This window comes from Pagrus major, chromosome 1 (assembly GCF_040436345.1).
Source record: "Pagrus major chromosome 1, Pma_NU_1.0".
In the NCBI taxonomy this organism is placed as follows: domain Eukaryota; kingdom Metazoa; phylum Chordata; class Actinopteri; order Spariformes; family Sparidae; genus Pagrus; species Pagrus major.
The window spans coordinates 24,238,284-24,299,231 of NC_133215.1; the positions used below are offsets into that span (position 1 = coordinate 24,238,284).

The 60,948-nt window shown below is 40.8% G+C and overlaps 3 protein-coding genes and 1 non-coding gene across 5 annotated transcripts; 3 read left to right on the top strand and 1 right to left on the bottom strand.

The window, feature by feature from the left end:
* Positions 1-9,844: 9,844 nt before the first annotated feature.
* On the bottom strand, positions 9,845-9,917 carry trnar-ccg (transfer RNA arginine (anticodon CCG)). The gene has a single exon. It is a non-coding gene; the product is annotated as a tRNA-Arg (tRNA).
* A 13,114-nt stretch (positions 9,918-23,031) lies between these two features.
* On the top strand, positions 23,032-38,423 carry gne (glucosamine (UDP-N-acetyl)-2-epimerase/N-acetylmannosamine kinase). 2 transcript variants are annotated; one of them, XM_073470766.1, is made up of 14 exons: positions 23,032-23,202; positions 31,405-31,476; positions 31,712-31,860; positions 32,064-32,310; positions 32,579-32,786; positions 32,886-33,038; positions 33,194-33,406; positions 33,835-33,922; positions 34,677-34,887; positions 35,282-35,411; positions 35,490-35,711; positions 36,519-36,701; positions 36,949-37,065; positions 37,163-38,423. In XM_073470766.1, exons 2-14 carry the CDS (start codon positions 31,417-31,419, stop codon positions 37,396-37,398), a joined length of 2,217 nt encoding a protein of 738 aa, XP_073326867.1. In that variant the 5' UTR covers positions 23,032-23,202; positions 31,405-31,416; the 3' UTR covers positions 37,399-38,423. The 2 variants fall into 2 exon arrangements, with proteins under 2 accessions (XP_073326867.1, XP_073326861.1); XM_073470760.1 differs by lacking the exon at positions 23,032-23,202 and adding an exon at positions 27,554-27,754.
* Positions 38,424-40,325: 1,902 nt separating this feature from the next.
* clta (clathrin, light chain A) lies at positions 40,326-50,236 on the top strand. Its single transcript, XM_073470777.1, has 5 exons — positions 40,326-40,634; positions 41,401-41,429; positions 42,764-42,881; positions 43,099-43,210; positions 49,049-50,236. Exons 1-5 carry the CDS (start codon positions 40,457-40,459, stop codon positions 49,218-49,220), a joined length of 609 nt encoding a protein of 202 aa, XP_073326878.1. The 5' UTR covers positions 40,326-40,456; the 3' UTR covers positions 49,221-50,236.
* Positions 50,237-56,224: 5,988 nt separating this feature from the next.
* On the top strand, positions 56,225-60,662 carry nansa (N-acetylneuraminic acid synthase a). The gene is made up of 6 exons (XM_073487770.1): positions 56,225-56,484; positions 57,400-57,615; positions 57,695-57,794; positions 58,216-58,370; positions 59,358-59,624; positions 59,786-60,662. The coding sequence occupies exons 1-6, from the start codon at positions 56,353-56,355 to the stop codon at positions 59,993-59,995; spliced, it is 1,080 nt and encodes a 359-aa protein (XP_073343871.1). The 5' UTR covers positions 56,225-56,352; the 3' UTR covers positions 59,996-60,662.
* Positions 60,663-60,948: the final 286 nt, after the last annotated feature.

Here is a 60,948-nt window from a genome sequence, read left to right on the forward strand (position 1 = left end):
TTACCTGGCTAATTGTTTTCTTTCATTATCTGATTTTTTTCTTTCCCCCTCGGGGAGCTTTAAAGATCCGGTGCGCTGTCAGCATTTTTACAGACACTTCTGTGGAAAGAGGTCACTGTGTCCCAATCAGTCAGCATGGACCGGAACCAAAGACGGCTCAGGCTCCTGCAACGACGTCTGAAATGCACTGACAGCAGAATAATCACCCTGATAGGCATACATATTGATTATCAGACACATATCAGCACTTTTTCTTTCTTGCATCCTCTCTCCCTTTCTTGTCTTTCTCTCATACACAAAAATCTATACCCTGAAGTCGGCCTGTGCAGCGTCCATAATTCATCTCGCCTGGAGATGCAGTACACACACACTCTGTCCTATACAATATCTATAAAACATCTCTCCAGCACAGGCAGAGTACACACACACACAAGGCAAACACCCACACTGCCAAATCTATTCCCAAAGTCCGCAGGCGGAGCGCAGCCCGACTTCTGCGGAGTAAAACCAGCATCCAATGCAGTGCAGTTGATTTAAGAATTCATAGCGCAGACTCGAGGTACAGCAGCTATGCAGAGCGAGGCAGCGCCGGCATCCCCTGCATCCCAATGAGGAGGCTCAGCTTCAACTCCACATCCCACAACTGGAACTGCCTAACAGCTCTGTAATGTGGACAACAACATCTCAGCATCATGCATGGCTGACCGGTGTGTGTGTGACTGCTGCATTATAACTACCGGTACCACTTTCCTACAGTTCCTCTTGAAGCTATAGCTGACAAGGAGGATGGATTACAGGGTTATAAGGAGGACTAATTAGGGGGCAAATAATAGCTAAGATAATATTCTAAAGGATAATACCTGGAGGCTTTAAAGGACAAAAAGTCTTGCATAGTTCTTGGCAAAATAGCCCCTCTCTATTTCTCTTGCCTGAAAAGACACCAACAGCTTGCTTAGACTGCCTGGTGACAACTCGCTTTTTTTCCCTCATTATGAGGATTAGGAGAAAATTAAGCATCTCTTGTGCTTATACACACCTCTTCAGATTCCTCCGAGTGAGCTCAAAAATGTGTGAAAGATCAAGCTAAAAATAAGGGAAGGTGTCATTTTGGATACGCAAGGTTTCCCACTTGACAGGTCTGTTATTAGAACGTGAGAAGACGTACTACTGCTGCTGCTGCCTCTGTCGTATTTCATCTGCAGCAGTCGTTACCTCTCTGGCAGAGATTTGATACACTTTTAGGGAATCATCAGTCGCTTTTCTAGAAAAGCAGAAATGTAGAAAGCATGAACAGGTTTCCATAATCCTGGTCGTGTCGGGTTGTGACATTCAAGGACTTGACCCACAGGACATTATTTTTTAAAGAAGTCATGCCCTGCCCTGAGAGGTTTTTAAAAGATGGATGTAGAGAGAAAAAAGGAGAGAGAGAGGGAGGGAGAGGGGGAGAGGGGGACTGCGCAGCTGATGCTTGAAGTCAGGAGTTTGGTGCAGGATGGATTATCCCATCCCACCATCCCCATCACTACCGGCCCAGTACTAGTACAGTACTTCTGCCGCTGAACAGCCCTTTAAATCCTTTACACTGCAGTGCTGTTAAATCAACCTCCAGCCCGGCACACTACTCACCTCCCAGCGCAGCTTTCATTACAAAATTCATGATGAAGCAGTTCTGTGTTCTCCTCCTTCAGTGGTCACGTTATCAGGGACAGACCTGCAGCCGGGGGGACAGAATACACAAGCTATGACTGCATGAATACCACTGTTAGGACATGCAGTTTCACTCCAGCGGTTTTCATATACAAGAGTTTGATGGGATGGGGGGAGGACGGTGATGATGATGAGGAGCGATGCGGACAAGAAACGACCTCCAGACAAAGGACCTGCAAAACCAGCCCACCAAACAAACAACTTCTACTTTTTAGAATAATCACAATATCGTCACAGATGTGCGATCCCTTTAACTCTACTTCCTGAGCCCCAGAATGTGATCACCTCTGCTCTTGAGAACAAAACAGGGTGATTAAACTGGGTTAAGGTGGCTTTACCCTCAAGTACACGGTGTCCTGAGTTTCGTGGAGGCACCTGCATCCTCAATTTACAACCAACACTCCATCTTGTGTGGATTTATGCTGACGCTGCCTGGCTTGGCTGTCATGTGTCCTTGTGGAAATAAAAGAAAAAGGGGCGAACAAAGACGGGGTCAAGGAAGAGCAAGCGGAGGCATGATTTCGTGTCAGGAGACGGGCCTCAGAGGGCATCGCTTGACACAGTCTGAGAGAACAGGACTTTTAAAATATGCTTTCCAGCCTTACTCTACGTATATCTGTAGTTCTGATTTGTGACTTTATAATGAGCATTATGACATTTTCTCCCCTAGTATGATCTTGTAGCATTTGTCATGGGATTTAAATAACTCAGGGATTCAATTTATGATGAAATCTTGCATTTTTTCCTATAATATGACTTCTGGGACTCTGAGTTTGCAGACTTTAGGGTGCTTTTTGATGATTTAAAAAAAAATATCTCCTGTTATTATAATATCCCAATGATATTTCTATGACAGTTGCAGAGCTGAAGAATGACTTTATATCGACCATTTCTGCTGCTGCCATTGCAGTAAATGAAAGCAGGGGAGGGAAGAAAAAAAAAATCCTCCTCAAAACTTGCCGCACTCATTATTATGTCGCTGTTTCGTCCCCGACTCGTTTTCATTCGCCCAAAGTGGAATCTGCAGCATGCAGCTGAGCGTCTTTAAATCATTTCCTGGTTCTCTTCTTCATCATCATCATCATCATCATCATCTGCAGCAGCAGCAGCATCTTCTCCTCGCATGAACCCTTTACAGTATTAACACACCGACGCTGGTGCGGTGCAGCGTTTCTGTACAGTATGTGCTCTCTGTCAAATTACTGCAGATATTCAGAAGCCAGTTTGCTCCGGAGGCTGCGTGAGGAAGCATCAGCATCTTTTAACCCCAGTGCACCAACCTCTCACCATCCGGTCCCGTCGCTACCCACAGTAAAGCCTCTCACAAACACCCCTGTCTTCGCCTGATCGGACATACCTTGTTTTGATCCTCCTCCAAGTCTTTATATCCCTCCAAGAAAGAAAAAAAAGCTCCCGTCGCAGTCCACTCTCCTTCTCCTTCTCCTTCTTCTTCTTCTTCTTCTTCTTCTTCTCCTTCAGCGGGGTGAAAGAAATCACAAGTTGTGCGTCTCACGGGCGGGTTTGTGCCTCTGTGCGTGTGTATGTGTGTGTGTGTGTGTCTCAGTTTGCAGACATGCCGGTTGTGTCAGAGTCGGGCTGCAGCGGCGGAGGAAGAGAGTGTATTCCTGCAGGACGAGATGAGAGCATGCAGAGGGAGAGAGGGGGGGAGGGAGGGGGAGGGAGGGAGAGAGGGAGCCCACCAATGTGATATCACTCCAGTCGAGCTCCTGGTTCATTTTTCACTGTTTCAACAAGGGATAAACACTCAAAAGTGCTTTTAAATGTTCCAAGTGGATCCAAATAAACTCGTGCAACTGCAGGGAATCATAACAGAGGACAACATGTAAAACAGCCAATCAGCACCTTCCTCTCAGCTCTTAATGTATTAGCTCTTTTCTCATTAAGCCATGCCTTTAAGGCTCAAGGTTGCTTTAATTGTCTTCTGAAAGATGTGGGGGGGGGGTTTTCTTAGAAGAAAAAAAATGTTTGCAATGAAAAACACACAGTTTTTATAAATGCAGTTGAAATGGCATGATGTTTAAAGGGGCTCCGTGGAGCATCTGTGCTGTGCTTGAAGCCGGTCGTTTGTTTACCTTCGCAGACTCCATTTCTAAGCTAACGTTAGTGACTGTTGTGGAGCAGCGAGCCAATAAAAAAGGTGATTAATACGTGAAAATCTGCGACAATTTTTGACATGAAACCCCTTTCATTAAAAAAAAAACTACTGACAAAAATATTCGCACACATGGCGTTTAAAGCAGCGATATTTGATTGTTTTGGCCACATGTTCAGCAGAAGTTGTTAACTCACAACCCAGTAGGTCGTGGCAGTTTGACGTGGCAGAATGGCAAAATTTAAGGTGTTGGATTTGTGTACGTACATGGGCACAAAATTGTTTTATGTATACAAATCCTGAAGATAACATTTTTTTCAGTACTTCCAGAACAGACTTTTATGAACCAAAATCCAGATCTCTCCCTAACCTTAACAAAGTGAATCCTATAGATCAAATGTCACGGCTGTTTCACAAACTGAAAATGTTCCTTAACTTAAAGCTGCTATAAGCATTATTTTATTAAAAGACGATTAAATAGCTCTATATTGCAACAGTAATCACTGTTATAGAGTGTTTGGTAAGTAAGCCATGACTCTCCTCCACCCACTCATGCAGTAAAAGAGGAAGGAGAAAAGACATTTTCTGCTATCGCTGCCCACTTTATCCAATCAGGACAGAGAACTCCGTAAAGAGGCGGTCCTGTCTCCTCGGGGAACACACAGAGAGCAGGATCTTCCTGTTCTGGTACCTCCAGAGGCATTGGACCAGTGTATGCTACCAATTCCAGCGTTCCCTGTGACGGCTGAGACTACCAAGAGATGAAAAACACTGGAAGAGAAGAAGGAGGCCTGAGATAGAGTCCCAAAGTCTGTGCAAAGACAGCTGTGTTGAAAGTCACAAAAACAACTTGTTCATGTTCATGTACACGAACCCTGTAGATCTTCTGTAATCCTGAGGAGTCAGGCAGGTGACTAGGAGGTTATTCACAGTAGGATCTTATATCTGAACATGGTGTCTTTATTTTATTTATCGATATTGGTTTGGTATTGATGTAGCCTGTTCATTTTAATAATTATGTACAGACCCAGACTTTTACATAAAATCCTGAAGGGGGTCATGAAGTTTTTTCTTATATTTTAATGTATTTTTCTGATGTACAGAATTGAATTAGTTTAATTAAATTAGTGCCAAGTATTGCCAAATGAAGCACTGAGGTAGAGGCTGACTTTGTTAATACAATTAATCGCTTGCTGAGTGGCAGTCTAGGCAGCGGTAATGATTGTATTGCTTTTGTGTCATTCGTGCCTCGTCACATCTGCCATCTTGACCCCTCGTCTGCAAACCCCGAGCCCCGAAGGGAACATAATGGAAATAACCCCTCTGGCTTTATTCGTTATCCTGACTTTTCCTTTAATGTAAGCAATTCCTGCCCTGGCAGAGCTGCTGTTTTTCAAATAAAATCAATCAATCAATAGAGTAGTCGTCTCTATCCTAAAGTCCTCTTTCTAAAATCACGAGTCACAATGACAAGGCTTGGAAATAGTTTTAATAATATGGCTGGGGGGACAGGTTTATGGAAGGTTAAAAATATTACAGTAAGATATTTGACACCTTTATATTTCATTTTCCACTGGCAGACCAAAGATACTGTGGTGTAATGTCAGCTGTTTCAACAGTCCCTTGAAGATATTTTCTTGGCAGGCTGGGGAAGACTGCAGCATATAATGTGATGCTGCAGCTACCCACAGAAGGCAGCATTAGATTTTCCCCAAAATGGATGCGTCACCTGTTGTCAGTGTTTTTAAAGGATTACTGCCTTTCTTAGGGTTATATTTTTTGGATCCACTCGATTTCTCACATTTATTTGACAGAGAAAACCAAACAAACAAACAAACAGAAGTTTTGGCCTAAACTATCTATGTAATGTTGGCTCCATGTAGCTTTTGTCTGCTAATGGACCATTAAAACACACAATTTTGGTGAACTTCCTTTAGTTTTACATGGAAATAAGTGGTTTACAGTTTTAGAGTTGTCTCTTTTATACTGACGGAGAATGGTTTTTGGGCTGCAGGGGGAATTTTTAGCTGCAATACCGTGGCCCCTGGACAAAATTGGAGGCAAGGCTGAGCGGTGCAGTGCTGTGTGGGTTCTATTCAAATCTATGAGTGCTGCTCCTCGGCAGGCTTCCAGAAGTTGGCCAATCAGAAGAAAGCAGGCTTTTAGGGATGGAGGCTAAATCACCTTGTGTCAGACAGAGGAACAACTGAGGGGCTGCACGAAGGGCCAATTAAATAAATATTTTTGAACAGTGAATCATGCAAAGCTAAGCCAGCGAATTCCCAGAATAAAAACATAGCGCTGGAAATGAGAATAATAGGTCCCTTTTAATACTTAAAGCTTGACGAACTGGTTATTGGCCTCCAGGGGGCAGAAATATTCCAAAACAACCTCACACCAAGAAAATCCAGATATGCTATGGTAGGTGTAACAGCTAACGACGGTACCATTCAATTACCTCGTTCAGAAACAGAGCAACACCAGCAGATAGAGGACACATTTGAGGGACAAAGAACACTAATCACTTAACCTAACCTTGTTTCTGAGGCTCGACTGAAAGCCAGACTCTAAAATAAGCCCTCCCTGCCCCTGCAAGTGCTTACAATGCCCTTGCTTTTTACCTCATACTGTAGTGACGTTGTCACACTTCACACACATGGTGAGGCAGACACGCAGAGAGCACGGAGAGGACCAAGGGGAGCTTAAATTGCTGCATCTCCCATCAATTAATCAAGACGCTGGAGCCCGTGTCCAGTCAACACACTCTGGCACAACCATCCATCACCTTGTTTATGGCCTAGAAAGGCTTGGAAACAACAACAGCACGAGAATGCTCACACACACATACACACACACTGTCGCTGTTGTCCTCCAACTGTCCACCATCACTACAGTATAATTTTGTTTATTTTTTTGTGTGCGTTTGATTTATACTCTCTTGGTTTTTAGGACAGTAGTTGGCCATTTTTGCTCTTGACCCAAATGTACTGTACGATTGTTTCGAGGTTGAGTATGAGCAAAAATATTCCCCTCTCCCGGTGTAGCTTCACATCTCTCTTTCTTTATAAATCCCTGACCACCCCATGAGGCAATGAGAAAGTTGAGTTTTCCAAATCTGCATTAAACTATTATGATTTTAACAACATTTCGTTCTGCGCCTCTGTGGACACTTTGCACTTTTAATAGCACAGTATTCAAACAGCCAGGTGGTAATCTGGCACCACGTACTGTTCCGTCCCTTTGTGCAATGTGATCTGATCTTATTGTTGTTTGTTCAGTCTTTGTTAGTCTCACAACAGGAGCTCAAAGTGTTGTTTTTTTCTTTAATTGTCCACATGTCAGCATGTGGCCTCATTCCAAGTAATGAGTTACCACGAGTGTGTGCCAAAAGAGAAAAAGTTACTAGTTTATGCCTCGTGCCACTGCAGTGAACACACTGTGAATACACTGTGAATACACTGATGGTGTGGCAACCTATGAAACACACAAACAATTACAATGAAGGCCATTCGAAAACCGCATTAGCATTTTATACCAAAATATGTATGGCAGAGCTCCACAGGGACTGCATGCCATTCAAAAAGGGCAAATTAACATAGCACTGCTGTCACATGAAAACACAGCTGTGGTTCTGTTTTTCTTGCTCTCTTCATAAATTCAGGCATCTATTTTAGAATATTTTGACGTAAATACAATTGTAACATATATGAAATTGATAATTTACAGAAAGGATAAAGATTTTGGAGCTAAAAACCTTTTGTAGTACCAGTACGGTGGGCAGCAGTCCACCCTTACACACCAAAACACTGTACCAGTGAAGTGCATGAGCCTAAAGAAATCACTCCTTACTCTGGTCTAAAGTTAGGGCGACGCAACTCGTGACATTTTCTCAGCCCAGACGGGAGGTGGAGGGGATGGTGTGTCACAATGAAGCAGAGAAGGTGCACCAAATACCGGACACGGCAGGCAGGAAGTGCAATTCATGAAGCTGATTCTCAAACACAGCAGACGAGGAACAGGCATACATGAAGAAACATCACGAAAACACAACAGATGACTCGACAAAGATCAAACTAAAGACTGGAAATGTATACAATCTAAATTAACGAGGGGGGTGAGGTGCAGGTGGAGAGAGGTGAAGAAAACAGGTGAGGGTAATAAGTGGAAAAACACTAAAAACAGGGGGGAAGGAGCTGATGGGGGGGGACACTGGGAACAAGGCTGGGCTAATGATGGAGATGCAAAGGGGGTGTGGAGGGAGAGTAGACGGGAGGAACACAGGGAACAGGTTGGGCAAATAGACAGGTACAAGACAGGTGTGGAGGGAAAATCCGGTTAATGAGGAGCACAAGAAAACAGGAGGGAAAACAGAACACTGGAAACAGGACGAAAGACACCACAAAAACCTAGAAAACACATATACAATGAAATTAAAATGACAGGACCATGAAATCGTAGTGGAGTTGCAAGCAAGGGAGCACAGCATTTCAACTTTTGTAAGCCGACACCAGTGGCTATTTTTAGGGAGCCCTTGAGACAATTTCCAGCTGTGTTTGTGACGACCACAAAACATGTATTTTAAGCCCAGACCGGATCTTTTCCCAACTGGGTTAGTATTTCTAGTTCACCTCCCTCTATTTGTGCAAATGGCCATTGTGGAAATACTTACCTGCATCAGATCTGCTGAATCTGTTGCCCCGGGACAAAGAGGAGCTGATATTGAAATACAGCACACTATTGGATGCTGAACTTCTGCCTGACGGCGCTGCTGCAGTCAAATGAAAGGTGGATTATGTCACAGGACAGCATCTTAGTACTGCTGTGCCATTTCTGGAGGCAGGCTGTAGCAAAAAGGCAGCGATTTAGGTGTCTGCATCAGTAGATCCTCGGTGAATGGGTTTTTGAAATCCTTTTGAAATCCTTTTGAATGCTGCATTCTAAGTTACCTGCCATTAGTGGCATAGCATTAGACCTATTTTCTGGATTGGAACCTGAGTGCTTGAATTGTCTGTGATATTTCTGCTAATACTAGTCTCTTTAATCTTATTTTTCCATAAACAAAGGGTAAAAAGTGTACAGTCTCTCATTTAGCAGTCACCTCTGTACATAAAGGACAGTTGTGCTGACAAAGCCAGCTGTCTCACCACATGGCCCCTATACCACCTCTGATTCATGAAGTATCAGCTGCCGAGGATATATAAGGGACATGTATCAAATCCCGTTCATTGTGATGTAATATGCAAGCCAGCAAAATGTCAGCTGAAAGCCACGGGGACACGGGCACTTTGAAGCTTTGAATTGTCTGAAGTACACGGAGAAAGATTATTCAGAGGATGAACCACGTGTGCAGCGGCAGCCAAAAACATCCTTTGAGGTCTGATGCGTGGAAAAACCGTTAATCACACAATCATACATTAACACACAGCTGACTATCACAACCGTAGGACCAGCGAGGGACCAAAAATGTTGAAAATTATTTCTGTGCACATTTACACAGAAATGCCTCAATTAGAATGAACTACTTTATGTAATTTCAAAGGTGGAATATTGTCCCTAAATGCTCCATCGTATTATTTTACATACATTCTTTGTACGCATGCTCACTCAGTAGTGTCTGTAAACTTCATCTGTGTACATGTTGTCTAATAACTGCAGGAGAAAGAAGAAATGTTCTTCAATAGAAAGCAAAGCAGGCCGGACATGCAAAGCGAAATGCAAAAACGTTTGGTCACGCCTGCTTTAGTCACCACAAACATGGATGGAGACGTCCTAACTTCTGTCAAAGTTTCACCAGTTTTTAGTCACAACAAACAAATCTTAATTGTCTCAAGGGCTCCTGAAAAGTATCCAGTGGTGACACACTTACAGATGTTGAAGCACTGTGGTCACTTGTCAAATAAAAGCCTTTAGTTTCACACGTAGATACAGCCAGAGGACTGGCAGCCTGCTCAAATTCTGCTTTTGATCTATGTTGTTGCATTTGTTCACATCATCAGTGGATTACTTTAATATATGAACATCATATAACCCAGGTGGGACTCGAACCCACAATCCCCAGCTCCGGAGGCTGATGCCTTATCCATTAGGCCACTGGGTCTATTTTCCCCTTCATTGTCTGTCAATTCATCCGTACCATTGTCCACTGCAATTAATTAACGTTCTGCTGCCTGATCTGTCTTTCACATAACACATTTTAGGCAACGACTATTTGCTTTCTGAGACACTGTTTTAACAGTAGATAATTTACAAGTTCTGTTCTTCAAATGAACCCTCCCCATGGCTGACTAGGGGAACACACTGCATTGATCTTTGCTCCTCTGCTCGTGAAGATAATTTCACAAATGTCCTTGAAGCCGAGCTGAGAGGGTTAAACTCAACATCCTTGCTTAACCGTATGTACGTCCCTGCTCTCATCCTGTTCCCTTGCAGACAAAGGATTCATACATCACCCCTTGGTGCTTGTGTGATCCACTTTACTTTTTTAGAAAAATCAGAAGCAACTTTTGTGGTTCTTGATCTGAAAATGTGACTCAACACTATGCAATTTTAAAAATATGTGGTGTGATGTGATGTTATAGTAGTGAAAACGATTTAACGTGAGCATTTCAACCTCTCTGTGATGGTGACGTGATGTCCTGTTGATGACTATAAAATTTCAAATGTCTTTGTCTCTAACGCAGAGGCAGAGTATTAATATTTTAAATTACAGATTACAATATTAATGATTTCACAGCAGCTGCTTTAAAGCTGTATTGTCAACAACGTTTCCTCTTCACTGTGGGTCATATTCCTCCATGTGAAGGGCACACTGGCCTCTGTCAGGCCATTCTGTGAAGTCAGAGGGGAGGAGTCGTTAGCTTTGGATATTAGTCGGCTGTCCATCATCCCTGCTGCACTCTGAGGTCCCCAGAGACACTGAAAGAGGGAAAAGCAGGAGGCAAAGGGAGGAAAAGAAGGAGGGAGGGGAGGCGAAGGGATTGCATGTAATTGTGTGTTTGTGTGTGTGTGTGTGTGCGAGTGTGTGTGTGTCCATCAACCCGTAGAGGACCTCTGAAGTCCCAGACAGAGGGAGGTGTGTACTGCTGCAATGCGTAAAGGCATCACAGCTTCACGGCTTCATGCAGGGAGCAGACTGACTGACTGAAAGGCTGAATAAGTGACTGACCGACTGACTTGCTGGCTGGCTGACTGACTGACTGACTGACTCAAGGATTTACAGTGCGCTATATAAATGCCATACGACTGAATAGCTCGCAGAATAATTGAATACCGAGCTGACTTTATGGGCTTTTCAGGTAAGTCCCACATCTTCCAACCACCACAGGTGATGCCATCGTGCATGTCGACATGAGAATTAACTGTGCACGGATAAAACTAGAATAACACAGTGACCTGGTGTGTATTTAATATTAAACCATTAAATTGAGCCATCTGATGAGAAAGAATGATTATTGCCACATTTATGTTAGTTCATCCTTAACTTTACAGTACATTTATTGCTCCTCAAAGCAATCCAAGGCCCAATGCCATTTCCAGTATTTACCCCTACCCTTCATTTTCGAGTGCCCCCTTGCCCCTCAGAACAGAGTTACAGGAGGAAGTGATTGCAATCTCCCCCTATGAAGTAGGACAACCCTACAAGATCCTCATATATCATCAGTTGACATCGATGACTTTTACGTAAACAGGCACGACCGGACATTTCGTCTTCAGCTGTAGCGATTTCTCTTGTGTTACTTAATTCATTCACAACTTCACGCTTTAATCAAGCCATCAAATAAAACAAAACATTGCCTTGCCACTATAGTGATTTTTAACACTGTGCTCCTACTTTCCTAATTTCGCTGGACTATAGCTAAATTTCAAACATCTTGTGCCATCGAAGGGGGGATTGCAATATTGAAATCTGTAAAAATGTTGAACTGTCATGCTCAAACAATGTAACGTTAGCTAGCTAGCTAGTTAGCTACCAAGATATCAGAAAACTAGTAGTGGTTGCTTTATGCTCGTCATTAAGAAAAGGACAATAATACATTGAAACATAGCCTTAACACTTAGCCCTAATACCCCTCTATCCCAACAACCCCAGGTAGAAAAGCACAAAACAGAGGGGTAGGGCTAAGAAGAAGGAGCAAGGGGTGTAATTGATGTTTGAGAATTGTGATTCCAGTCATTCCTCTTCTCTTACTCTCATACCTGCAAATTTACTTGGAACATCGTGGTGTCCCAACGCAAAACTGCACTCAGTGAAGCGTTGTGTCCTTTTCTACACTGTCAGTCAAAGCTGCTGAAGGGAATGACAGACAACATCTCCTGTGTAGTCATTTATTCTCATTTAGATGCATTAAGCTGATAACATTTTGAAATAATGGAAGATATTTTTCACATCTGAGACAGCTGTATTCCATCACCACCAAGTTTTGCTACATAAGATTTAGCTTTTTGTCATCATAAAGCGTGAAAGGTTTTTGTGTGTGGACATTTTTGCAAAGGATTCTTTCATTTAAATGGGTTTTGTTCGTGTGTATTCATCATGTTCATTGTGACGTCACCAACACTTGCACACTCCAGACAGTTTGGAGTAAATGTCCAAACTAATTTCAAGGAAAAGTCCAGTCTTAGTTGTACAGAAGTCCATTTCAGCCAGTTAAAGAAAAAGAAAATCACAGAAACTTAGCCTTGATGAAAGAAAAAAATATTACCACAGTAAATTATCATTTCAAGGTCCAAATAAAAATTATAAGACTGAATTTTCATATCATAATTTTAACTTTTTATTTCATAATAATGACTTTCTAATCTCGTAATTTCAACTTTTTCATCTCAAAATGTATTACTTTTTATCTCTTAATTTCTGCTTTTTATTTCTTAGCTTAGTTTTCCTCATATTTTTTAATTTTGTTAACTGCTTTGGCCTCCGTGTACCTGTCACAGAGACTGTTTCTCTAAATTCTTAACTGGGGAATGAGTCAGACATTATTGTCTTTGGAAAGATTTTATCCATCCCAGGTCTACAGATACTGTCATAACCTTACACAGCGGCATACAGACTTTTCGCTCAATTCAATATTAGAATCACAGGTTTTCGCTTAAGTGTGATATCAGAGGTTGCCATATTGCGGTGTCAAAAGATCACTCGCTCCCTGAGGTCCAACAGCAGGCCGAAGAGGTGGTGAAGGAAGCATCTCAGTGTGAAGACTGGAAACACTCCAGAGTGAAGAGACGATGCTTGCTTGTGTTTTTAAAACACATACAAGTGAGATGTTACTGTATATGCTTAGCTAGATTTCCTTACTTTGCCTTAATAAGTGGGACAGGAAGGAAAGGAAGGGCACAGCTTAAGGAGCTTGAGTCATAGCACGGTTACAGTGCAGCAGGTATGTCTGTGCCGTCTGTCGATGGAAAAACACAACCAGGGCTGGACCTCTCTCTAAATGCAGGTGCTCCAGACTCAAAGCAAGTTTGTGTCCTCACTGTAACCCCAGTGGTCCAGTCACTGGATTGTACTGTCCACACATTTTGACTGCAGGGTATGAGCAGTACTAATTCTCTCCCTGCCTTCACTCTCCCCTGTATCTTCCCCCTGTACCTGTCTGAAATAGGAATAAAATACTGCAGGAGGCTGGGCCCCCCACTCTCCTCTACAAAAACACTTGGAAAGCATCCAGAGCGGAGCGCATCGTGCCCTAGAAAGCTTGTGCAGTAGAACTGTCACGGAGCAATGCAGGGAAGAGAGGAACGTGACAGGACGGTGGGAGCTGGATTCACGCCCACCACACAAGCAAATATGAGCATGAAGGTAGTGCAGTGGACGGCAGCAGCAGTGATTTTGATTTCTCTGACTTGATTTAAGATACAGTTTTTGTATAAAACCTGCAGCCTTGAAACAGATGGGACTGCTCTGCTCTAGTAACCCAAAGTAGCTGACAAAAAAAGCTACTGTGACTGATAAACAGATTAAACTCACTCCTCTATACCCATCTGAAGGAAGACTAAAGACACACATTTTAAGAACTCATGTAATCTGTCCCTAGATGCACTTATTTCCCTGAATATAGCTCTAATAATTCTTTCACAGAGACATGATGGCAGTTTTATTGGACACAATAAAATGCAGAGGCAGACTGAACAATCAACTGGCTCTCTTCAATCTTCACACAAATAGACTGTACATGTTCCAATTCTTCCCATTAACCTCTGTGTAGAGCAGATCCATTGTCAGGCGACCTTTGTTGTCATAGTAGCAAAAACAAACACGCTTTTAATGTTGCGCTGTAAAGAATTTCACCTTTTTTTTACAGTGTATCTACTGTAATTTATTTTTTATTGCATATTACTGTATACTGGATTACACTATACTGCATTAACTGTTGTTTTACCTGCAAAGGATGAATATTAAACAGTATTTTATAATTATTAGGAGATACTGTAGATAGTGTTGTAAAGCCACAGTAAATTTACAGCAATTCATTACAGTGTGGAGGTGGTCACAGAGGGACAGCTCCCAACTCCAGCACTCTCTGTGACGACTCAATTGATGAAAAAATGCGAGAAATGAGAAAAGAAAAGAGAAAAGAAAGAGGAAAAGAGCGCTTACACTTTAAGTGTTAAGTCGTGTTATTTGTACTTGGCTGGAACAATAATTCACATGATCAGTGGTTTTGACACACAGCTTTAACTAGCTCAAATGACAAAATTGTGTCACAAATTTAAAATTACGTTTTGTCAAATTGCAAGCTATCTAAGCTCGCTCAGCTGTGAATGCTTACTTTAGCTTATCGTCATAGGGTGATACACTCCTGTCACACACCCCCCATTGAGTAACAAAGGAAGCATGGAGAGTTGGACCTGGCCCAAAGAGTCGTGTTCGCCTGCAGAGACAAACTGCACTGGAGGCAGTTTCCTGCAGAGCACCTCTGACAGGTCGGCCCTGTCCAAACAGATGCTCCTTTGAGGTAAACGAGCAGAGGTGATTGTCGTTTGCACACAAGGTGCTGAACAGATCAAGGTTGTCTGCGCTTTTATTCCACAAGAGGAAAAACAATTTTGTACAATCAGTGATAAAAGCGAAAAGCGTGAAAATAAGACACATCTTGTGATATTGTTGCGAGGTTTGTTGACATTAAATCTGTCCTATTAGAGGGAAGGTTTGGTGTTCTGTTAATTCTGCAGAGCAACTGGAAGCTTGGCAGCAAAAAGGAAAGATGACTTTTAGCTTTTGAGCCCAAATCTTATCTTTCATGGCTATTGGATGGAGACAAATGAGACAGGACTTTTTTTTTCACCTAAAATAAAAGCACACTTAAAGTGTCCAACCTGGTTTTGTCTGAACTGATGGTGGAGTAGACAAGCTGGACAGACTGCAGAGCTGAACAGACTTCTGATTTAGGTGAGAAAAGAAAACGTAGAAGAGCCAGCCTGGAGAGTGATGCATGAGATATGAGACCCACCACCGCCAGCTTTTAGAGTGCTTCTCCGTGTTTGTGTATGTGTTTGTGTCTGTGTGTGTATGTGTATGTGTGTGTGCATCTAAGCGTATATGAATATGAGTGTGTGTGTGTGTGTGCCCTGACCAAGGGAGCATCAAAGAAAGAGCCAACAAGTTTAGAAAGAGCACAGAAAAGAGACACAGGAAAGTGTGTGTGTGTGTTTGTGTGTCTGTGTGTGTGTGTGTGTGTGTTTGTGTGCGCGCGTACGTTTGTTGGCTGTTCTGTGAAGTCATCCTAATTAATAGCCGAGAGTGTTTGGCTGAAAGCGGTGTTCCTTAAATTAGAAAACCCTCTGTTGTCCAACTTGGCGGGATAAACTAGTCACATTAGCACCCATATTCCTGAGACTCATTATAATGAGATGTTAAATATCTTTGCAGAGTGCTTTCATAAACAAAATGATACAAATTACTATTCATGAAAAGAATACGCAACAATGAAAATGTTATTTTATAAGGTTATTATTTACAACAAACTGGATCTATCTATCTATCTATCTATCTATCTATCTATCTATCTATCTATCTATCTATCTATCTATCTATCCATCTATCCATCTATCTATCTATCTATACCTGAAGGCTCTTATATATCAGTGAAAAGGAGGCTCTGGATCAGCAATACACATAATGGGCACAGGTAACTGTGTCTGTGTGTGTGTGTGTGTGTGTGTGTGTGTGTGTGTGTGCTGCTGATTAACGTAGACCTCGGTGCAGTGATCAATATTCAGCGGGTCACAGTTAGTGGCTTCATGAGGCGCAACCATCCCAGGGCCTTTTCATCCCTTGGTGATAAAGATTGCGCTGACAGAGCAGTCTTGCAGTAACCACCAATGGCTCGTGTCCAATGAGAAAGGGTGTGTCAATGTGTGCCCATGTGTGTGTGATGTGTGTGTGTGTGTGTGTGTCCCATATGTCCATTGCCATAGGATGAAAGAGAGGGAGTGAGCGAGCAAGGAAAAGCATTTGATTTCTTGCCGTATTGAGCGCTGAAGCTATGACTATGACTATTCTCTCATCTTTTAGTTTACAGTTATGTCGGCTGGCAAACATACGATGGTGAAGATTTAGTGAGGTGTGGTTGGATGGAGGCACCATTTTGATGTAATAAACAGTGATGCAATCGGGAACTTAAGGGAGGATTCCTGTATGTTCAAAGCCCTTTTTGAGCCCTATATTTACATGTTTTGTTGTGAAAATGAATCATACTTACCAAAAGGTTTGGAGGCGTCCGGTAGATTGCCTCAGCAGGCAGCAATGACACGGCTGCAATGTAAACCTCTGGGGCAACTACTGCGTTGTCTATTCTTCTTCTATACTATACCAAGGCAGACTTTTTGATTTTCCCTCCTTCTGGTGTTTCCCTGTGGTGTTACCGTTGGCACTGCTGCTGCAAAGACAGTGTTAGCAATATGGCTACTGCTAACTGCCTGTCTACCGTCCAAAGAAAAGAACAACGGTAAAAATCACAATTTAAACTACAAACCCTTATCTCAGTGCTATGGAAATGTAAGTAATACATCCAGTTGTATTAAGTGAGATTTTAATTTATTATTTTTACTTGAAATTTAGTATTTTTGTCTTGCGTTCTTACTACTTTTACTAAAATGATCTTTATATTTCCTCCACTGCTGGGGCTGGCAGATGGTCAAACATGGTGATTGAATAGACGGATGGAAAAATCACTTCTGTGCTTCTTCGCTCTGGATGTATGTTGGACCCTGGGGAAACAAGAAATGGCAGGTTTTATGGGGAGAGAAACACTCACTACCAAAAATACCAACAATGATTGGGACTATAATAGCTTTGAGGTAGCAATCTGAAAATAACCTTTTGTGTTGGTGCCGCTATCGCAAAGGCAGCTGCATTTTCCTCGGAGTAGCAACTACCACCAACACAGGACAAAACATGAGTTTATTCATTCATTTAGTTGTAAAGGAGACCTGAAGGCAGATAGAAATGGTACCAGTCAGCCTTCATTTTTTTCCCATGAGATTTCTTGCCCGGTGCAGACAGCATAGTGAAAGCAAGGTTTATAGGGAACCAATCTAAACGCTGCTGGTGTCATGACTCTAAAGCCTTTTATTCCTTCATAATGATACATCAAAACAAAAAACGTGTCTATTGCCGGCTTAAATGTGTTAAAAACACAATATTGTGGACAGATGAGAACATGCCGAGGAGACTCCCTCCGTCTCTCCTTAGTAACTCCCTTCTTCCAGAAGACAATGATTCAGTGTTTATTGATTATGTTTTGTGTCTCATCCTGTAGACGCACCCACACACAGAAACACACACTCACACGCAAACACACACAAACTGCTGATAGCACGCTTTCCAGTGCAGCGGAGATCTGCGAATACATTACATGTACTCTCGGAGGGGTCCATGCATATTTGATGACTATAAAAAGGTAAGGCTGGGGGAGAGTTATGATGGCCCTCTTGCTCGTTCTCAGTACAGTACACTCTCTACCTGAGAAAACTGTGCATCATTATTTCTAACAGCCCACAAATTTTAATTACAAACAGCACAGTGAGAATTTTCCCGTTTCCCTGGCCGAAAAACACATTTACGACAAAACAAGCAGCAGCCATTACGTTCCTTGGTCATCCAGCAAAGATGGTTAAACAAGTCATTCATGTCAGCAGTTTTGCTTAACACCCTTTGGCTATACTTGTCTGTTCTTATAATTTCTTCCTGCTCTTATTTAAAGTTTCAACCTCAAACAACTACAGGTGAACTACTGTGTCAGTGTTTCATCTATTTAACGAATCTGTCCAGACTGAAAGCTTTTTCTCCTGCTCTGTATTACTCTGTCTGCTCCGGCTGAAAACGCCCATACAGCCTCTCCCTGCTTTACATGTGACTTTGCAGATATGATGTGTGCCCTTGAAAGAGACCTTGGCTTGCATTGCAGTCATGGCAATGAGAGCAGCACTCTGGTCACACTGCTGCCCCCCTGTGGACAACATGTAGGAGTACATCGAGTTCTTTGCATGGTATGATGGTAATACAGTTTGTTCATATGGGTGGAGGGAATTCCCTGAGAGATGATGTTGTAAATTATAAATCATCAGTTATTGGCTCGAGGTATGCTGGTATACAAGCTGTTTAAACTGTCCACTCTGCAATGAAAAACTGTCTCTGAATGAGGAATTGATGTACAAAATACTATTAATGGTAATACAGATGGCATCCTTCAATAAAGAAGTGAAACACACACTGGGTTGGTTTTTAAACAGCCAGTTTCATATCTTCATAACTGTCCTGGTCTGATACTAGAACTAGAAAACACTATGTAAGCCTAAAAAAATAAGATGGAGTCAGACATGTACATGGGAAGTGGGGGTGCTGAGGGGGCTGCAGCACTCCCCAAAAACTCAGCTCAACAACTCACAAAGTTGAGAGATTTTATAAGGGTGTCTGGGGAATTTTCTGTCTTTTATATTGGTATTTTTAAACGTTTACTAACTTGTGGTACAAAATATTTTGTGCTGTACATCCTTTATGCATGTGGCCAATTACATACTAAACATTCAGCCACAAAATGAACAGTATTGTGATTTTTTCATAGCATTGATTCTTGGAGAATGGCAGCATCTGAAGTCTCTCTACAGCAAAACTCCCCACTGAAAAACAGCTTACTAAAAATGTCATTGTGTAACATACTTTACTCATAGCAGCAAAACACCCAAATGCCAAACTGCTCCAAAGGGACAAAAACGTTGCTATCTGCGGTCTGTCTTACTTTGCTTTGTATTGTGAAACTTGATCAGTTTTCCCCTGAGGGATCATTAAAGTTTCTTTTCTCTTCTAAATTTAATTAATCTAATACTGAAAGCAGTCGCCGCCCATTCTATGCCAGGGTCGCAGAGTTGCTGTTCACGTCTAAAAATGTCTGATAGTAATTCTGAGTTAGCAGTTTTTATACTTGACCCATCTGATAATCAAATGTGATAATGAACATGTGTGCATCTCCTGATGAGAAGAAGATTCTGAGGAAGGAACAAAATCACCATTTCTCCTTTAGAAAAAAGAATGTTTGAATGTCAGTGTTTCCTTTTATTGCCAATTGCTTTCAGTTTCCCTCCTCATTATCCCTTCATCAATAATGCAGCAGGAACAGTGTTAAAGAAAGTGGAGACCAAAGAAAAAAGAGAGGACAGTACATTAAAAGGAAGGCAGATAAAGCTGTTGCTGAGCAGTTAACAATTGATAATCTGTGTGTCTGGATGGGATTTTGTTTATCTGCTGTGCTTGTTTGCTGTTGTCGTTGTGCTCTTGTTCAGGCAGGGAAATTCTGCGCTCCTGGTTCTTATCTCACACAGCTGCTGTGATAAGGTGCTCTCTGCACCCAAACCTGCTGGTTAAAAAAAACCTACAACCGGGGGATTCTTTATCCTGCTGCAATGTTCAGGTGTGTGTCTGCATGTGAGAACGAGGAAGAAAGAGAAATGCCTTGTGGGTATTCTGCATCACATGAGCTTGTGTGTACAGCAGGGAGGGATGCCGGGTGCTGTTGCAGTATGTTTTACTTTGCATCAGTTAAGCATGGCAGGATGAAGTATTTGATGTACTTTTTTCTATTCAGGGTTGAATTTGATGTTGAATTTTTATCTTTGTGATGCAGAGAAAGTCATTTTAGAGCCTTATCAGAAAATGGAAAAACAATACATGAGGACCAATATTCCTAATCTGATTATTTTGTATTTCTTTTTTTCTTCCTTTTTGTGTTCGTGAAGCAAGACATAACACGTGATGTTAACAAGTGGCAATATGTTTCCATTCAAATAGAAGTTAAAAGTGTTTTTACAGTGCTTAAGATCAGCTTGTCATGTAGATTTACTTAACTGTATATATCTACTTATTTATTTTTATTATGCATAACATGTGGTTATTGATAAGTAAGTAAATAAATAAAAAAATAAAAATGTTCATCTCATTAAATATTTTCATATTGAATCACATGACAGTTTTATGTCATAGATTCTTTAAGCATTCTATACATACGTATTTTTAGTAAAATTTCTCACAATAATCATGTGAGCTAGACATATTTTTTGCCATGTGTTCTTTGTAACTGCAAGTCAGACACTGGGACTGCAGTGGAGTGCAGCCTATTCAGTGCAGCCAAGCCCTCTGGATACGTTTTCTTTTTAAAGCATCAGAATGGCTCACTTCCTTCACTATCCCTCCACAGCCACTATGAAACTGATTCAACTGATGTAATATGAGGGAAAGGTAGGCCCGTGCTTCATTCATTTAATCCACTGCAGGATCATGTAGCATGTGGTAGGCATGAGCTGATAAAGGACAGCACAGCACAATGCTTTGAAGAACTATAGCTCGAGTTAACACAAAAGAACATGGGGAAAAACTTGATTATCTATTTGCAGAAATTAGTCTTGCTCTTCATGACAGAAGCAGTAAGAACACAAATCAGGAGAGGTCACCAGCAGCAAACTGCAGAACAAGACATACATCATATAGAGCACTTGCCAAGTGATCTGCCAGGACAGGGAAACTGGCCGTGCTTGTGAGGGTTATATCCGGTAATAATGCATTTGTAATGCCAGACTATTTGTTGGGAGTACATCTTTTAACAATCATTTTTTACAGTGAAATGTTACAAAATGTAATCCATCAACTGTATAGGGGAACCTGTGGTTAAAGTAAATGTACCCATATATACCCATGATGGAGGGACATGAAAAATATAATCTCATAAAAACATATTAGACACATCTTAATGAGGTTGAATAACTGTGTCACCAAATTAGTGAATTACATGAACAACATGTCATGCTCAAAAAAATAATGCAGAATTAAAAACCCCTCTGAGAATTAACAAGGACTGAAGTAAGATACTGTGGGTTTACAGGGTTCGTAGAGTTCCCTCCTGTCATAACTAGTCATATCTGTCAGTGTACTGCACAAGATAAAACCTGTTTTGGTTGAATAGTATCTGTCACGTTGACTGTAGGGATGTGCAGTTTCCAGGAAGTGAACATTTAAGCAGAGACAGCCCTACAGTGCAACGTCACTGTTAAAAGCTGTGGCACAGAAACTGCACTGACCAGGAAGAGAGTTTCCCTCCAGAGACACACACACACACACACACACACACACACATAAACACAAATACACAGTAATACATAGCAATGTTCTTGATATTTTGAGGTTACTTGGAAGGAAGAGGAGAGCAGACGGAGAGATAAAGTAAGTGCATTTCAGTCTCTGCACGTCCTACTGCGTCTCTTTCTCTCTCTCACACACAAACACACACACACACACACACACACACACACACACACACACACACACACACACACACCTTCACTGACTCATCCCTCAGGCTACCCCGCCAACCCCCTTACCCCATGTCTGCTAAACCTCCACGCACAGCCAACAATCAATCTGTCGGCGCTCTGCTATCTGCCCCTCCCGTTCTTTCTCTCTTTCTGCTTCACTCTCCACCTCAACAATAAGTCCTTCCACCAACTTTCCTCATTCTTTAATGACTTTTCTTCCTTTCTTCAGACAAATCCCACCCAAGCCTCCTCCAGTCATCTCCCTCTGAGGGCTCCTCAAAAACCCACCATGATGCTGTCAGTTCTTATGCAACCGCACCCATGGTTGTGGGGGAAATAGCCCTGCAATGCAGCACAGTTATAAAATCACAGCAGCCGCTATGGGGTCTGCAACTGAGACAAAATGCTGCCTCTTCCACCGCTGCTGTGTGGTTACTGCTCTGCACAGGTGCTGTTGAGGAACACTCCCCTGTAATTATAGTGTTTCTCTGTGGCAAGATGGGTTCATGACCAAAAAGGATTGATTTTCTTCAAGGTCAAATCAGTGCAACCTGGTGGCAGGACTGTTTGTTAGACTCACATGGTTCATGTGTTCTGACCATACCGAGTTATTTACTCACACAAGTTAGAAAACCTCTAAAATTGACAACAGCAGGTAATACAACATTTTAGACTCCACTTACAAAAAGTGTTCATTTACTCCCAGCTCACACAACACACACACACATATGTTTCCAGAAGTAGTAGGTGCTGGTCTGCAGCAGTAAAAAGCTTGCCAAAATTAAACCACTTCTGTCCATTATTCAAGAAAATAAATGTTTGACGAACCCAGACAGACTTTTGATGCATAATTATCACAAGAAGAAGGCGTAATATTTACTTTTACTGCTATTTAGACTGTTGCAACAAACTGATGAACTACTGAGAATTTCTATTTATTTGTATACACCTCGGTTAGCCTGTGTTATTCATATCATATACCTAGTGTAAGTAAAATACAATAAATAAAACAAATGCTACGGTGCAAGAAATGTCATATATTCAAACTGTTACTTAAGTAAAAGAACAGAAGTATGTATGAGCAATCTAAGTCAAAAAGTACTTGCTATGCATAATGTGTTGTATTATTACATACGGCATATTATATTTTTGGCTTATTAGTACTGACACATTTACTCAGCATGTTGGTGTTTATTTTGACTAGGGTGTTGGCTCGAATCAGCCCATCTCAAGAATGGATTTAGGGAATCTGATTGGCTATGTGCCAAGGTGTGTATGCCAAGTTCTGCTCTAAAATAATTCCCGGTAGAAGAGGACGAAGGCAAGAGAAATCATTTTAGGATCCCTTATTTTACTTTTTTTGTATTTTAAAAAGGGTTTTATTATGAAGATCCAAATCGCGCACATCCGGTCTTGTTCTCGCGGTCCGCCCAGGTTTGACTGTGAGCCCCCCTCGTGTGAGTGCCCCAGATGCCCGTAGGCTGGCAACCACTGGAAACCCAAAGCAGAAAAGAAATAAGTGACTGTAATCACCGACACTTTCAGCATGAGATGAAAACGGCGTCTCCGGATAACTAAAGGTAACTGTCATCACATGGAAATCCGCAACAATGTGATAAAATGGTGAGCACTGATAACTTCAGCTAACTGTGAGGTTGAGTTCACCAGCTAGCGTTAGCTAACTTTAGGTGCTACGCCACTGCGAAACGTTAATGCCATAATTTGGGCAAAGTTTCCCAAACACTAGCAATATAACACTGCATCGATGTTGATATGGCGGTGTTAGCGAAGGTATATTACTCCTTACCAGACTTGTCAGCGGGCTAGCTCTTCCTAGGATAACTTTGTAGCTACAGCCAGACCGCAGTAACGGTAAATACCAACCGCGGGCGGCAGGACGCGAAGCGAAGTTCGCCCCCATTTATTTTATATGGGACCAGAGTGAACAGCTTCGCAAGGCATTGTGGGATTCCAGGCGACGCGGAACTGACCAGCGAGAAGAAAAAAGTCATTTTGCATGAAGTTGAGTTTTAAACGTGATGCACATAAATTCGCCTGCAGTCTTTGTGGGGATTTTCCGGATAATCGATAATGAAAATTGACGGAGCGGGGGGACAGAAAGTTGTAAGTGTTTACCGTTACCTGTGGTGGATGAATGTCTCCGGAGGAGAAACTCTTCTTTGCACCTTCCGGGACCCCTTTTCTGTGTCCCTGGCCTCGAGGATTACAGATGTAAACAAAACAGAAGTGCTGTGTGGCACAGCCTCACGGACAGTGTTGGCAGAAGTGATAAGCTTGCTCATCAGCCAGCTAGCTTGCGAATTGACACGTCCACCGCGAGGAGCGAAGGGCAGTAGAAGCGATGTCGTGCGACTTATTCGCTTCCAGTACGTCTTCTCCAAGTAAATTTAATGTTCGATGATATTTTTGAACCAAAAACACCCGAGTAAAAATATCAGTGTAGAATTGACTTATGTTGCCATCAGGTGCATGTCATGAGCTGCTGAAGCTGAACCTGGTTTGAGTCAAAATGGCAGCCAACTGAACCTCTTGCTGAACTTTTCTGGCTTCACAAAGGTGCTTTTATGCTGCAGGGATATTAAAATATAATGAATTCAATTTGATAAAGGTGAGCTAACTATCTTACCAATCTGCAAAAATAATACAGTGTGTGTTGATCTTATCTGACTGTTATAACGTGCCATTAAGTGCAGGCCACAGCAACATAATTTTCAGTTAATCCAGAATAATATTATCATTGTACTTTATGTAATTTGATTAGTTGGGTATGGACAACAGATCCAGGTGGTTTTTCACATCGAAATATTTGAATGTGCAACCACACCTGCAGGACAACTGTTTGTTTCCTTATAAAGGACATTAGATGGCAGTATCTCATCAACAGAGATGTATGACATAGTATCCGTACATTGTGTCTACTGTTTATAGAGCCTCAGTAGTAACACTGTAAAAGGATCATTTTTATGATGCTTGAATGTTATCTTAAGGTCATGCCCTCATAAGTTTGGTACAGCACATACCAGTCAGAGAAAAATGTTGTATGAAGAAAGGAAGTGAAAGCTATAACTTCTCCAAGATAAGAGTAAAGAAGGTTTTAAAGACTATTTATACATAGGCTAGCTGTTTTTTATAAGACAATATGAGGAGGTTAGGATCTCATGTTCGTCAACAAGTAAGTCTACCCTGTATGTTTTTTAGTCTCATTTGATGGAACTTCTATATTGGACAGGTTGAAGGCAAAGTTCATGGCTCATTGCTTTGTTTGCTCTTTTGCTTCATCAGAGTGAATCCACATTAAACCAACTCTGTGAGGTCAATGCTTGGATTGATGTGGTATGATCTGTGTCCTTTGTGAACCAGGATGTCAAAACTGTGTCAACACTTGGGCTAGTTTACCCAGTCTGTGTTCATTTTTCCAGCCAACTCGTTGAATCAGTGCCAGCAATGCCATTCAGTACAGGGATGCAATATGTGTGCTAATATTTACTTGATGTTATGTGACTGTCATTATGTCTGTGTTACAGTACATTATGTTTGGAAATAATATGCATTTCACTGAGGCATCTCCACTGCCCCTCATTAGTTAGGATTAGGGCTGCAATTAATGTTTATTTTTCATTTTTGAGTAATGAGTAAAAACAGTAGCACTCTTAAGAAAGTCACATGGAAGTAGTCAAGTAGCTCCTGGCTTTACTTCAAAGCGAATTTAGAATTTGGCCTGAGGGTACCCTTAAAGACTCTCCCTCTTTTACATGATTGTATAGAGAGCTCAGCAGAAGGACTTGCCCTCCAGACATGGAAACCGTCTCCCTGTTCTTAAGGCTTTCATGGCTGCATTACTTTGTTATTTGCATTAATACAATTAAAGTGTGATTTTTTAAATTTTATTTTAACTTATAATTTAATGTTTCTCTTTCGGTAAATTGAGCAAAGCAGAAACCTGTGACTCCTCTAACTTCTAAAATAAACAGAGAACCCTGGTAAGAGTCAGTAAACAGTCCTGTGAAACAGAGACGTGGCAGACTGCAGTAGGTGAATCAGTTTTATGGCTTTGTTATATATGACTTCTGACCACAGCAGGGTCTGATTGAGGTAGATCATTTAGGTTCACTGAAGACAGGTCTGTTCTGACCAATGAGGTGAAGGCATGCAGGTGGTGCAGTCTGTTAGTACAGGGAAGATCAGAGTTCAACTGACTCTCTGTCGGCTTATCTGTGCTGGTGGGTGTGCACAGGTCTGGACAAAGACTGATTGTAGCTGGGATGATTAACAAAACCAAAGGGACGAGAGCTCACTAACTCTATAAAATATGTGGACAATAATTTTCTTTATGAACATTGGTTGAGCAGCACCTTTCACTAGTGCTTTATCAGGTTGTAAAAGGATAAATAAAAAGATATAACAAGCTAAGGCCTGAAGTAATAGAAACAGTGGAACCCATATGTGTGAAATTGACTGAGTAATAAGAACAGGGTAAACATCAGTCCATCTTCATATGAGAAAAAAATAACTATGTGAGAAAACAATAAAGCCCCTTGCATTGTTTTAACACAGGGCTGTTTTAGGGGCAGGAAACTCAAAATGGTGAAGTTGCAGCTTAATTGGTGTTAATCAAAAGTGGCTGTCTCTATGAGCTCATAAGAATGTCATTGATTGTTTGTAAATGGCTCACATTTTGTTTTTTTAAGTAAATGTTTTAACCTTTATTTCCAGGTTGGGTGTTTGGAACAGTTTCGTATTGAAAATCGATAAAAATATGGTTTTGATTTCGATCATTGAAATCCAAAGCAGGATCAGCGACCCTTCCTGTATTTCTAAAAAAAAACGATCAAGTTACTGGTCCCTGATGTAATTCTGAAAGCATTACAGAAGTTGGGTTTATTTCTTTTTGCCCTTTACTGGATTACTCCTTAAATTAATTTCTTTATTTTGTTGTTTATTGTTGAATCCCTGAAGGGTGGTTTTTGTTGAACTCTGGAATCTTAATTTCTGGTGAATATTGTTTGAACTTGCCTCACCCTAACCTGAAGTTATTGTGGAATACTCCTATCTTTCAAAAGAAATTTGAAATTGTAAATCCCAGTTGTCAGGGCATAAACCCAATAATTTGTTGATCTTTATGAATCCAGATCCATTAGTCTAACAAAGGCATAGTTGCCAGTGCTGAAAAAATTGGTTAAATGGAATGGAATGGAATCGCGACCCTGAAATTAAAAGTCAAATCGAACCATGGATTTGGAGAATTGTGACACCCCTAAAATTCATCACATGGTGAGAGGGGCTGTTATACTAGAAAGAGAAATTACAGCTTCACAAATCACATTTTTAGAAGTTACAGAAATGGATACAAACACACTGAGCTGTATCCCTCTGTTACTATGTGTTGCCATAGCAACCTAGATGTGGTGTTTGTATTTCCTCAGTCCTATAGATAATTGCCCGTACTTCCCTGACATCTAGACTTTCTTGACTAAAGTCATACAAATCAGTGGTGATTTTAAGTAGTTATCTGATGTTCTAAATTTACACAGTGTATCACGTGTTTTCCTTCAGATAGATCTGGCAGAAACTGTTTCCCGTAACTTTAAGGTGTTTGCCCGGTTTTAAAACAGAATTTACGGTGGGTTACTGGCAGGAACCTTTAAGCTGAAGATCATCAGATTTTCTGAGACGGCAGGTTGATCTGAAGCATATTGTTTCTGACATCTGTCATTTCAGATGGATATGGAGACTATTTATTAGTCAGGGACGCCGAAGACGATCTAGTGTGCTGTATGTGTGGCAGGATGCCACATGCTCTTTCTTCTCTCCTCGCAGCCAATCACAAGCTTTAATCCATATCAACCCAGCCCCGTTCTCACGCAGCCCCTCCCCCAGCTGTATGTCTGTGTCACCCCACCTCTCTCTCTCTTCCTTTCTCTCTTCCTCTGCTGCTGCTGGCTCGCGCATGTCCTCCCTCCCTCCATTGAATAATGCGGCTGGGCTAAAGAGAGAAATAAAAAAGATCAGATAGAAGGATTGAAAAAAAAGAGCAAAGAGTGATTTTTAGCTGAGAATCCACAGAGTCGTGGGATGGAAGCGCATCCGGGTTCTTTATGCATAAACCCACATGTGAGTCAGATGGCCTTTTTTTCCTCCTTCCTCCCTCTCTCATATTTTCCATCTTTATCCTCATTTCCTTCCTTTCCTTCCTCACTGTCTGTCACAACCTCTCTTTAAATTCTGTCTGTACAGTATGTCTGTCTTCCTCTGTTGCCATGTCATCACTGCCTTTGCTTTTTGCATGCGTCCCTGCCCCCATACCATAACTCTGGCTGCTGATGCTGTCTTGTGATGCTTGAGTAGAAGTCACAGTGTGCTGAATGAGATTCAGGGTAAATCACAGGATTTAGTTCAAGCGGGTCTTTTGTGTGACCCGACACATGAGAGTTGAGGTAAGGCACAACAGCAAGGTTGTTTTCAGTTGGAATTCACTCGGTGCTGTTTCACCGCTAAGGGTGATGCTGTTGATTTTAGGCTGTATTTGAATTTCCTTGTTTTACAATAGGCTATTCAAATAGTGTCCTAAACTTCCTGGTGCTCATCTGAGTGATTGTGTCTGACTATAGCCAGATGATTTGTAAAAGTAAGATGATGATAAAGATGGGAAAAAAAAGAACATTTAGTAGGAGCGATTAACATAAATAATGATTAAACAGAACTTAAACTAAACAGCGTTGCTTCATCAAAGCGATGATAGTGGAAAACTTCAGCACTCACACTGAAAGAAAGGCAGGCTGACACACCGTGATGCATTAACCATTTTAATTACATTTACAAGTGTGTAAGGGAGAGAGTGGAAGCAGAGGGACGAAGTTAATCCCTTCTGAAGTCGCAAATCACATTGATGTTTACAGTCAATAATTGATAAAAAGGTTATTGAATGGAAAATAAAAGGCCTATTAAGACAGATTTGGGTGGGTCTGGTGGTACTGACTGGTGACAGTTAGCTTGGTAAGGTAAACAAACTACTGACAGTTGTGCGTCAGCCAAGGACACAGTGTTTGCAAAGTTGAAGAATCCTATTTGAAGGTGGACTGCAGTGGCAACTCATTCATAAACCTGCATAATATTAGTTAACGTTATGTATGAAAGCATTTTATTTATTTAAAGCTATTGCGTGACCAGAAATCCTGTTATAAGTTAAAAATTTAATGACTGGGCTCTTCTGTAATTTTACTCCATTAAGTTGAGTTTCACTTTATTCTGTCTCCTTTATATTCTCAAGTTTGCGATCTGAGCGATACTTGCCAACCAGGGATCAGTGAAAACAAGGACGGCTGCTGAACCAGTTTAACTGAATTCTTGCTAGCCGAGCTTGGTACAATCTGCCCATGTTTGTGTCGATAATTCCTGGTTACTATGAATAAACCAGTTAATAATGACAGGTCAAGTTTGACTAGATTGAGCAGCAATCAGTTAACCAGTTAATAATGACAGTTAATAATGACAGGTCAAGTTTGACTAGATTGAGCAGCATTCAGGTGTAGTCAGTCACCTGCTCAAAAATAGTTTATGTGTAACAGACCATGAGTTATTCTTCTCGCAGCCCAGCTCAAGTCGGGAACTTTGACTTGCATGCTGGATTACTTTGGTGGCTAATACTGATAAGAGTGCTCAGCTATGTCATGTCAGCAATGAAATAGTGTCCTGAGCTCAGTAGGGGTAAGGACAAAAATCAGTACAGCATAGTATTGAAATATTTCTTGTAACAGTATTGTATCAATACAGGGATGCCAAGTATCGATCTTTTTTATATGAGTGAATGATGTTGCAAATATATGTTAAACCTTTGGCAATAGAATAATAAAAATCCCCTTCTTTTTCACTAAATGATGCTCAGGCTTTCTGGTGAGGTCAACTGAGGTTACAGTCAGTGGTAGGTGTTCGCAGTGTCTGCCTGGCGGTCCCATTTTGCTGCAATAAAATTGATTGACATGAGATGAACAGACTGAAAACATTATCATATTAGTTTTCCTTTGGGGACATGATTTGCAGTTGAAAAAGGGTAATAAATCACAACATAACGCAACGTGTTATTGCAATATTTGCAATGATATAGTATCTTGACTTAATTCTAAGTGCCGTATTGGAGGCAACTGGAGTTGTTGCAGTTTCTTGAAGACTTAAGTATTATGATTGTACTAGAGCCCGAGCAATATGATGGTCGGCCTAAAGGCCAATATTTACTGAACACATATATTGGTATCAGCGTTTTTTTTAGAGATTATTATGCTGGAAAAGATGCTTGAGGTGATTTATAATCACAAATGCCTGCAAAGTTGAATGTTTTGGTGTAGTGATTCCAAAGTAGACAATGAAGTTTATTGTTAAACTGTATAAAATCCTGCCTCTGCTATTTATCTCTGACACAAGCTTTTAATAACCACATTTGAGAGATCATTGCATAAAAATGTGTCTTCTGATATATATTGATAGCAGAATTTTTTACACCCTAATATCGGTATTGCCATCGGGCTCTATATTGTATCGTGAAGTCTTTGGTGAGTCCCACCCCTTGACCTTAGTATTGTTTTTGGCCCCATTAACTTTTGGTGCGGATTCTGAGAGATGAATCCAGGATTTCTTTCTGACTTTATTTAACATTGTGAGATGGGGCATATTTGAAATTTTCGTTACTTTCTCAGGGAATAATACATGGATCTTGATGGGGAAAAAATTAGGCCTGAGATTAAATTATGGCTAAGCAGTTTTGGCTGGTCTAAAATTTATAGTGATACAGGGCTATCGAGTTTGATATTGATTAGACTTCTAGTTTGTTTTGTTTTGTAGTTTTCTTTCTAAATAGTACCCAGCACCTTGACTTTTGATTTGGCCCATCTGCAGGGTTCAGTCAATTTGATACCATTAGGCAATTGCAAAGAGTTAACGATCCACAGTGGTTTTGATTCTACATTTACCATTTATCTACATATTAAAATTTATTATCAGAATATAAGGCAATAAGGCACTTGCAGTGGTTCTCATAACAGCATTAGCTGGACAATATTACAAGCAGCATGGTCTCTGGTAAGCCATGAATCAAAGCATGGAAAACATGATGGAATTTAACATTTGTGCCACAGTGGGAACCCTTTTTTTTTTTTTTTTTCCCCTTGTTTGTTAGCTCGTTCTGAAGTCAATGACCTTTACGTTCCTATTCCCAGAAGTGCAAAGGAGTTTAACAGTTAGTGGCTGAATCTAATCTAAGTTTGGAAATTCCAAGCACTCAATCCACTCTGGAATTTGCGGTCCCTGTGATTTACCACATTGGCTCGAATACATATATATAGTAACTTGCATGTTATCTGGTAATGAATCCTGAAAACTGGTGCTGTGTTATATTTAAGAACAAGGCTTTGGAATGCTTGATTGGGAAAGTGCTTGTCATGATGCATTCACAGCAGCAGATGGCAGCAGCTATTAAAAATGTGAAGGAAGCCATGTTCACTGAAAATGTCTGCACTGGTTAAACTTTGACTTTTGCCTCACCATGTAATGTCTCACAGCATGTTTCCCACCTCTGGAGAAATGTGTCATAAGTGTTCTTCATGTAAAATACCAAACATTTTTAGTGTAGTTTTGTTGTGTTTCATGCTACAGCATCTGAATATTTGGAAGGCCCAAGTGAGTATGACCTGTGGGTGGGTTAGGGTATTACAAATAATGGATCATGTTATACTTTACAAAATCTCACCCTCTCTTTTGTCTTTGTTTTCCAGGAGCTTTACTATATGAGAATGCAACGGAGTAGAGGAAGGATGGAAAGGAAAAGGACAGAAGAACAGAATCAGGTATGACTTTGACTCTGATATGAGAGTTCATCTTTATTTTGTAGTTGTTGGAGCAGAAATTAATATATGAAGCCTTTATACACAAAGATGGTAATGTTCCTGCAGATCCAGTAGTGGAATAATTAAACATATCAGGCATCTAATGAAGAGAGGGCTGTGTATATATTAGTTGTGCACAATAAATTTAACTATCGTCATTTGTGTGCGTGTGTCGTTCCACCTCCATTCGATGCAGTGTGAGAAGAGATTGAGGGTGTGTGTGGCGACATGCAACAGAGCAGACTACTCCAAGCTGGCCCCTATCATGTTTGGGCTCAAAGCCCACCCAGATGAGTTTGAACTGGAAGTTGTGGTGCTTGGCTCCCATCTCATTGATGACTACGGGTAAGACTAAGTGGCATAAAGGCATGCAGCTCATTGCAAAACAGTGAAGTTGTGTATAAATTATTACAAACATAACATAATCCTTAATTGGCCACAGGAGTTAGGTTGGATTTAGACCTGTGTTCAGTATTAACCTCTACTCCTTTATTCAGGGTTTTCCATGAACTTGTCTTGTAACTTATTTTTCCGTCTCCGCTCTGCAGGAACACTTTTCGTATGATCGAGCAGGATGACTTTGACATTGGCTCCAAGCTCCACACCATTGTGAGAGGGGAGGATGAAGCAGCTATGGTGGAGAGCGTTGGGCTGGCACTTGTGAAACTTCCTGATGTACTACAGAGGCTGCGCCCCGACATCCTGGTCGTCCACGGCGACCGTTTCGACGCGCTGGCTCTTGCAACTGCTGCAGCGCTGATGAACATTAGAATACTACACCTGGAGGGAGGAGAGGTGAGGAGTCTTGGCTAGAGAGTATATTTTATTTTTTTACTTTTATTGTACTTTTTACAGTGTATATCTTCCTTTTCTTACTTTCACCTTTAAAGAGGTAGTGAAAGCAAACATAGTGCTTCCACTACAAGTCTAGTGCATTAACGATGGAAATGACAAATCAGTAACAGACAGACATGCCCCAAGACTTATTGGTGTGCAAGAACTTTGTAGTAATTGTAACCAAATGATATACAGCATGTGTTCTCTACTTTGCTCCATTTCCCAGGTGAGCGGTACGATCGATGACTCAATTCGCCACGCCATCAGTAAACTGGCCCATTACCACGCCTGCTGCACACGCATGGCAGAGCAGCACCTCATCGCCATGTGTGAGGACCACTCTCGCATTCTGCTGGCTGGCTGCCCTTCTTATGATAAGCTGCTGTCAAGTCACCACAAAGAGGACTACATGGATATTATCAGGAGCTGGCTGGGTACGCCGGGATACCGTCATGGGACAGAAAAATTGTGCGTGTGATTAGAGTATGTTTGTATGTCATGTGTGGTGTGGTTTTTTTTTTTTCATTTTGCAGGTGACAAGGTGGGGGAGCATGACTACATAGTGGCTCTGCAGCACCCAGTTACCACAGACATCCAGCAATCCATTAAGATCTATGAGCTGATGCTGGATGCTCTGCTCTCCTTCAACAAAAGGACCCTCATCCTCTTCCCCAACATTGATGCCGGTTAGTTTCACGAACTGATCCTTTTATTTCCTTGCATGTTTTTGTTTATTTACGAGTGTTTGTCAAAGTAAAACTATGATAACAATGATAAAGCTATTTAATCAAATGAATAAATGGATATACAATGCTTGACCCACCCTTTCCTTTGTAAACAGGAAGTAAGGAGATGGTGCGGGTGATGCGAAAGAAGGGCATCGAGCAGCACGCCAACTTCCGGGCAGTGAAGCACATTCCCTTTGAGCAGTTCATCCAGCTGGTGTGCCACGCTGGCTGCATGATCGGAAACAGTAGTTGTGGGGTCCGAGAGGCTGGGGCCTTCGGCACCCCTGTCATCAACCTGGGAACAAGGCAAACTGGCAGAGAAACGGGTAGGTAGGACAGAAAACAAGGTTATGGTTATCTGCTGCCTTTGCTATATTTGTTGTGCTGATATCCTCTCTGAGAAAGCAAGGTGAAGGTTAAGAGTAACATTAAATCGCCAATGAAGCATCACACATGTAGTTCAGCTCTGCAAAATAGCTTAGTTATGTAGTTTGTTTAAGATTAAAATAATGTTTTTATAAGACTAGTTCTTTTAAATTAATTCATTTTCATTTCAACACCAGGACACTATGTATACGTGACCGTTGCCACTGTTGATTAATAGCAAAAGCTTAGAATTTGTAATGTCGAGCAAAAGTGCTGCTAAGGTGTAAAAAACAACTTCCTCACATTAGCAATCCAAAGCAAACATTATTCTGTGAGATTACTCTGCTTATCTCACCATCTGTGTTGGTGACATTTCCTTCTCTGCCAGGTGAAAATGTTCTTCATGTTAGAGATGCCGACACTCACAATAAGATCTACCACGCCCTGGAGCTGCAGTTCGGAAAGAGATTCCCTTGGTATGAAAAAAGTGCTGCCTGTCTGTTTCATTGGGTCTTTGTCTTCCAGCTTGTGCTGAGAAATAAGATTTCTTATATCTGTCAACTGTATCAAGCACAGGTTGGCATTTTCTTCCTGATTTCCCTGTCGAACACTGACATGTGGACATTTTTTAGCAGTATTACATTAGGACTAGTATTTTTTTTAAGTCCAGAACTCTTTTAGGCACATGAATGCCAAAAAATCAGCATCTTGTTTTATCTCCAGAACTATTTTAATTGCTGTATTTGGTAATATGTTTGTATAATAAGCACCACCTCAGCTGTGTTTGTTGCATACAATTTAAAAAGCAGATTTCACAGTACACCTTTCCATAACACTGGAGAATATAATTTGGAGTACATAAACCTACAATGGACACATGAATTAATGTTGCATGGCTGCTGGTTTTGCTTATTTGACTGTAATTGGTTGGCTGGCAGTGAATGTAGCATGTGTGTTCTCTTAAAGTTTGAGAAAGACATGAAATATAAATGATTGTAAGGATATGAAAGGTGTCCAGTCTTCCCTTAAAGGAAGCCAGTTGCATTACTTTGATAAATGGGCCACCTGTCATGCAGATTCTCTTTGTTAGCCTTTGTTTGTGTTTTGGGGTCGTTATTGGGTTCTGTATTAGGGTTATGGATCTGTTTTTGAAAATGGATCATCCTTCGTTTTTAAAAACTAGATGATATAGAACGATATGAACAAAGGTGTATTTCTTCTTCCCATCAGCTCTAAGATTTATGGTGATGGCAACGCAGTCCCTCGAATTCTCAAGTTTTTACGTACCATTGACCTGGATGAGCCCCTCCAGAAGACTTTCTGTTTCCCTCCGGTGAAAGACCCCATTTCCCAGGACATCGATCACATCCTGGAGACACAGTGCGCTCTGGCAGTTGACCTGGGAGGGACCAACCTCAGAGTGGCCATCGTCTGCATGAGGGTAGGCTGCGTGTTATCCTTTTGATGTAGCCGAGACTCCATTTTTACGAGTCTAAAGTAGTCATCACGGTCCTGCTCGTGAAGATTTGGGTTTTACTTTTCTGTTAAGTGGGTTTCATTAAAGCTATGATTTAAATTAAACCAAAATTCAAGAAGTCTAAGAGGGGGATGAAAACTATCTAAATATCCTACTATATCATATAATGTGGCTTCATTGTGATTCAAATCCTGCTTGAATTTTGTACCAATCATTAATGAACCATAAATTATAACAGTTTATTTTTTGATTAACATTGGCGATACATTGCTTTTATCCTCTTTTAATGTACCTTTTGATTCCCTCCCCACCACTTCTACCTCTCTCCTCTCTCTTCACTACATCCTCCTCTGTCCAGGGTAAGCTAGTGAAGAAGTATACTCAGTCCAATCCTAAGACCTTTGAGGACAGGATGCAGCTCTTACTGAAGATGTGTGCAGATGCCACACGGGACTCAGTGTGCCTCAACTGTAGAATACTCGGTGTTGGTAAGAAAACACTCACATTTGTTAATGAATAACAACATTATAGAACTATCATCTCACAGCTCTTTGTCTACATCTAAGGAGTGTCCACGGGCGGGCGAGTAAACCCACAGGAAGGCGTGGTCCTGCACTCCACAAAGCTGATTCAGGAGTGGTCCTCGGTGGATCTGAGGACACCCATCTCCGACGCCCTGCACCTACCCGTCTGGGTCGACAATGATGGAAACTGTGCAGCTTTGGCTGAGAGGAAGTTCGGCCACGGCAAAGGAGTGGAAAACTTTGCTACTGTCATCACTGGGACAGGTGAGATGTCAGGATTTACATTCAGCCGTTTGGTTATTCATTATCAGTGCAAGAGGGGTTGGTGCAAGTTATTACATGTCATAATAATAATAATAATAATTCTTCAATTTGGAATAATTTTTAAGTTTCTAAACATGTTCTGATGTTGGCTGCAAAATTCTTATTGCCACGTGAGCTTGACAGAGTGGTAATGCAGTGGAGTGCCTTCTTTTAGTGCCAGAGCATTGCTGTTGTCTCTCACCTAGAGCTGCAACTAACAATTTAAAAAAAAAAAAAAATTCTCAATTATATACCCCAGATTCAAAACAGATGTCTTCAAATTGCTTCTTTTATCCAAACAACAGTCAAAAACCCAAAGACTCTTCATTTACAATCATTTTGCTTGAAAAATTAAATTACTTTAAAATACTGTAAATTAAAGGGCAACATTCACTACCTTTACTTTGTAAGTTGCATTCTGTGTTAATCTTAGTCCAACATAGTGTAGATCTGGTCTTTCTGGGGACATATCTAGGTTTACCAAAGCATTTTTTAAATTCTTCAGTGTCTAGCTCAAGGAGGAATAATTATAATCTCCTACTTTCAAAATATATTTTATGTCCTACTAACTGTGTTGTGAGTGTATCGGCCAGTGAGCCCTGTATAATGACTTGAAGCAAATTGTGATCATCACAATAGCCTTGCTCAATGGGTGGCTTAATTGCACTGACAATCTGAAGTAACTATCTTCACTCTCTCTCTCTCTCTCTCTCTGTGTGTGTGTGTGTGTGTGTGTGTGTGTGTGTGTGTGTGTGTGTGTGTGTGTAGGTATTGGAGGAGGCATCATCCATCAAAATGAGCTGGTCCATGGCAGTACCTTCTGCGCTGCGGAGCTGGGTCACATCATGGTTTCATTAGACGGCCCTGAGTGTTCGTGTGGCAGCAGAGGATGCATCGAGGCCTACGCGTCCGGCATGGCCCTGCAGAGAGAGGCCAAAAGACTGCATGATGGTGAGCGTTTGGTTTTGTTTGTGTGTGCTGAGACCCAGTTACACCCTTGTACATCCTGAAAACAACTTTATGCACATGAGCCTGAATGTTTTTTCTGACTGTTGTTGAAGTGGTATTAGAATTTATGACTTAACTTTGTTGAAATCTAGCCGAATGAAGCGTAATTAGCATATTCCTATCAATGAATCCTTAATTCATCATTAAATACATACGTACATCTGACCTGTGTGTTTTATGTGTCTCTTAGAGGACCTGCTGAAGGTGGAGGGGATGGACATGAAGCTCTGTGAGCCAATCACCGCTGCCCACCTCATCAGCGCTGCCAGACTGGGGAACTCCAAAGCCGACGCTGTCCTGAACAAGGGTTAGAGCACAAAGCAGAGACACACACACAAATATGTGAGAGAAATTCAAACTACACAATATGGTTTATATGATTGCTATCATTCTTTATCTTCCAGCCTCCACAGCACTTGGCGTCGGCATCATTAACATCCTCCACATAGTGAACCCCGCGCTGGTGATTCTATCTGGAGTTTTGGCCTCTTACTACCAGGCCCCAGTGCAGCGCATCATCTCTGAGAGAGCCCTCATCTCTGCACAGAGCATCAAGGTCGTCACATCGGACTTAGAGGAACCAGCTTTACTCGGAGCGGCTAGCATGGTGTTAGACTATGCAACCAGAAGGATATATTGAAGGATATCATCCTGATTTAATAAGAACTGCTTCCAACAAGATGCCTGCAAAACTGAAAGTAGTAGCTCTTCTGCTTAGATAAGCATGTACATAAGCATATCTAGGGGATACATTTTGAGGGCTAAAGTGAAAGACAATGAAAAACTGTTTTCTTATTTAGATACACATTCTCAAGCCTGTGAGAATAATGCCTTCACTAGGTCAGATGTTGGATAAGTCCAACCTTGATACTTCATGTCTAAAGTGGGTCCAATGCATGGGCCAGAAATACCGCCACTCTTTTTTTATCTACATAGTCAAGCATCAGCTTTTGAGTAAACGGCAAAGCTATCATTATGCCAAAATTACCCCGCACAGGGGAGGACTCCACTCCACTCTACTACTTGTAATGTGATGTGGATGGGTGGGAAAACTGACAGAATAGCAAGCTTGTTTCAAATGTGACCAAAATAATACTGGAACATTCTCCTGTAGCTTCCTCTCAATTGTCCCTAATTGCTTGACATCTCACATTTCATTGAGTTGTCATTCTTAATGTTGATCTGTTTTTTAGACATGAGTAACTGCCACGATATTATGTTACATTTCCATGTTTTGTTATAATTTAAATTATTTAAGAAGAAAAGTAAGTGCTTTAAGATGATGTTCGAGTCGTTGGTGGTCTTGAAAGCTTCAAGGGTAATGAATAGTTAATGAAGTAACCGTTAAAATGTTATACTGACATACTGTATATATTAATGAAATGTTAAGGCAGCAGCTACTTTAGTCTAATAGCTGCTACAGTATGAGGGCCATCAATCTTTTGCCTGAATCTGGTGTATGTTTTCTTTTTTTTTTTACATGTCATTACCACAGACCTTATGAAGATTTGAACTGATTTTTAAGTTTTCTTCACGCCTTCTGAAGACATATCAAAATATTTACACGGTTTGTATGTACTATTACATACAGTATTGTACATGACATGCTTCCTGGAATTTTAAGATTCATTTCTTTCCAAATAAATCCATTCTTTTGTTTTAAAATTGCACAAGAAATTGACTCTCTTTAAGCCACAATATAGTCGACGATATCGTTTCCATTTAGGAGTGTTTATGCAGCTTCTTAGTTTAATGTCCAAAATAAGTCTCCTGGATATTTAAAGGCGCAATGTAAGAATTTTTGTTGACGCGTTCAAAAATTATAAACAGAATACAAAGTTTTGATGTAATGTCAAAGATGTATATGTATTGTGTTGCAGAAATGTATATTGAAGTTAGCATGCTACCCAGCTAGCCCCTAGCTACTTGTACATTAAAATGTGATAGTCTGATAGTAAACAACACCAACACTCCCCCAAAAGCTCTGAGCTCCCAGTCCGGGCAGAGTCATCTAATAGCTGCATGGTTTACTAAGCTTACTAGCTAACAGCAGCTACAGTTAGCAGCAGTTAGCGGTTACTCTGATATGCTGCCTCCTGTTTGTTTGGAGTATGAATTTTAGAGGTGGCCAATTCTTACATATTGCTCCTTTAAATTGAATTAAGTCATATTGGCATGGAAAAGTACTATAAATGGGACCATACCTTTAGAAACCTTGGCTGATCTCTGTATCATGTACATCATATCACTTACAGATTGGAGCTCAAACAGTTGCAGTATCTGAATCTTACACTATTGTTCCCATCTATTTACTGTAAACCCACTTCAATCAAAACTCAGTATCGTGCCACTCACTCATCATTTATTAATATTTGTGCCGAGCGGGTCAGTCTGTGCAGCCATATTCAGTTATGTTTTATGTAGAGTTATTTTTTAAATGATTTCTGGATTTTTAAGCCTGAATTACAATCATCAGACAATCATCGTGACTTTTTATAATAATTGCCAGAATTGTCATCATCATAAAAAGTTGGATTACAAAAAATAATAACATCTTGATTTTTATTTCTGACTTCTCTTGAACCATTCAATCCTATCATTAAATTATCTCCAGATTTAAATTGCAGGGGAATTTAGAACAAGGTCATAGTCATACATCCTACATCCCCGCGTCAGTCCCGAGTCATATGTAATGTTACAGTTTTTTAACAAATGTCCTGTATCAGCAAGAAGGCACACCTTTGCCTTTCATGACTTTTGGATGTATGCTTTTGTTCCCTGTGGTTGTAAACATTCAGCAACACGTGTTCATCTCAAAGCAAAAGACGAGAGCTTCCAGTTTTTGAATTGTAAGTTCTATCTTTGAGATACTGTAGCACCGAGTCTGTCTGATGTTTTAAAACCAATGTATTTGCTCCCGCCTGCATACCTTAAGTCAGGTGAGTGCTAGCCTGTCACCTGAGCCCTTTGAGACTGTCAAAGCTGTTAATAATTAACCGCCATGACATTATACTTGAGCTGGACATTACAAATGTTGCCAGGGTGCTTCACCAGCCTTATTGTAGAGTGTTGCTGAGGGAACTTTTGGAAGACTGAAGCTAAGTGGAACCATAAAAGAGTAATAAAATAGTAATACTGAGCATTGGGGAAATTATTATTATATCATGAAAACAATAGAAAAACAAAAAGTATTAAATGTGTACTTTGTATCCTTGGATTTGCAAAAGAAGAGAACTCCATATACATTAATATATATTACAGTATACATATGTGTATGTTTATGATTTTTTTTTTTCTTCTGCATGTTCAGTTTAGTAACTGAGACATTAAATAATAATAGATTAAGGGTCTGACAGTGGTATCACGTCAAATATGAAGCAGTTGAATCTCCCTAATCTCAGACTGCGGATATTTTTTTTCACATCTCTTGACAGCACGTAGCAGATCATGGGACCCGTATGCAGGCGGGTTTATAGACTTGATTGGTCCGATTTTGAGGCAGCTGTCTTGCGATTGGTGCTCCCCTCTGTCACTCACCCATCCCGGTTTGTGATTGGCTATTCATCTGTTTCCGCTTCGCTAGCTTGTAGAATTTCTCTTTTTTTGTCGTCCTTCTTCCCGTTGAGCTAATCAATTTCGATCAACTGCTACACCTGCTCGGCGTTTCTCACATTTATCCTCACACAACAACCCTCAACATGGATGATTTTGACATGCTGAACGCGCCCGCCGCTGGAAACGGTGTCGGCTCGGAGGAGGACCCCGCCGCCGCTTTCTTGGCCCAGCAGGAGAGCGAGATCGCGGGGATTGAAAACGACGAAGGCTTCAGCATCCTGGACAGCGGAGAGGTTCCCTCGTCGCTGACAGACTCTAACGGTGGGTGACTGCTGTGGTCAAGTAGAGACAGTTTGCCTCAGTTCATTGTTAACACTTGTCTGTCTAGTCCGCTTTAATTTAACCGGGTTGTGTATCCTTTTAACGACAACTGCTCTGTTATACCTCAGTGTGTTCATAAATGGACACTGGAGTTGATAATGTTTTAGTTAGCTAGCTGAGCTAGTGCAGCTAACATATTAGCCAAGCGGGTTTAGCTAACGTTAACATTAACCTGTGTCAGTGTCTAAAATTGACAAAATAACACACTCAGGAACAGCTCAGCAATATAAGTACGTGTGTATGTGACGGCTCAGGCTTTACATAACGTTTTCAAAATGAATGAAGCTGTCTGATAACATCAGCTCTGCAGTCTGTGGCCGTCTCATTCATTGCTTCCTAGCTAACTTGCTTGCTGGCTGCTCGACATCTTGTTAATCTGTGTTTGCCAGCCAGCCTGACAGCCACAAGAGGAAATTGACGGAGCTTAATGACCTTTGACCAACACTGCCTCATTTCCTCGAAGCTGTGAATTCGTTAAGGTTTAGCAATAGTATTTAGTCAGAAGTGCTGACATGTCACATTATGAAATATGTGTGAATGAAAATCTTGAATCAGCAAGACTGTAAGACTCCCAGTTTACTTAGTTCTTGTCATGATTAGAAGGTGTCTGTTGCTTTTTTCTCAGACTTAAAGAATCATGTCTGTGGTTTTCGTTTTTTCTTTTATGGCTTCATTTCTGACAGCTGTTTTCCTTGTATCTTTGTAGATGGTGCTGTCAACGGAGAGCTTCATGGGGTAACACTTCTTCACATTGTTTTTCTTCATAACGTATTTTCCCAATTCTCCTGTCCTTGTGTTTGTTCCTCTGTATTTTACGTGTGAATAAGGGGACTTAGACAGCCTCACAATGTACACACACGTCACATTGTCCGAACCAAACATCTCTGATCTTTTCATCTCTAAATTAGAGATTACTCCTGTCAGGCTTGTTATCAGTACATCTACGTTATTGTTTTTGGTAATGTTGTATTGCATACATATCGCACATTCGCCTTAACTTTGCCTTGTGAAAAGTCACATATTGTTGGTTTTGTCAGTGTTTGATGGCTTTGCGTGGCAGGCTAGCAAGACGCTTAAAGAATAATTCTGCGTGATTATCTCTGCCAGGCGTAAGTCTGAAGGGGATCATGTGCTTCGTCGTGTACGTGGGTGTATCTGTCCACAGTCAATCTCAGACACTACTAGACCCATCAAACTAATTTTTTGCTCACATTCTCACTCCATGCTCAATTACCCCCATCGTTGACTGCTCTAACTCCTCTTAACCAGCTGGCTGCTAGTGGTCGCAAGTGATTAACAACTAGTTCAGTTTGGATTCTTGGTCATCATTACTAAACACAAGTAGTCAGGTGATTGGTAGTTGTCAGGTTATAAACAAGCCAACAGTCAAGCCCGATCATCTACACCTCTTTATATGGATATAAAACTGAAAGTTAGCCCACCTAAAATGCCGGTAATAACCCTCCTTGCACAGAATAAACATTGTGCACACATAATTACATCAAGTACGACAGGTCAACATTGAACCAGGAAGTCGCTCTGTAAATTGTGATGTTTAGATCAGACAGTATGGGTAACAAACCATTTGTCTGTGATTTTCTGTCTAAAAGTTTGGTTATCTGATGGTATGTTTAAAACCTGTCTGGTTGTGCAACTGCTTGTGCTTCTTGATCTTGGAGTACAACATTATAATTACTGATAGGAATGATGGCCAAAACCAGAATCTTTCTTATTCTTTCGTAGCAGTGTGATTTTGGTGCGAGTGACCGCAGCGGCTTAAATATCTGCCTTCTAGTTCCGTTCCAGCTTCCTTTTCCTCTGCTGTCGTTGCAACATTGCTGCCTTTTGCGCTGTCAGGACTTCTTTCTGGCAGTGAGAGGACTTAAGCAGATAAAACTCAAAGCAGCCAAGTGTGGTTTTAATAAAGCCTCTCAAACAGCACACAGCTAACTTTTAAGATGAATAATTCAGGATGAGAGATTGAATGTGTCTTCACCATATTTCTGTAAATTACATTGATAAAAGCAACACAATTATCTCCGCCTAACGTCACCTCCCTTATTTCTCAGGAAAGCAACGGTCCATCAGATGCCTATGCAGCAATCTCCAATGCAGACAGGCTGCAGGCCGAACCCGAAAGCCTACGCAAGTGGAGGGAGGAGCAAAGGGAGAGGCTGGAGTTGCTAGGTAAGCACAGCTTTTTTTTTTTATATATATAAGGAAACAGAACCGACCACTGCTGTCTGAGATGTGACAAGTAAACGTTGTCATGTGATCAATGCCAAGAGCTGGGTTCATTTTACATAGTATTTGGGCCTGTGTCTAAATTCCTAATTTTCCTCTATTGTGTCCTGCCATCTTCACTTCTTTAATCACTCCCCTCCCCACTCCTTTCCCTCCTTAGATGATAACTCTCGCAAGCAGGAGTCGGAGTGGAAGGAGAAGGCTAAGGTGGAGCTGGAGGAGTGGCATGCCAGGCAGAACGAGCAGCTGGAGAAAACCAAAACCAATAACAGGTACTGGCTTCATCAAGGGGTAGAAACGGGACACAAGTAACAGTAGAGATGAAGGAGAGCAATCTGCATCATGTGAGATATTACAATATTTTAAAAAGGGTATTAACAAATCTGAAATAATGGCAGCAGTCACAGGTGAGCATATCACTGAATACTAAGGTTAAGCCTCCAGCATGTATGTTGCTATACATCGTTGGTGTGAACCCTCCAGTTAGCATTTGTTCATTCATGGTTTTGGACAATAATGTGAAATCATACCTTTTTCTTAAAGGCGGCTACCCAAGGTGCTGCAGTGGATCTGCTAAGAAAAAGATTATAGTCACAGCAGTAGATGTGTCTTCTCATCTACATACAGTTTCAGTGATTTTGTTTCCCAGCACGCAGCATTCAGTATAAATCTCTCTCGACTTCTAAAAGTTCAATCTTACTGTACATTGGATTTACTCACGGTTGTTAAGTGTGTTTATACTGTCGAATGGCAGAGATGGTAGAATAACCTGTGTAATCTGTGTGCCAGATTGATCTTTAAGTAGTCGGATCTCCTGACAGTGCAGCCCACTGACTACAGAGTGTGAGAGACGATACACAGGGCTCCTCCACTCCAATGTGGGTTTGGTTTCCTGCTATTTTTAGTGTCACACAATGGCTCAAGAGAAGCATCTAAGAATATCTTCAGACAAATAAATACGTAGACTGATTTAAACAAGTACATTTTATGTGGTTTTTAAAATATTTCCATAGTTTATACTTTTATTTTTTACTTTTATTAACACGTTTATGGAGCGTACATCAAATTCTTCTGTTGTAGGAATTCCGTGCATTGATCTGGTTTATGATAAGACCAGTGTGTTTCTCAAATGCTTGTTAAACATGTACTATTATTTGAGGATCTATAAAATGCCACATGGTTGACATATTCGTGTCCTCCTCGAGGCATCAATTTGAGCTGAATTGGCAAAGTTTCTGTCTCAGTTTCTCCCACACTGTAATGTCACCCTGCTGCCCTATTAATAATAAACTACCTGCAGACATGACTCATCTGGAAGCCCGGTGTTGGGACAAAAGGATGGTACAGTTAAATAAATTACATAGAAATGTAGAAGTACGAGAAGAGTTAGGGCTGCAACTAACAATTACTTTCATTATTAATCTTTTTCTTCTCTTCCAAACTAATCAATTCATCACGTAGTTTATGCTGTAAAATGTGTAGAAACGGCAGGTCCATATCCAGAGTTCATATCGGTATATTGGGGGTGCATGTTTTGCATGACCAACAAACAAAACCTTTTGAATTTGATAGTATTTTGCTCTTATTCTCTCACCTTTTTCAATTATGAAGAACTGATCAGCAGAGCAGTGTGAGGGGAGGACGGTGAGAGCCTCCCTAAGCCTTTGATACCCTGACACTGCATTCAGAAGTCCTTCTAAAAACCTGAGCCTTTGATTATATGCCTCAGCTCATTACTGTGTGGTAACCTATAATGCTTGTGTTTCCATCCTCTTCTCCCTTTTATCGCTGTCTCTCTTCTCTCCTGCCTTCTTGCTGCTCTGTCGTTGGGGCGGATGTTTGTCCAGGGTGCTGGATGAAGACTTCTACAAGCAGCCCTTCTCTGAGCTCATTGGTTATGTGTATGTTGCTCCAACTAACATCCTCCCTTCTCATCTTCCTTCGCTTTTGTTTTCTCCATTATCATCAACTCCCAGAATCCATACATTGACACCATATTCATCTCATCAGTTAGGGCATTAATTGCCTCCACTTGCGTTGCCATGTTTTGGTTCCGTCTTAAGTTTTTCATTTTTAAATATTTGGATTTCTAACTGATAGACACGTCATCCAGCTTGATTTTTTTTCAAACATAAACTGCAATAATCATTTTCACCTCTTACATCTGCATGTCATTAATGAGTGGATGCCTCAAGATATTTCACTAAAGAGAATGACTGCATGCCACTACTAGTGTTGTCATGATACTGGAATTTAAACTTCGATACAATACCTTGAAATATATCGATATTCGATACCATGGTGAAAAATTGACACAAAAGTGAGGGCATCAAATTTGAGATTTTTATTAAAGGATAAATATAGCAAGACTATAACATATAAAAAGGATGTACAACTTTTCTTTTCATGGCTAGTAGCAGAGAGGAGCACAATGACTGTCTGAAACATCACTTATCACACCTTTTTAGAATTGTTTTACTCTTTTAATCAGGCCTTTTAAAAATAATGCATGTTGGAGAGGAGAGAGAGCGAAAGAGCGCAGCTGGTACCAAAGAAAATCCTGCAGAACATAAGAAACCATTTCAAATATTCAGAAGGAATATCTTGTATCGAAAAATCGATATTTTTGACAACACTAGCCACCACACACACACACACACACACACACACACACACAGCCAAACTTCCACAGTCATATCCATGGGAATCAAATTCACTCTGTCATAACTGCCTGTGTTAATTTCTCCTCCATTACTCACTTCTATACTGTTTCCCTTCAAGTCATTTCAGCGAAACATTTTGCAAATACATCACACACATTTCCAACAATTAACACTTGCTTACATTAATTGTACAGACTCTCACAGAAAAGTGTTTTGTTTCTGCTTAACATGTTTATAAATGTGAATTTCCCCCAAATTTGATTAATCTAGAAAATGTTACTTAGTAGTAGGATGCTTTTAGATTAGTTTGAAGCAATTGTGTGTATATAATTGGACCTGGGTGTTTGCGTCAGTTTTACCTAAACCTTCTTTTTTAAACTCTTAGGTGTTGTTTATAAAATAAGATTTGATTCCACTGCACAATGTGCATAGTTGACATTCTTCTTGAGGCTGGTTCCTTCCTCTGAATCTTTGCAAGTCAAACTTCCTAAGTCCTCACCCTGACTTCCCACATTCCCAGCTCTAGCCACTCACTGATATACAGTAAAGACCAGGGAAATGTACATGATCGGATAGAGCCAGTATTTAACAGTTTACTATTTTGTTTTCTTAAACCTGCAGATGTCCCGACGTGCAAAATTGAATCCAGCACTCACTGCCCCCGCTGTCTGTCTTCTCTCCTTCCTTTCAAAAATCAAAGATTCACAGATTTCCATCAATAACAACACTGGTCATATCACAGATACACAACTGCTTCAAACTGAACTGTGTTCATGCTTTATTAGATTGTTAGCTGCTCTGTAGCTCCTGCTGTCCTTCAGGATGACATGCTAATTTGCCCAGCTAGCTATCCAGTAGCCTGAGCTGTGCAGCCTTTGGTTTTGCTATCAGATTACATGGGGATAGCTGTTAGCCTGCACTGTGGTGTGCACATGTTTTATTTGTTTCTTCTTATTCATCGACTTTGATTTTAAAGGTCACTGATTTTCTTCTTCTTAGTTGTTCTTTGTTTCTGTTGTCATTGAGCTGCTCTTCTTTTGAAAATAAAGATTCATTTCTATTTTGATTTGTAATTTAATGTTAAAGTGCTCCAGTGTAAAATGCTTTTCTCTCACGATTAGGGAATGAGGTATTTTGTTGTGTTTTTCGATAGTTTTTTTTTTTTTTTAATGTGCACACCTAAATGCAGCTTATAATATGTGGGATTGACTCAGTATTATAGATATATTGTTGGTGTAGAATGACACTGATTCACACCACTTTCTCCTCCTTTGTCTCGTTGGTGTGAGTTTGTGACGGGACACCAGGGGCCTCATTTATTAGCATTCAATAAGAACAAATGGGCTTGAGTGATGTGAATACCACTTCCCACACAAACGGTAGGAATTAAAAAATGTGACAAGAGAATGAACTCATCGCTGAGCAATGCCTATAAAGATCTGGAGAAAGTGGGAGCTGGCCACATTGTTTGCAAATGTAGTGAGATGAATTGGAAGTTTTATGTAATAATGTGCTTTGCGTTTCAGCTTAATTTGTTAGAAAATGATCAACAGTTTTATAAATGAGAGCCCTGCCCATTATGTATAATGGCACAAGACAGAATTCAGATAAATACGTCAAACCAAAGGCTGCACAGTAATCATTTTGTAGAACACTTTTGAAGACCAAAAAAAAAAAGAGATCTTTTTAAAATGTCGCTTATTGCATGCTGGCTTTCAACATCTGCATTTGGCTCATTTTTGTTGTCTTTCATTTCGTCCCCTCCCTTCTCTCTCTCTCTCTCTTCTAAATTCTGACTTGTGAAACTGTTTCTCCCTGTTTTCTTTTCCTATGCACCTTAAAGCACACACATTAACCATCCTTGCTACCGCCTAGACCAGTTAAGTAAAAATACAAAACCCCAGAAACTTCCAAACACTTTATATTCTTGACAGGGGATAGATGCAGTTCTTTGTGTGTGTGTGTGTGTGTGTGGGTGCGTGTGTGTGTGTGTGTGTTAGATAATTATACGTTGTACAGATACCCAGTTTACTATCCCAACAGTTTAATCCACTGCCTAGATAGTTTTGTTGAAGTGTCCCTCCTGTGATGTTGTGGTCCTTCTAGTCCCTTTTGTGTATTTGTAGTTGGTTGTGACAGTGAATGTTCATTGGCTTCTCATCCCCATTTTGCTTTGTGTACTGTGTTGTAGTTAGTAGCGGAGTTTGTGCTTGCAGGTTGGGTGGGGAATAGAAAAAAGAACTGGAAAAGTACCATGGCAGTGGAATTGTTACTAAGATCGTGGGTGGGGAGTGAACAGGGCTTACATTTGTTTAGCCATAATCTGTGGCTTGCATCTCAAAATGTCTTGTGATAGTGGCACTGATCCATTTTCAGTTTTAAGTTGTCTTTTCTTTTCTTTTGTGTTTTAACTTCAAGTGTTTTGTAGCTAGCCTTGTAGTGTAAATGTCCATTTTTCTTTTAGTTTTGTTTGATATATGGTTAAAAAACACCCCAGCCTTCACCAAGAAGACATTAATTGATCTGTTCCACAATTACGACACATGAAATCAAAATAAACTCATTGTTTGCCACACCTCCAAATAGCCTGCTTTTCAGCCGCAGCACAATGCATGGCTAAGGCCCAGCAGTGCTTCCAGCTCTTTTGGGTTTGGTTAAAAAAACAGAACTTGCCGTTATTGTTCCTTTTTTAAATCAAGGACAAGTATATAGATGAGCTCATCATCCCTATACGTGGTTCTTGCTGTTTAAAGAGAACATTGTAAATATGCAACCGCAGGGCAAGTGGAAGTGCGAGGGTGTGGGCAAACTCCCCTCCCCCAGTTCTGTACAGAACTGCATTTTTAACCAACCAAAAAAACGCTTGTCAGATCTTACAATTACTTTGTTTAGCTTTGGTTTGTTTTCTTTCTTTGGATTTCTCATCAGTGTTTTGTATGTACCTCCCTTTACTGTTGTGGAGAGTCAAAAACAGGTGACTGTACTGTATTGTGTAAGCTGAGTTGGGGGCATGCCACACGTAATGAAACTGTTGTAGCTTGTTCATCTTTGTGGGTGTAAAGACAGATGGATGTCCATTATCTATGTGGTGATTGGACTGTCCTGCCCTGAGGTAGACTCTGCTGAACCAACACCAAGGCAAAAAAGAAAAGGAGAAAAACAGACTTCTGGCATGTAGAGATTTATATTCAATAGATTTAGGGAGTATTTCACCTGAAATGTTTCTGAACTGTAATCTCTTTTATGAATGCATCAGTCATGCCAGAGTCGACACTGTGGAGCTCAAAGAAGCACGACTATACTTTCCACCAGAACTTGTGTGTGTGTTGGGGATCAGCAGAGGACTTTCTCAGGGCTGTACGTGTACCGTGGCATATCTTACCTTTTCCTCCATTAATTGTTTTCTATTCCATGTCCTTTGTTTCTCTTCTTCCCTTTCGCACGTAGGGCGGCTGAGGAGGCCATGATTTCGGACTTGGATGAGAACAACCCTGGCACGGAGTGGGAGCGGGTGGCTCGGCTGTGTGACTTCAACCCCAAATCCAGCAAGCAGGCCAAAGACGTGTCCCGCATGCGCTCCGTCCTCATCTCCCTGAAGCAGTCCCCGCTAGTCCGCTAGGCAACCAAGGCTGCCCAAGGTGTCATTCCATATCAACCTCTGTCACCACATACCAATCCAACCCAACTCCCCATGTCCAAACATCTATATTCTGAAGACAAGGGGACTCAAACCCCTTCTGTCCGTATCCGTTTGCCATGCACAGCCCTGTGGATGGATATAGCCAGCGGTCCTACCTTCATCTATGTCCTCTTGGCAGGGCTGTAGAGATTAACCTTGAAGCACCAGCTCACCATTTTCTGCCCCCTGAAAGGTTTTCCCCTGTGTGCACCTCTTCCACAGACCAATCAAGACCTCGTAAATCCTCTTTTGCATTGGTTAACATACTGACATCAACACCAGGTCTGATGTTCTGTGGCGCTGTGTAACACTTGTGTAAGGGTGGTGAGACACTAAAAGGGAAGGGTTGATTGTGTGGGCCTACAGCTACACTACAGCCTGCTTCACATGGCCCCCAGACAATATGATTCTCCTGATGCTGTACTCTCTTAATCTGTCAAACTGGTCGATTGATGTTTGTTTTATTCACCTCACCTCTTGCCCTCCAACATATCGCCTCATGTTTCCCCATCCTTACAAAAAGTCACTTCAGAATTTTTCTTTATTGTTGTTTTTTTAAGGACCAATCTCGAAGACAAACTCCAAATTCAGTGTGTGTACTTTGAACTGTGTGTGTAGAGCCTGCTTGTGGCATATTGCGTTACATTATTCCAATCTATGCATTTCCTTTTGAAAAGCCTCTCCCCTTTCAAGTCAGGAACTGAACGAAGTCCAGTCATTACAATAAATGTGACCCATTTGTATGTGCGTTTAAACCTCAACAGCGTGTGTGTACGTACTCTATGCGTGTACCTAATGTACATATACAGAAGGCAATATATATACAGTATATAAAACGTTTATGTCACTGAAATTAGACAGTTGTGGTTTAAAAGAACTAGATATTAGCCAGCTGTTGCTTGACCATGCGTGTTCATTGTCCATTTGATTTCAATATCAGTAAAAAGTGAATAAAAGTTGTGGTCTTGTCATTCTTCAACTGGATATTCAATGTTAATCTGTGGTTCAGGAATGTGGCTGCGATCAGATAACTGAAAGCGTATAAAACAAGTTTAACATGTTACTTATCCTTCAAACTCAATTGATTTGTGCCCACGAGGAGGCAGAGTACCTCCTCAGCAAGTTTACCGACACAGCTCTGAGCCTGTTGTCTGAAATCTAGTCACCTGACAAATGTAAGTCTGATGTTCTTTTTACTTTAGCTCTGTTCAAGTCACCACCACCACCAGTATTTGGATTATTAGCTTGCCACCTGCGATATTCTGAGCATTTAATTGCTATTGTTGCTTTTTGCTGCTGCGTAGTGTCGGGTGTATTGCATATTAGAATTAGTTGATTGATTTAAAGCTGCACTCATTCTTTCAGTAATTTGAAAGGGTAGTGACAAACCCACAGTGAATCATCAACTGACTGCAGTTCCCTTCAACTCTACAAATTAGTTTAGCTTCTTTCAGCTTCTTTTCTTGGTTTCACAGTTCTTACACTTGTTTTCTTGTATTTCTGAGAAAACCATTTTGCTGCAGTAAGAGACTGAGGGTGAAATTATATTGATACTTGTTTGCATATTCTACAAATTGCTAAAATCAGTTTGGAAAGAAAGGGGGAGACCAAATACGAATTGTAGAATACTGATAAAGACACAAGTTTGGCTTAATATCTGGCTGTGTAGTTATTTTGGACTGTCTGGGTGTCCTTTTTTATTTTCCTTAAAAACAGATTATTAAGTCTCACTATTTGTGTTCTCTTTTGAATGTGATAAAGTCATGGTTTTAACTCAGAAACAACATTTGATTAATTCATTTACACAAAACATTGCATCATAATTTCCAAGGTTTTGCAAAAATGAACAAAACCCCCAACCTCTGTCCCCCTGGTATTCCAATGTTAAAAAATAAAAAAGCAAAAGTGCTCTCTAATATGGTAGCAAACCCTCTAAGATGTTATTCCAGTGGAGAAAATGAGATGCCATGCCACATTTTGGAGGACTGAAACTGGCAAAATCATAAATAATTAAAGAAAGAAAGAAATGGCTCGATAAATAATTTAATATGCCACTGAATTCACCTAAAACTGAAATTAAATCCAGGCATTAATTAATTTATAGCCTACATTTATTTTTCTATTTTTGGTGCATTGAATGGCATATTAGTTTATTTATTGAGCCATGTATTTATGTCTTTATTAATTTTTTTTATTTTGGCAGATTCAGACCTCCACACCACATAACTGCATGACGACTTTCTGCATCTGGTGCCTTTTTTTTAAATTTTCTTCACCCCTGCCCCTCAAACATTCTGAGGCTGCCACTGACGATATGTAAAGGACAAATTACTTTAGTTTTTGCAAGACGGCAGGCTCGTACTGTCAGCCCATGACAACACCCCTGACTGTTTCCACTTATTCATTCAAATATTCATTTAAATACAATGTAAAGCAAGTGGGTACAAGCATTCAGCTATGTAGCTTGACTTTGTTGGTGTGTGGTGTTGATTGGAGTGGCAGATATTCAGTTAGTGGTGGGCATTTGTCCTGCTGCAGTGTCCTTTGGTAATCCACTGAACATTTAAAGGTGCTGCACTGTAGCTGTGCCACGACCTTGTGACCTCCATCTGGAGGGAGAGAAAAGAAAAAAAAAACAGCTTCTATGTAAATAGAACATTTTAGTACCTGTTCTGATTTTTATTCAGATGACATATGTTGTTAAGAAACAACCTGTTAGATGCTGATGTGCTCTTAAATTTCTGCGTAGTGCAGGTTTTAAAGTTCCTCACAGTGTGTGACACTATCGCACATATTTCCTGTACTTATATACTGTACATTAAGTTGTTGCTGTTTTTTATACACATTTCCCAAAAAATGCCATATTCGTGTCTTGGGAAATATTTGGATCTCCAACAAAATATAACTAAGCTCTTTGGTGTTGAGCATTAAGTTTTTAAAAGTTGACTCACCAGCTGAAAGAGCAGCCCTGTGGTATGTATTGATCTCTTATCTGTCTATTTTTCTTGGCATCATTCTCACTCCACTCTTTCTTTTGTCAAATGCTATTCAGTTCACCTGGAAACTCCAAGAAGAGACGATAGGATGAGCCATTGAAATGTTTTGGGTGGGACTGCTCACAGTTTTGGGACACATATGAGACTATCAGAATTGAAATCCTTTCAGTGGATGGTATGTTTACCAAAAAATTGTGTGTGTGTGTCGGTGTGTCTGTGTGTTTGTGTTTGTGTGTGTACCTGAAACCTGAAAGGTGCCTGGCTGTGGAGGCGGATTCCCTCAAGCTAACTATAAAAGGCTTCGCGTGAACATCCTCCTGAACTCTGTCCCGGTAGGATGATCGGGGACTCCCATCCGTGCTTCACCATTGCTGAAATCGGACAAAACCATCAGGGAGACATTAAGATTGCTAAAAAAAATTATCAAGATGGCAAAGGTAAATAAAAGAGTTGAAACTGTGCCAATAAAGATGGCAATGGTTGAAAATATCACTTTGCACTGCTTCTCTTCTTCTCCTCTTCTGTCTTCTCAGGACGGTGGTGCTGATTGTGCCAAATTCCAGAAAAGTGAATTAGAGTTCAAATTCAGCAAGAAAGCTTTGGAACGCCCCTACAACTCAAAGCACTCCTGGGGGGGACCACAAGCGTCACTTGGAGTTCAGCCATGAGCAGTACTGGGAACTGAAGAAGTACGCAGCAGAAATCAATATCTTTCTCACCGCCTCTGGAATGGACGAGGTAAAAGAAACAATCATTTCGATCTATGATCCAGGTAACTGGCAGGTCAGGAGTTTAAATTTTTACAGCACTGTAAGCCACAAAAATAGATATTGATATTACGGTATTCCTTAAAATAAAATAGAAAACCTACAGAGACAACTGCTAAAAAAGTATGAGACTGTGTAGCATGTGACCTCAAATGGCTCTTACTTGAAACCAACCTTACAGCTTGTCAAAGCAAAAGTAACAAAAGAGGTTGTCGCATCCAAGACTCTCTGAATATAGGAGCTTCAGCTTGTGGCTAAGTTCTGTCATTAGCGAGGCAAAACTAACATATTAGTTCAAGACAAAGCATGATGTAAACAACAGTGAATACCACTTTAACTTATTTTAATATCAATGCCATCATTTGTAGTTGGTCCCCATCCTTTACATGAGTGAACGCATAGCCTAAACCATCATTCAACCTCATTGCCTGTCTCAGTGTCGTGCTTTTGGGGTTCACATATTTATATTTTTACTTCCTCCTCTCTTCTATCTTTTTCTTCTCCTGAAGGAATATCATAAAGAATTCCTGGACATTCCCACTGGATATTCCGGGCATGAACAGGGAATCTACATAACTGTAGCAGGGATCACGTGTCAAGCAGATGTTACCCTGTGAGAAGAACTGCCACGATAAAGTCGGTTTGATTCATTTTCATCTTATCACAAGCATTGTCTAGTTGTTGAGTTAATCTCCATGAGATAAGGATCCAATCGTTATCTTACATCATTTATGGTGCTGTATGATTGTAAAAAAGTATAAGCTCCTTGATTAAAGGGGCATTCCAATGTTTTCACGCAGGGAGTACTACTCAACCTGTGACATCATATTTTTAATGGAAGTCCTGAGTTGCAAACTGGTAGCACATAGTTTGAAAGACATGATCTTCTATCAATCATAGAGGGTGCAATTGAGCTGCATCATGGGAAATGTAGGATCTGTGTAGGAGCCTGACCCATAGGGACTGAAACTCAGGATATCTCACCCTCTGCTGCTATGATTTTGATCTTTCTTTTGTAAATCTCCATCTTGCAGGTTTCCCAACTTTTACAGAACTGCAATACTAAATCAAACTGTAATGGCCTTTTTAAATATAACCGCAGATTTAGTTTAACTGAATGGACACAATTGGACTACTGAGTTGGAGTAACTAATTTTTCAGTTTTGTGTTTATGCCTCGAGACTTTTCCAACTTTGTCTTGAAATTAAATTTATTCTATCATCACAGCATCACTCTCCCCCAATGCTCTGAGCTCCCAGTCCGGCCAGATTCGGCTAATAGCTGCATGGTTAACTAAGCTTACTAGCTAGCAGCAGCTACAGTTAGCAGCAGTTAGTGGGTACTCTGATGATATGCTGCCCCCTGTTTGTTTTGAGTACATAGCCAATCCTTACATATTGCTCCTTTAATGTTTTGTCATGTCCAACTGAAACATCCAGTTTCTGTTCTAAAATGAAACTGTGCCGCAGTCAGTTTGACGATAACTGAGACGATATGATGATGAAATGGGCACATATTAACTTGTTCAACGGTTTTCTTGTCATTTTTCATTCATCAATCACTGATTTTGTTTCTTTCTTCTCTTTTTCTTTTTGTTCCAGTTGGGCAAGTCGGTGGTGGCTAAGGGAGCCATCCTGAAAGGCACAGTGATCCGAAGATCATCATCTGTTGGTGTGAAATGTTACAACAGCCTGTAATTGCAGGGTGTGGCCTCATACATGACATTTGTGTACTGTCGTATGTGGGATGTGAAGCCACATGTGGATTTTCCATGATGTGACGTCAAAGCTTGTTAAATCATCCAACACTGACATTTCAGTGACGTATGGCCCCTCTGAGCTCTATCTTCTATTCACATCACAGCTGTAATGCAGATGCATGGAAATATTAGCAGGTGATGTCAACTGTGTTTGCATCCCTGCACTGTTTGCTTACTGTGTGCCACAGGCCCTGTCCAAATTAAGAAATGTCCCGTGGCAGGCTTGTGAAAGTAGTCTCTATCTCTATCTACAATGATCTGTCCCTGCCTGACTTTTCCAGCAGTTAATCATAAAAAAGTGCAATGTTTGGTTACATATGTGTTTGAATAAGTTGCACTGTAATTATATGCAGTACCTGTATTTGTGGGGAATAATAATGATGTTAGGATTATATTCTTCTGTTCATGGAGCCACATGTGGCACTTAAATAGCAATCAATGCTTCTCAAATGTTAATCATACGAATTAAAAGAATGTGGAAAAAGCCTTTAATTTCTGTATTTTTGTCTTAATTTCTTAGTTTACTAGTAGCAGTGAGAAATATGATAGCAATGGGTAGTTCCCGAGTGTGGCTTAGGGTGACCAGGTCCCAACAAACCAAATGTGGATCGTCTCCCCTCGTGCTCCCATGTTCAAATAAATGCAGCGAAGGTGCCCTCTTGGATGCCCCTATGGTAGGTAAAACATGATAAAGTGCCCTTTAGGGTGCCCTTCCAGCAGACTAAACATGGTGAAGTGCGCTCTAGGGTGCCCTTCCAGTGCCCTTTCTACGCACTCGTGCCCCACCACATACAGCTGGTGTCCTTTTTATATTTTTTCACCCCTGCACCTCAAACATTCGGAGTCCGCCACTGCTGCACAGTGTGTTAAATGCTAGGTATTTCAGCTGCTGTTCCCAGTCTTGAAAAAGAAACCCTGTGTGATGTAGCAATGGCAGCAAAGACAGTCACAGTCAATAACAATGTGGGACATCATCTCTATATGTGGGACACATAATAAGGGATAAAAATGGTGTGCACTCCTGCATGAAGTGGGACACCTGGTCACTCTAGTCTAAAAGCAACATCATGTAGAAATTGGCATTTCGTTTTTATTATATCTTTTCTTTGTATTTTCTCTTTTGTTTTCTTTATATTTATATTTTATATTTCTTGTATATCTGTGATCCCCATGGCATTCTCTTTACATATTTTTTTTTACTTTGTGCTGATACTTAACATTTAAAGACAAAATCTTTCTGTTCATGGTTTTCTGTCTTCTGATTATATTTTTTTGGGTTGCATTTTGAAGTCAGAGGCTGAAATGTCTTTTCTTCACCCACTCCTTCACCTGCCTGTCAAACATACACGTAAGCTTATGCTTTTATTTTTAAAGTGGATCCGGCTATTACGTTGAACTACAAAGCGGAAGTCCGTGCACATCCTTGATGTTCAGCACGATAACGGTTCCGGTCGGCTTCTCCAGGAACAACTCGCTGCTGTCCCTCCGTCCACTCCTCTGCAAGAAAATTACATCCACCGGTGGTTTCTTGTTTCCTTTTCTTTGTTAAAATGCCTTTAAAGTTTGAGCTGTGTCCCGGTCGAATGATCGGAGGGAACCACCCGTGCTTCATCATTGCCGAAATTGGACAAAACCACCAGGGAGACATTGAGATTGCCAAGAAAATGATCAAAATGGCAAAGGTAATAAACTAGACACGCGTGGGTTTATTCTGAACGTGAATAAGTGAGTTTTTTCTCTTTAACAGCACACACGCACAGGAATGATTGTACTCAGAAATCAATTCAAAAATGTGCCGGTTTAATATCCTGGTCGCAACACCGCCTTCGTCTGAGTCAGTACTCTGAATGAAATATACCCTGAGCTACTGTGTGTTTATCGGTCATAATGCCTGAACTAATAGTTCGGATATGAGCTGCTAGTTTACATGCAAGAGGCTTCAAAGGATTTTTGTAAAAAGATGTTCAGGCATGTTGTCGAATGTTAAATTGACAGATTTGTGAATGGAGTTTGGCGTGCTTATTCACGCCTGGGACATAGTGGCCGTAATAGGATACTGTATCACTCCCGAAGACACTATTCAGTTCAACTGCCCCACAGACATCAAGGAAGACATATACATATCTGTGTTATTTTTTATACTTAAAGTATTTATATTGTTATTTTTTCTATAATTGAGCGAATATTTCTGATTTCCACCTCAGCCCCTGTACTGTTGGCATTGTCTTATGATGTAAAACCATGTTTGATCATACAAAGCTGCAGTATGTTATGACTTGGGGCTACACAAGAGACAGTAATCATTTCATCTGACTTCACTTCAGTAAAATGGGATTATTGCATTCCTTAGTCATTATATTATAGGGTATTTGTCAGCTGCAGAGGCTTATGGGCTAGACTGGTGCCTTAGGTAGTGAGTAAAACTAGATGCACATAATAAACATGTAAAGCTATTTATATAGTTAATAAACTATAACTTATAAACTTATTTGAGTCTTTAGGACCTCTGAAATAAATCATAAAATAAACCATTACTACTCAATATGTTTTCCAAGCTTCCCATCTTTGTCAAACCTCACGTATCTCCTCCTTCACAGGACTGTGGTGCTGATTGTGCCAAATTCCAGAAGAGTGAATTAGAGTACAAATTCAACAAGAAAGCTTTGGAGCGCCCCTACACCTCCAAACAGTCCTGGGGCAAAACTTACGGTGAACACAAGCGCCATCTGGAGTTCAACCATGAGCAGTACAGGGAGCTGCAGAAATATGCCAAGGAGGTGGGGATCTTCTTCACCGCCTCCGGCATGGATGAGGTAAGAGAAAGACTTCCGATGAAGGCTTAATGGTGTTCGTATCAGGTTTAAGTTTAACCTGAACTTCTTCTGTCTGTAGATGGCAGTGGAGTTCCTCCATGAGCTCAATGTGCCTTTTTTCAAAGTGGGCTCTGGAGATACCAACAACTTCCCCTACCTGGAGAAGACTGCCAAGAAAGGTGAGAGTGGACATATATATATATCATAGGTATCTGGGAAGGAGTTTCAAGTATGAGATTGATGTATGAGATGTATTTTATGTAAGATAAACAAGGGCTAAAGCAGTTTTATAACTTGTAAAAACTGTAACACAGTGATACAATAATGCAAAGTATACGAAACACATACTAATGCGCAGTAAGCAAAAGGGCACAACTGAGGGCACAAATGGGTTTGCCCTCAGTTGAAATAAGTGAAGAAGCAATAACAGCCTTATTGTCAAGTGAAGTGAGATCAAAGATTTCAACAGCACTTCAGCATTCAGTCTGGTCCGTCTGCTCATTATGAACTACAGGGACTCTTTAAGAGTAAAGAGCAGTGTTGCATTTTGCCCTCTGCCCATGTCGGACATGATGTTTATCAGGCTGTTGTCTGTGTCAGGACGTCCCATGGTGGTGTCCAGCGGGATGCAGTCCATGGAGACGATGCGTCGGGTCTACAAAACAGTGAAGGAGCACAACCAGAACTTTGCCATCCTGCAGTGCACCAGCGCCTACCCTCTGGAAGCTGAAGATGTCAACCTCAGAGTGATAACGGTGAGAGGAATAAATAAAAGAGTATATCAGAAGGTTGGATTAGAATACAGTCGATGTTCATAGATTTCATATCCAAGTCGAGTTTTCAAGGGATCCATACATACATGTTTTGTTGCAGTTCGTGTTTTTAGAATGTAAAATATATTTCCCTACATTGCACTTAAGATGATTAAGATCAAACTTCCTGTTTTGTTGAATATCTGGTGGGTTTTGCAGCAATGTAAAAAGTACCAGAAAGTCATACTTGAGTAAAAGTTGAGATAATGTGTTGATATATTACTTTAGTAAAAGAGGAAGTCACAGACAAATAGCACTTGTGAAGTAAAGGCCTTAGTATCTGATATTAAAATTAAGTATGAAGTATCAAAAGTAATCTTTTGGCAATAAATGTAAAATGAGTATCAAAAGGTAAACTAAGAGTAAATTATCCATTTATTCAGATGTATGTATATGCTGTCAACCAATTATCGAATCCGATATTCAGAATTTTTCCGATTATCGGAATCCTTGTTCGTTTCTAATGAGGCTGCTGATGAAATGAATTAATTTGGAAATGCTCTACTTTTGCTCAAACAGCAGTCTGCAAAGTAACTTGTACTAAAGTTGTTAAATACATCTAGTGTAGAGTACGAAGTATGACATTTGCCTCCAAAATTTAGTGGAGTGGAAGTATAAAATATCAGAAAATGGAAATACTCAAGCTCAAGTACCTCAAAATTGCATTTGAGTATACAGTAGTATTTGAGTAAATGTGCTTAACTGTAAATATCATCATTCCATCACTGGGATTTCCTTACATCGGACAGAGCCAGACAAGCTATATCCCGTTCCCAGTCTTTATGTGAGGCTAAGCTAACCAGCAGCTGATTCAAATCAAATATGGCGGTCGTCTCTAACACTCAGCAAGAAAGCAAACCAGCATATTTCCCAAAATGTCAAACTGTTCCTTTAAGAGTAACACTTATCTCTCCCGCTTGTCAACTACAGGAATACCAGAAGGAATTTCCAGATATTCCCATTGGGTATTCCGGCCACGAGTCTGGGATCAATATTTCAGTTGCTGCCGTTGCTCTGGGGGCAAAGGTCATCGAGCGTCATGTGACCTTGGACAAGACGTGGAAAGGAAGTGACCATTCGGCCTCGCTGGAGCCCCCCGAGCTGACCGAGCTGGTTCGTTCCATCCGACTGGTGGAGAGGGCGCTGGGGAGCGGCCTCAAGCAGATGTTACCCTGTGAGAAGCCGTGCCATGATAAGGTGAGATATCCTTTCTCCACGAGAAAATACACAAAATGTTAAACAGTTCTGTTTTTATTGTACTTAAGTGACATTTCACTGTTTAGAAAGGCAGTCATTTGTTTCAACTTTGAGCTATGAGAACAATAATAACGTCACTCCCTTCTTTCTTTCTCTTCCAGCTCGGTAAGTCGGTGGTGGCCAAGGTCAAGATCCCCAAAGGGACTGTCCTGACTCTGGACATGTTGACAGTAAAGGTGGCCGAGCCCATGGGCGTCTTTGCCGAGGACATCTTCCAGCTGGTCGGTAAGAAGGTGACAGAGGATGTGGAGGAGGACGAGAGTGTCACGCCAGAGGCGGTGGACAGCTACGGCAAGAAGGCCAAGTGCTGAGGGGGGCAGGGAGTTTTGAAATGAGTCATGGAAAAGGCACTTAATGTCAGAGGAGATTAAATTGATTCCTCTGGGGATAATTCAGACGGAGCGTAATGTGACACAGGCAGGAGGGTCGTGGTAATATTCTTTTGGTGCTGGTGAGATTTCCGACATTGAAGTCATGGAAGATCAGAACTTGTTGCATAATTGGACATGAAATGATCTGAGAGTTTCAGCTGTTTAAACAATTCTTTTGCTCAAATAATTCATTTGTTCTCGTTTGCCAAAGTATTTTCAATGTTCCAGAAGCCGCCTTAACATAACACACTTACTTTTTGGGCGAACAGGCTCTTTGATAAACCTACCATTATCTAACAAGAGGCTCAGCAGTAGTTTCAGCTCTGTGGTCAGCACACATTGCTGGAGCCGGGTGCATAAAACTTGAACGAATGTGCATACACTGTCTGCAACTAACTTATAAAGCCATGTGTATGCATTTTTCATTGTTTTGCAAGCACTGCCTTGTGCCCACTCACAAATAATCTCTTATTATCATAAAACAGACTCCTGTTTGTCACCAACAGGTTGTAATTGTGCTTTCAGGATGAAAGATGTTCACGTTCTCTGTTGAAATCAAAGATGTTCTGAAAAGATGAAGCCTCCAAATAAAATATTGTCCATATTCCCTCCTTGATGTTTTCTATGTCTATGCAGCAGTACTTTGGTGTTGAGTTAATAATATAATACACACTGTACCCTGTCTATCTGAGCATGCATTATTTTAGATCTGGAACTATTCAGTTTTGATTGATCAGATGATCTGTGTGGATCTGTCATCTACAGGCACTAATGCTGCCATTCACCATCTATATTGAAAATATTCTCAAATGTGATGTTGGAACCTAAAAGTCTTCACAGGAAGATTTTATACATCCTAAAATCAGACTTCACCCCCAATTGTTGGTTAAACT

Bases quoted from the DNA above. Each gene is read 5' to 3' on its own strand.
- gne (XM_073470760.1), top strand. From the start codon at position 27,716: ATGGAAGCGCATCCGGGTTCTTTATGCATAAACCCACAT. The intron at 32,787-32,885 runs GTACGCCGGGAT...TTCATTTTGCAG, and splicing joins TATTATCAGGAGCTGGCTGG to GTGACAAGGTGGGGGAGCAT. The intron at 33,407-33,834 runs GTAGGTAGGACA...CTTCTCTGCCAG, and splicing joins GCAAACTGGCAGAGAAACGG to GTGAAAATGTTCTTCATGTT.
- clta (XM_073470777.1), top strand. From the start codon at position 40,457: ATGGATGATTTTGACATGCTGAACGCGCCCGCCGCTGGAAACGGTGTC. The intron at 40,635-41,400 runs GTGGGTGACTGC...GTATCTTTGTAG, and splicing joins GTCGCTGACAGACTCTAACG to ATGGTGCTGTCAACGGAGAG. The intron at 43,211-49,048 runs GTACTGGCTTCA...TTTCGCACGTAG, and splicing joins AAAACCAAAACCAATAACAG to GGCGGCTGAGGAGGCCATGA.
- nansa (XM_073487770.1), top strand. From the start codon at position 56,353: ATGCCTTTAAAGTTTGAGCTGTGTCCCGGTCGAATGATCGGAGGGAAC. The intron at 57,616-57,694 runs GTAAGAGAAAGA...TTCTGTCTGTAG, and splicing joins CCGCCTCCGGCATGGATGAG to ATGGCAGTGGAGTTCCTCCA. The intron at 57,795-58,215 runs GTGAGAGTGGAC...TGTCTGTGTCAG, and splicing joins GGAGAAGACTGCCAAGAAAG to GACGTCCCATGGTGGTGTCC.